At 36.6% G+C, this 72,089-nt stretch overlaps 1 long non-coding RNA gene and 1 pseudogene across 1 annotated transcript; one reads left to right on the top strand and one right to left on the bottom strand.

The window, feature by feature from the left end:
- Window positions 1-36,812: 36,812 nt before the first annotated feature.
- Window positions 36,813-38,135, bottom strand: LOC104679192 (annotated as a pseudogene).
- Window positions 38,136-43,460: 5,325 nt separating this feature from the next.
- LOC104679191 lies at window positions 43,461-49,129 on the top strand. The gene is made up of 2 exons (XR_750287.2): window positions 43,461-43,694; window positions 47,821-49,129. It is a non-coding gene; the product is annotated as an uncharacterized LOC104679191 (long non-coding RNA).
- Window positions 49,130-72,089: the final 22,960 nt, after the last annotated feature.

The raw sequence follows: 72,089 nt of genomic DNA, 5'->3' as shown, positions 1-72,089 counted from the left end.
TGCTTTTGTCCTTGGAAAGTATACCTTGACTTGTAGCCAGGAGTTCGAGACCAGCCTGGCCAGCATGGCAAAACCCTGTCTCTACTAAAAATACAAAAATTAGCCAGGTGTGGTGGTGCACACCTGTGGTCCCTGCTACTCGGGAGGCTGAGGCATGAGAATCACTTGAACCCAGGAGGCAGAGACTGCAGTGAGCCGAGATGGTATCATTGCATTCCAGCCTGGGTAACAGAGAAAGACTTTGTCTCCAAAATAAAATAAAAGAAAATATACCTTGAAAAGCCTTCCATTTTACAACATATAATTTTTTTTTTGCATTTTTCTAAGCAGCTGTACAGCTTTTCACAATATATATTTTACATAATTTATTCAACCATTCACTTGCTCATGGGCTTTTCACTATTTTAGCTTCAAGATCTCTTACAATTATGATAAAACAGGTACCTTTGTATATACTTCATTGTGTATAAATTAATGGTTATTGAGGATAGATTCCTAGAAATAGAATGGCCAAATCAAAAGGTATATACATTTTAAAAATTCTAACAGAGAATTCTAAAAATATTTTAACAATTCCCACACTCACCCACAAACTATAATCTTCTGAATAACCTCCATTTTTCTCAGATTGGATATAATGAATCTTTTCCTTTGGGGTCCATTTTTACATTTATTACCAATATTCCCTATGTGTTGTAAATATGTATTCGTTTTCTACTATAGGTTGAGCATTTTTTTTTTTTTTTTTTTTTGAGACGGAGTCTTGCTCTGCCACCCAGGCTGGAGTGCAGTGGCCGGATCTCAGCTCACTGCAAGCTCCGCCTCCCGGGTTTACGCCATTCTCCTGCCTCAGCCTCCCGAGTAGCTGGGACTACAGGCGCCGCCACGTCGCCCGGCTAGTTTTTTGTATTTTTAAGTAGAGACGGGGTTTCACCGTGTTAGCCAGGATGGTCTCGATCTCCTGACCTCGTGATCCGCCCGTCTCGGCCTCCCAAAGTGCTGGGATTACAGGCTTGAGCCACCGCGCCCAGCCCCTAGGTTGAGCATTCTTAATCAGAAACTCTGAAATCCAAAATGCTCTAAAATCTGAAACTGCACAAAATTATCTTTAAAATTGTATAAAATTACCATCAGGCAATGAAGCGTATAAATATAAATAAATTTTATGTTTAGACTTGGTCCCATCCCACGATATCTCATTATGTAGTACCTACAAATATTTTAAAATTCGAAACACTTCTGGTCCCAAGCACTTCAGATAAGGGATGCTCAACCTGTATGAAGTTCGCCAATGTGTTTCTCTAATCTGCCACTTTGTCTAACATTTGTTTGTATTTTTGTTGTAAATTCCACTGTAGATACTAGGTATGCAGGTCAGCAAGACAAGACCACCTGAGGTCAACAGGGAAAGAGAGATGCCAAATCAATAATAAAAGTGTGGTGGGATCAAGCAAAGAGAAACAGAATATCTTATCTTTTCTGAGCAGTCTTAGAAGTTCTCTCCAAAGAATTGAATATTACTTTTTATTACCTGATATCTGAATATCAGAAAGACAGTTAAAAATGGAGAAGAAAGGTCTTCCAGGAAGGGAAACAATATACTGGAATCTCTAGTTAAGACAGAATTTATGACATTTGGGAGAATCAAAGAATTTCAGAAAGGCTTCAGAAGCATTTCAAAGCAGAAGTGGAGAGAATTCTAACAGATCACTAGCTGTGAGATTATCATGTGGTGAAGAGAATTAGAGGTAAAGATGGTCAGGTGGGAAAGGTCGTATGTAGAATTTTGTATTTTCTTTTCAAAGAAAATATGAAACCCTCAGAACGCATAAGTGGATGCTATGACTTTCAGATGTGATTTTGTTAGAAATCACCCTGGCAGCAGAGTGAAGAGAACAGATTAATAGAAAGCAAAATTGAATGCAAAGAGATCAATTATGAAGTTATTGTAGTAGCATAGTCACTCATAGTAGGAATAGAAAGAAGCAGATACATTTTAGAGACAGGTATGAGGTATAATTAACATGAATATATATGGCAAGTCTGACAGAGCTGGGGATTCGTGAAACTCCTATTTTTTAATAAAGAAAATCCACACAGTGTACTGAGCTAGAGAATAATGATAGAGGTGTAGGTCTGAGGGAAAAGACGGTATTGAAGACAATGGTAGTATCAACTGCCTGCATTTAGTCCATGGAAGTTAAGGGCAGCAGAGCGCCCATCAGTTTCTTCCAAAAAGACATTTTTAGTAAAACTACTGAGAAACTGGAGTATAGATGTTTGGTTCCAGGGATGTTTTCTTTCTCAGGTTTTAACGTCAAGTAACTCAAGATCTTCTGCATTAGTTCATTTTCACACTGGTGATAAAGACATACCCAAGGATGAGCAATTAATAAAAGAAATAGGGTTATTGGACTTACAGTTCCACATGGCTGGGAAGGCCTCACAATCATGATGGAAGGTGAAAGGCATGTCTCACATGGGGCAGACAAGAGAAGAGACCTTCTGCAGGGAAATCCCATTTTTAAAACCGTCAGATCTCGTGAGACTCACTCACTATCATGAGAGCAGCACAGGAAAGACCTGGCCCCATAACTCAATCACCTCTCACCAGGCTCCTCCCACGACATGAGGGAATTGTGGGAGTTATAATTCAAGATGAGGTTTGGGTGGGGACGTAGCCAAACCATATCATCTTCATAACTTTGTTCATATAGATCTAATTTCCAGAAATGCCGAATTCTCTGAAGGTTAGAGCCACAGTGATGGCTCGTTTTAGTTTTTAGTTCTTCCTGATTTTTTAAGCTATTATTCTATTCCAATATTTGTGATTTGTTTGAAAAGGGTCAACAATGGTGTGTTGACCCTCACAGTATGAAGTGTCGCCTGGGAGCAATCCTGGCCTCTTTTTGTCTTCTCTCTGTGGTCAGTCTTTACAGATATCATGCAAAACTATATGAAATGAAATACTATGTAGAACTGCTAAGACTCCCACAATTTATCTTACTCTTTACCTGAGCTTCAGATCATGTAATCAACACTCCTTCTAGCTCCAATTATTATGCTATAGATACCTGATATTTATAATGTTCTGACCATCGTTTGACTTTAGTCCCCACCCAAATCTCATCTCAATTTGTAATCCCCACATATCGGGGGAGGGACCTTAATTTCATGTGTGGAGGAGGGAGTTGATTGGATCACGGGGGTGGTTGTCCCCATGCTGTTCTCGCGATAGTGGACGAGTTATCGTAAGATCTAATGGTTTTATACGTATCTGACAGTTCCTCCTTCACACGCTTACTCTCTCCTGCCACTTTGTGAAGCAGGTGCCTGCTTTCCCTTCGCCTTCCACCATGATCGTGAGTTTCCTGAGGCTTCCCGAGCCACGTGGAATTGTGAGCAAATTAAACCTCTTTCCTTTATAAGTGACAGAGTTTCAAGGAAATTCTTTATGGCAGTATAAAAACAGACTAGTACAGTGTCCAAACAGAACGTTTGATTTTCGTCCCTAAACCCACACCTTAATCCCCATTATCCCTGCAATAGTATTCAACATCCACCAAATATCTCAAGCCAGAAATGTTTGAATTGTTTTCCTTTCTCTTACTCTCCTCAAAACAATTTCTTTCTGCAAAATCAATTTCTTTCTTCTTCAATATGTATATTCAATATTCTTTTTTGACTCAATTTCCATTGTGAGATAGTTCATAGAGAAGGCTATTATTCCATGCCTAGATTAGTGCAACGGGTTCCTCCTCATTCACCTCATTGTTCTTATTTCAGACCCCTTCAAACCATCCTCTATACAGCAGTGAAAATGAATCCCTTCTGAATCGAAGGCTTGCCTCCGTGAGAGGGAGCCACGAGGGAAGCAAACTTACTTATTTCTCTTCTTAAAATTGCAAGTATCCCTTTTTCACTCTATTGCTAAATTAATAGTAAACAAAAGAAAAACAATTCAGCTGTATGTGTAACTTCATCTCACCAATCTTAAAACATAGACCCATTTTGAAATCCATGAACATTGATTTCAATGTTTCAGTTAGAAAAATGTGTGTTCCTCTTCATAAGGAAGAACATATTCTTTCACCTATTGGTTATTCAGTTGTACAAAGTCAAAGACCCAACTTATCACAGGTTATTCAAGATAAAATGGCTGAAAGCCTCCATATCATTCTCCTCTGCTTCAGTTATTAGAGGACACTTTTCATAACGGGTGTCCTGTAGAGCATGGAGCTTTGGTCACACAACTTCTGGGAGGGTAGGAAGCAATAACTAGCCTTGGGCCTAGGAGTTATTAAGTGGTAGTGATGTATTAATTTCAGATATATTAAATGCTATGTGACACCTGGAGAAAAATATGAACAACAGAATTAGAAACTGAGCTTCACTGATTTAAAACTTCAAAATTGGGGGTTTCAGTTTCTCCTTTCTAGGGAAAGAGTACAAGGTGTGAGGTGATTGATTGTAGTAATAAACATTTTATGTATCACTTGTTACATTCACCCATGGTGCCAAGTTCACAGAGAGCAAACCAACAAGCTTGCGGTCGAGATGACATTTTGACTACTGATGGCAAGTTCTGGCATCTATTACAGATCCAATCATGTATATATGTATACACTATACATTATATTTTTGTACACAATTCCAAATTTCCCAAATTAGAGGTGCCTAAGAATCCCACCCTCCTTCCCCCCAAATTACAGAGGGATCTTTCTTAAGGTTCAGTTGACATGCTGGGCATTTTCATTACTTTATTTCTTTGTTACAGATTATGACTGACAAATAGTATGAAAAAGTAGGCAAGGCCAGGCGTGGTGGCTCACACTTGTAATCCCAACACTTTTTAGGAGGCTGAGGCAGGTGGATCATGAGGTCAAGTGATTGAGACCATCCTGGCCAACATGGTGAAACCTCATCTCTGCTAAAAATACAAAAATTAGCTGGGTGTGGTGGTGCACACCTGTATTCCCAGCTACTCGGGAGGCTGAGGCAGGAGAGTTGCTGGAACACGTGAGGCAGAGGTTGCAGTGAGCCGAGATCACACTACTGCACTCCAGCCTGGTGACAGAGCAAGACTCTGTCTCAAGAAAAAAAAATTGACAAAAATGCCAGTTATTTCTTTGAAACTTACATAATTACATAAATCACAATAATATTTCAGTAAAAAAGCTTTTGTTTTAATAAAGTTAGTTGGATACATCCACTGGTTTAAAGTATTACCTAAATTGCTGTTTTCTTAACCTAAGGACTGTTTACCATAGAAGGATATCTAGAAATGTATCTTATGCTCTGCAACTCCCAAACTCCTGAGATCTTAACTCCACCCAATGGTTTCCTCAAACATCTCCAAATATTCAGGGGAGTGGGAAGAAGCTCTAACATAGTCCTTTATACATTAAATCACAAGAGCTCAATGCTTCATTGACCCAAATCAATGCAAAACTTTTTGCTGCTTTGAAAGTATTCTTTTATGTCAAAAAACTATTCTATGTATCCAAGCACTAGCCTCATACTCTCTGGGGAAAGATGGTCTCAGTAATATTATAAGAAATATTAACATATGCACAAATTTCTGGTCTCATCCAAATATTAGATTAATGGTACAGAAACCTACCTTTCCCTTCTTATGCGGTAGAATTCTTAACTTGCCTGTTTCGTCTTTCATTTTTGGAATACTGTCATTATTATAGCTCTGATTACACATTGTAGTGGAGCACTCAAAATGACAGGTGACCTTTTTCCCCTAAACCACTGTGTTCTTCTCTGTTTGCTTTTATTCAACTTTCTAGTAAAATCGATGCCATCAACCACTCTCTCCTTTTGACTTCCTCGAAGCCGCTGTCTCCTGATGTTTTGCATTCTCACTGGTCACTTCTCTACTTCCTTTGCTCGTTCCTCCGTGCCTTTGTCTCTCACAGTATGAAGTGTCGCCTGGGAGCAATCCTGGCCTCTTTTTGTCTTTCTCTCTGTGGTCAGTCTTTACATGATATCATGCAACTATATGAATTGAAATACTATGTATGAACTTGCTAATGACTCCCACAATTTTATCTCTACTCTTTACCTGAGCTTCAGACTCATGTAATCAATCACTTCCTCTCTAGCTCCAATTTATTATGCTGTAGATACCTGATATTTATAATGTCTGATATCGTTTGACTTTATGTCCCCACCCAAATCTCATCTCAATTTGTAATCCCCACATATCGGGGGAGGGACCTGTAATTTCCATGTGTGGAGGGAGGGAGGTGATTGGATCACGGGGGTGGTTGTCCCCATGCTGTTCTCGCGATAGTGAACGAGTTATCGTAAGATCTAATGGTTTTATACGTATCTGACAGTTCCTCCTTCACACGCTTACTCTCTCCTGCCACTTTGTGAAGCAGGTGCCTGCTTTCCCTTCGCCTTCCACCATGATCGTGAGTTTCCTGAGGCTTCCCGAGCCACGTGGAATTGTGAGCAAATTAAACCTCTTTCCTTTATAAGTGACAGAGTTTCAAGGAAATTCTTTATGGCAGTATAAAAACAGACTAGTACAGTGTCCAAACAGAACGTTTGATTTTCGTCCCTAAACCCACACCTTAATCCCCATTATCCCTGCAATAGTATTCAACATCCACCAAATATCTCAAGCCAGAAATGTTTGAATTGTTTTCCTTTCTCTTACTCTCCTCAAAACAATTTCTTTCTGCAAAATCAATTTCTTTCTTCTTCAATATGTATATTCAATATTCTTTTTTGACTCAATTTCCATTGTGAGATAGTTCATAGAGAAGGCTATTATTCCATGCCTAGATTAGTGCAACGGGTTCCTCCTCATTCACCTCATTGTTCTTATTTCAGACCCCTTCAAACCATCCTCTACACAGCAGTGAAAATGAATCCCTCTGAATCGAAGGCTTGCCTCCGTGAGAGGGAGCCACGAGGGAAGCAAACTTACTTATTTCTCTTCTTAAAATTGCAAGTATCCCTTTTTCACTCTATTGCTAAATTAACAGTAAACAAAAGAAAAACAATTCAGCTGTATGTGTAACTTCATCTCACCAATCTTAAAACATAGAGCCATTTTGAAATCCATGAACATTGATTTACTTCCACAATTAGAATGCAAAATTCACAGTTCCAGGAAGCACTTTGTCTTTTCACTGTTTAATCCTCAGTGCCTAAACAGTTGTCAGTACACAATAGGTAATAAAATATCTGTGAAAGATAGAAGGAAAGAAGGAGAAAGAGAGACAAAGATAGAAAAAGTGAGAGAGAAAAAAAATGAGAGAGGTTAGTTTTTCTGTTTTGAAAGACAGGTATATGAGGCTAGGCGCGGTGTCTCATGCCCGTAATCCCAAGACTTTGGGAGGCCGAATTGGGTGGATCACAAGGTCAAGAGATAGAGACCATCCTGGTCAACACAGTGAAACCCTCTCTCTACTAAAAATAGAAAAATTAGCTGGGTGTGGTGGCATGTGCCTGTAGTCCCAGCTACTCGGGAGGCTGAGGCAGAGGAGTAGCATGAACCCGGAAGGTGGAGGTTGCAGTGAGCTGAGATCACGCCACTGCACTCTGACCTGGAGACTGAGTAAGGCTCTGTTTCAAAAAAAAAAAAAAAAAAAAGTGTATACTTTGACTCAGTAATACCGACAGAGCAATTTAGAATAACCATTTATTTTAAATAAGTGACTAATGATAAACGTGGTATTGTTCAAGATGTTTCTCTCATCAGCTTTTACATATTAAAAAGAAATGAAATTTCACAAAGACTTAAATGACTACTAAAAGCTTATGAATTAAACTATGTTAGTTTCATAGGCATGCAGTAAACTCATGCCAGCAAAGCATATTTAAATAAAAGAACAAATGCTCCTATTATAAGTTTAAGTGAAAAAAGTCAAATTCAGACTAGTGGAAATATTATATGCAATGTCAAATATGTTTTGCACTACATTGGACAAGCTGTTGAAAATGGCATAGAAAATTTATCCTTAAACATTTAACATATGGAATTATGGAAATAACGGTTAAAGTTTTTCCTTATTTATACTTTATGAGTTTTTAAAATTTTTATCACCATAATTTCTGTAAATATTATATTAATGTTTAATATTTTTATAAAATTTCTAAGTAGTACCAAAAGTAAAAAAATGTTGCCTTAGGGATAGGACATCTATAAAAGAATCTTGATGTTTATTAGAGTATGCTAAACAACTTAGTGTATGCTACTGTATCAGTGGTTGTATTTCATATATTAACAAAACAGACAATTTAAACAGTAGAATTAAAATTAATACATATATATTCACTCATTCAAATTTAATCCTTAATCTGTGAAATACAGGCAATAAATTCATTTGAGAAAAATAGATAATGCACACAGAGCCAGAGCCTCCACTAAAATACCTATCTATGAAGCCAGACATGGTGGCTCAAGCCTGTAATTCCAGCACTTTGGAAGGCTGAGGTGGGCGGATCGCTTGAGGTCAGGAGTTCGAGACTAGCCTTGTCAACACGGTGAAACCCCATTTCTACCAAAAATACAAAAAGTAGCTGGGCATGGTGGCATGTGCCTATAGTCTCAGCTACTCAGGATGCTGAGGCAGAACTGCTTGAACCTGGGAGGTGGAGGTTGTAGTGAGCTGAGATTGCAACAATGCACTCCAGCGTGGGCGACAGAGTGAGACTTCATCTAAAACCTATACACACACACACACACACACACACACACACACATAAATTTTAAAATAAAATACTATCTATTTTATTCTTGACCACAGTCATATAATATAACCTTATATCAAACCTATTCTAACTCATAGTCATGAATGCAAAGGCCTGCGGAGAAATATAGATAAGTACAATGTAAGTTTGCCTGTATGAAAAAACTTGAAGCTGCAAGCCCCCATTTTACTTCCAGACTAATCAAATAAAATGATTGATACAGTCCAATATTGGCAAATATGAAAAAATTACTTTTCTCATGCATCATTGATGTTAATATAAATTCATATGACATTTTCTGAAAATGATCTGAAAGTTCACATTAAAATTTTATTAAAAATACCTACAAAAACTCAAATGTGTGTTTAAAGGTATTCGCATGTGTTTTTATTGCAGCAATAATATTCCTGTTAAAAAACAAAAATGATGTATGGTACGGAAATCATTAAATAAATAACAGTATATTTATATTTGATGTGGCAGAAACTGGCTAGATAATAATCAATTCTTCTTTCTTTTCCTCTTACACACTTATATACATTTTCCTGTTTCCCAGCAGGTAAGGGTTGTCTTGTAACTAAGTTATAGCCAATAGAATAGGGGCTGAAGTAATGATATAAATCATACTTGCCTCAAAATTTTCCTGTTTGATCTTCCCCCATTACCTAGTCCGTCAGCCACATGGAAAAGTAAGCAGAGATCTCCAAGTCTAAGAATAGCAAAGTTACAAAGTGGAAAGAGTCTAGGTGTCTGAATCTCTGCCTGAAGAAGAGAGAATTCACAGGAGATCAGACTTTCTGTAACAAGAGATAAGCTTCTTTTTCCTTGAGCTACCAAAAATTTGGGGCTCCAGCAATTTGTGTTATTTTCCCAAAAATACACTCAAGAAAAGTTAGGTGTCCTTTTGAAGAAGGAGGTAAATTTATATGTTATTGATATTGAAATACGCTCACGCTGTTCTGTTATAAAATGGAAATACTTAGTATTAGAGCAAGATGTTAAATAGGAACCCATTAAAAGCTATGTAGCTGTATATGCCAATACGTTAATATTTAGTTACAAGCATTTGTGCATGAGGTATAAACAAATTTACTCTAGGGTCACAAAAGATATTTTCCATTAAGTAATGTTGAACTTTACCTTAAGTGGTAGGTGTCAAAGTAGAAGTGCATATGCATATACTTGAAAAAAAAGTCTTGAATCATACTTCACATAGCTTTAGAAGACATGTTTTTATGTTCATTTCATTTTATTGAGACTATTTACAGAAAATTCAAAGACAAAATTGCAATTCAAATGTACCTGCATATATTCCAGGAAAAATAAATGATTGAGTGCCAAACAAACCTGAGGTTATGAATGATTAGTAACGAATGCAAAGGAACCTAATCTGTTCATAAAAGATTCAGTGTATTTTTTAAAAATGGAAGACGTTCAATAAATCTTCCCTTTGTTCATACTGTTATTACTACGTTTTGAACATTGAACAAAATATATGTATGCACTTTGTAGTATATACATGGAGTTTTGAAGCTTTTATCTCCAACTTTGGTCACTGAAATAATTTAGGGATCAATCTCTGACACCACTAGGAATTATATGATAACCAGATCGATTGCCTACAGAAAGATAGATCATAATAATCACTCAATAACTATTTTCAAATGAATGAAAACTAAAAAAATGATGATCTAATTTGGCAGAATAAATTTGTTGTCCTCTTTTTGTTAACATCTAAGTAACCTATATATTTTTGGAAAAACATTAATACATATATATATAGCCAGCATGTTTATTCATTCTTCATTAGTTCATTCATTATTCAAGCATTTTTCATCTTCCAATGGCTCAGGCATGATTCTGGGTGCTGAAACTGGAGTAGAAACCAAGACAGACCATGTCTGAATGATGAAATCACAACTGCGCTGGCATGTCTGGCACAAGATATGTAGTTATATTTTTAACTCCACAAAAAAATAGTGAAAGTAAAAACTCTGTCTAATATGACAAGACTGTAGAACAAAATACTTTTTAAAATCAGATAATGACAACACAAGGCAATTAATTGGCTAGACTTCTACCTATTGTTAGTTAAAAGCTTGACAGCTGCTTAATTTCTGAGCACTGATGTGTAGTTGAGAGAGTAAGTAATGGATTGTATTTTACGTAATCTGTACATAACACGTAAATTTTTCATTTGATGTAAAAAAATATGTGATCTCTGTCTTCTTTAAGCTCAGCTATAATTGTACTAAGGAATGGAGAAAGGGTAAGGGTGTATATGCAAATTAGTTATTTAATTAATCTGTTGTTGTCAAGATAAAAAGGAAAATAATTTTAATCATGGCAAACTAATGATACTAAGTTTTGATAGCATTTGTACTTCCAAAGGAAATTTATTGTTATTTTTTTGTTATAATTTTATTGTTTTTGTTATAAATTTATTGTTATTTTTATTGTTATAATTAGTTTTAATTGATATGACATTGTAAATATCATTCCCCCCAAAATGAAGTGCACAATTTTTCTTTTAAAGTTAATTTTAATATTCTGTATTTCAATCTTCAGTTTTCCACTGGATTCTAAGAGTCAAACATCTTGATAATTTATTACCTATACAGTTTTAAATATCATTTTCTTAACCTATTGTTTCTTTAGTGCCTACTTTAGTTGATTTTTGCTTAAATTCGATTCGAAATAACATCGTGGATTAACTACAGTATCACTGTAAAACAAACAGGTAGTAAGAACATTTTCATCAACTCTGAGATGAAAATGTCAGAGACATTTATCACACATACATGTGCAACACATTTTAACTCACAAGTAGTTTGTGTTCTATTTTAAGAAAGTGTGAATTATATGAAATGAATAGCTTTAACTTCATAGAAAAAAATGGATTTGACAAATCATTTTCCACGTATAAATTTGATGGTTAGATAAAATGTTACCAAAATAAATGGATAATAATGCAATGTAAACATTGGTTTTTGTAATACATCTAGGACGATAAAATATCTACTAAATAAAGATGATTTACAGAAGCCTTTAAAAAGAAGACATCTGCTCTTACATTGTTTTCTCCCTCATGTAGTGAGGTCATGTAAATTTCAGGATGATAGTGTGGTGAAAGCTCTAAGAATTACTTGCTATATGTGTCTTCCTGTGAGTCTGCATTCCCTATAGGTAATAGATTCTTAGTAGACTCTTTGAGAGACAATTTATTTACTAATTTCCATGAAATTTCAGGACTCTATTTGCTGGTAGATTCCTCTCATCCTATGGTGACAAAAAATAGGCCAAAACAGATTCTACTGCAGGGAGTCTTAAACTTTAACAAGAATGAGAAATCCCTGGAGGGATTGTAAAATGCTGATTGCTGGGCCCTATCCCCGAAATTATTATGCAGGAAGTTCAGGGTGAAACATGAGAATATGATCTTCTAACAGAGGCTTTAGGGTTACTCTTCTAAATAAAGGTATAAAATGAATAAAAGCATTCTCAAATGCTTTTGAGAATTATTATTCTAAATAAAGGGCCAAAATGAGAGAAATGTATCTTCAGAGCAAGTTTTAACCTTAGTCAGTAAAACATTTTATTTTCTTGAGGACTTCATTGCCTTGTTTTCTGTCCATGAAATAATCCAGATAGATAAATTTGCTTGTAGGGAGTAAGATTTTTCTACTTCCTTTTAATTATCAATGAATAGTTCATTGTTCCATGTAAAATACATTAGATACATTTGATTTGGGAATAGACTCTGATGCATTTAATCCAGCAAGAAACCCAGAAAAAATAATGGAAATTTTAGATTAATAATTTGTTATTGTAAGTTTATTTGCTTTTTGCAATTCATTGAAGATTTAATATTGCAATTATTATGCCACAAACAATTATATAAATTTTCTGCCAAATTCTAGTATAGTCTTTAATATTTAGACATTTTTGTAGACCAGATTATTTTTTCTGTGTGTTACAATTATGGTACATAGCTGGCAGTTGCATCAAAGACAAAGCAATCATAACTGAGAGGAGAAAGAAAGAAAACTGAAATATTCTTGCTATCACAGTGAAACTGAATTTTAGTCAAGTTTATCTAAAATATTTAATAAGTGATACAATATTTTTGTCTAAACACATACACATTTAAATATATACATTCAATGTGTGGGTTAAAATTAAACTAGTTATTCAATACTAATTACTTTTCTGTAACCTTTGAGTTCTAGGGTCTACTTGGCACTTATTACGAGTCTACAAAAATTGAAAATATAAAGTCATCTCACCAGATCAATTCTAAACAAAATATAGAGAACATCATAATCTTCAGGTGCAACTCTGTGTGTGTGTGTGTGTGTGTGTGTGTGTGTGTGTGTGCTTATTTTGCTCTTTAAAAAGCAACACACTTCAGCTAATCTTTCCTCAGGTAACATGGTAAAAAAATTTCTCACAAGGTTTTTTTTTCTTTTTGTTAATAAATAATGCTCATAACATTATGCATGAAATATAAAGATCCTATCACAGCCCAATAGGTTTTTCTTGCCTACTGCACAGAAAAAGCCAATGAATTGAAACAGCAGGTGTTGCAGTAGAGAAAGAGTTTAATAACTGCAGGGCAGCTGAGTGAACACACCAGGAGATATTGCTCAAACCCACCTCCATGAGAATTTAGAGGCTAGGTGTTTTTTTTTTTTTTTTTTTTTTTTTTTTTTTTGAGACAGAGTCTCGCTCTGTCACCCAGGCTGGAGTGCAGTGGGTGATCTCTGCTCACTGTAAACTCTACCTCCCGGGTTCACGCCATTCTCCCATCTCAGCCTCCCAAGTAGCTGGGACCACAGGTGCGCACCACCATGCCAGGCTAATTTTTTGTATTTTTAGTCGAGACAGGGTTTCACCGTGTTAGCCAGGATGGTCTCAATCTCCTGACCTCATGATCCATCTGCCTCGGCCTCCCAAAGTGCTGGGATTACAGGCATGAGCCACAGCACCTCGCCGGAGGCTAGGGGTTTTTAAGAATGGTTTGGCAGCAGGGAACTAGGGGATGGACAATGCTGATTGTTTGGGTTCAAGATGAAATTATAGGAGTGTTGAAACTGTCTTTGTGTACTGAGTCAGCTCCTGGGTCAGGGTCATAGGGCCAGTTGAGTGAGTTTGTTGGTATGGGTCACCAGTCCAGGTGGCATCAATTGGTTCACCAGAATGCAAGTTCTGAAAAATATCTCAAACATCAGTCTTAGGTTTCACAGTAGTGATGTTGTCTACAGGGGCAATTGGGGAAGTTACAAATCTTGTAGCCACTAGCTACATGACTCCTGAGTAGCAAGCAATTCCAAAAGAGCGAGTTAGAAAACAATGAATATTGTTTAGCTATGCCTAAGTCTTAGCAGAATTCAGGCCACTACCATAATTCTAACCTTGTAACCTTTCATTAATTTTACAAAGGCAGTTTCTATCCCTGAACAAGGAGGGAAGGTTAGTTTCAGGAAGTGACTATTATTATTTTTTCTTTAAGGTTAAACTATAAACTAAATTCCTCCTATAGTTAGCTTGGCCTACATACAGAAATAAGCAGATACAGTTAGCTTGTGAGGTTAGAAGCAAGATGGAGCCAATTATGTTAGATTTTCTCCCATTGCTATAATCTCGCGAAGGTGGTTTCAATCCTGTACCAGCAAAATATGTTTAAGGTCATTTTGTCTCCCACTGAGTAAAACTTATACTTTCATTTTCTAAACATCATTAAGACACTTGAAAAGTTTGAAAAATAAAGTTGAAGTCAGTTACATATTTGTAATTTGAGAAAAAAATATTTTCTAAACCAATAAACAAATGAACAATAGAAGCTAGAAATGAAATATTTTAAAAACGAATTAGGGTATTAATTTCTCATATCCTATTTATATTTGTAATCTTTTTTATATTCCCATACCACTGGACACCATCTCAATTCCCTCTTTACTTGTGACGCATTATCTGTAACAGCACTTCCCAGTAGTAATAAAATACAAACTACATGTGTATTTCTATATTATTCAGAAGCCATATAGAAAAAAGAAGTGAAGTTAGTTTTAACAGTACAGAATTTAATTCAATATATTCAAAATATACTTTGATTATAAAACCAATATAAAATTTGACTAATGAGGTATTTTATAATCTTTGTTTTATATTATGTCTTCTAACTCCATGGTCTATTTTATATTGAGAGCAACTTTAATTTTGACCAACCCCATTTCAAGTGCTGAAGAGCCACATTTGACTAGTGGCTTCCATAATAGAAAATACATTTTTAAGTTGTAACAGGATTCCATTACAAGAGCATATTATATACAAATTATTATTGATGTCTCTTTAGCTTTATATTCTACATGGGTTAGAAACTTTCTCCCAAATAACCTACAGAAGTTCTAGCCTCTACTAAAAATGTATACTCTGTACAGAAGGGTAAATTTACTATAGATAAATTTGACTAAAATTCAATTTTACTATTTATATTTCCCAAACCCAACAACTTGCCATTTATTTTTTAAAATTTAACACATATATTTTAAAAGGGAGTCTTTGAAATAAAACTTGTTCATTTAGAAATATTGATTTAATTATTTTCATATGGTATGCACTGTGGTACTTGCTGGTTTTTTGAAGAGTTTAGGAAATAGTGTGAGCGAATATTTTCATACAAAATATAAACGTGTGGTGATAAAATATAAATGATATAATATTGATAATGGTGGTGAGGGTTATGAGTTATAAGAATATGAATTGAAGAGGGCCTCAGGACAAGCTACAGAGGAAGTAACATTTCAGATAGATCTTGAAGGAAAAATTAAGCAAATATAGGCAAAATAGTGAAAAGTTTATTAAGCTAGTACAGAATAATATTTTTGGCAATAACTATTGTACACTTATCAGAGGGTCTTTTACATTAGCTTATTTTGTTTAGCCCTCAACAAAACTCTCCTAGGTGAATTACGATGTTTGTCTCTATGTTTTAAGTGAGAAAACTGAAATAGAGTGAGTTATGACCCCAGGGGTCACAGCTGGTAAAAGGCACCAAGGAGAGAACTAGACAGAATTACTCTAGAGTCCACAGTCCTTGCACTACTGTGGGACTGCTGTGAGGGCGTTCATGAATAAGAAATGACTTGTGCTGACATGCAGCATTCATTAGCATCATATCCTTCTAAGTGAATCTGAAGCCAGCTGTGTCCTTTCGTAGTCATTGAAGTTGATTACCAGTTACGAAAAGACCTGAAGAATGAAAGTTACAGTTGGCACCTCAAAGAGAAAAAACTTCTTCATAGGCAGCTTGCAACTACACACCATGAAAGTGAAAGAAGCTCACCTCCATGGTCGGTATAGGTTTAAAAGGGAAGAGGATACTGCCTCAAAGATGCAGGCAAGTGTAGAAGACTCAGTAGGGAAGTTAAAATTAAAATAATCATAAACAGCACTGATGTCCAAAATGTAGAAGAATAAATGAAAGTGAATACAATCACAGAAGGTAAAAGTTTGGAAAGCTGGACAGAGTTTGTGAAAATGCTATTATGAAATTGCTGGTTGTGACGTGATAGGTGAGTGAGACCATCTTCTGAGAATGATAACACAGGTGGCAGAGGTAAGTATACGATAATATAGGAGTTTAAATTAGCTCCTTGTGATCATAGGAAAACATACTAGCTAGGGAAGCGTCAAGAATGTCAAGTCAATACTAAGATACAGTCTAGAGTTTTCTGATTTTTTTCCTCAAGTTTCTTTTGCCAGCTGCCTGTATCACTGGAACAATGAGGCCAAGGACATTGATAATAGTGACAGGAGGGTAACTGAAGTTATTAATCATGGAATCTATCTTTCATAGGAAGAAATTGAAGTTAAGAGGAGATCCATGGAAAATGTACTCACTGGACCAATTATGGTGAGAAAACACATCACTTTTAACTTCCTTTGCAAGCATTGTCTATGGAAAATGACCTGAGAAACAAGAAAATAATAAAGGAAAAATCTTAAGTTCCCAAGATGTAAACACTTTACATAAAAAATAAAAGGCAAGTTTTTACAAGTTCACACAAAAATTGATCTGGAATAAACTTTTCCAACACTATGATGATGATGTTTTCTTTCAAAAGACAAACTATCTGTCTAAAGTGCTAGAATGATTTTTGACTTTGGGCAAACAAGAACGTCTTGGTGGACATGTATTTCAAAGTTTTTACTTTTTCAAAGAAGTTGTCTTATTTCATTAACAAAACCTAACATATGCTCAAAAGATTTTTATCCTTCACTATTGCTAATTCCATTTGCTTAGTGAAGTATGTTACAAATTAATAGCTTATAGCTTTTCTCAAATATCATGTATGAAATTCATCAGCACTGTATTTCCAGTCACTGGTCAAGCTGATAGGGTTGCTAACTGTTAATGGACTGTGGTCCTTATCTTTGCAGTCCTCTCATTAATTGCAATAGCAATTTTGTATAAATCCACAAAACGTAAGTGTTTCTCAAATATGCTCAGTAGTTTAATTACTGCTATATAAAATAAAGCACTTATTTTACATAGGGTGAGTTTGCATTAAAAGTAATTGAAGAGCCGTTCACATATGAAGACACTCAATTTCTCTCTCAAATTTCTAGAGATGAAAATGCCATTTGGAAGACTGGAATATAAAAACGTAATCCTTGTGAACCTGAATCTGAAGTGAATCTGAATTTTAAATTTTATAATCCAGCGTTCATACTTATTTTAGCTTTCAGACAAGCCATGCATTCAGACATCTCTTTCCATATACATGCATAAAATCTAATTACATTACATTGTAATTGAATGAGAAGGTAGCTATAGAGAGGGAGAACCTTCTGTGGCACTTAATATGGTCTACAATACCTTTGAACCTAAGGGTCAATCCTTAACAGGGTAAAAATTGAGGAAAAGCCCAAATAAATATTTATGACCTTGCATTTCTCATGCAGATTTTATTCAATCTACTGATTTGGGTACTTCTTTCATTGCTCTTTTATATTTTGAGTTCTTGTTATTCAGATGTTACTGAAGGTGAAGTCACGGAAAAATAAGGATCTGACTGGGAAAATCAAGACACAAGTAAATAATCCACATGAGAAAGGTATCCACACAACATTCAGAATGCATGTTTCATTTAATTATATAAAATAGATCATTTTTAATGTGTGGTGGATTTCTTCTCCAGGAAGACCCTGAGATGAAGAACTAACGACAAGTGGACAAGCAGTTTTGTTGGTAGGAGATCCCAGGAATGGAAAGGCATCTACTTACCTCTTACCACCGAGAGACCCTGGAGCTGGAGTACACTGGGAATTCTGGGAAACAGGAGAGCTCAGCCTTGGAGTGATCCTTAATGAGTGATGAGGAAACTGGGGTTTGAATCTACCAGATTCCCATTTTTCTTTAATTGAAGGTGACTTCTAGAATTAAATCTCTATTACTTTTAGTTTGTCATGTATACAGGCCCAGCATATTCCCTTAGCCAGAAGAAAGAATCTTCAGTTCAAATGGCAGGAGGTTTCTGTGGAGCCTTCAGTTATAATGATGAGGGGCTAGGGGCTGTGCACCTACAAGGTCTGCTGTAGCCCACCTCTTGTACTGCTCAGATCCATTTATGACACACACTAAGTCTAATCTCTTCTGTCTTTGTATTTGTGACTGGTCACAGTTCTTAAAACAACAACAACAACAAAAAAAAAAAACAACAACAAACCCGACAACAACAAAACAATGATTTGTAATGGGGTAAATAGCAGGTTCCAAGAGAGTGTCATTGCTAGTTATCATCCCCTTGTATGCCAGCCATTCTGTTTCCTTTCCCACTGCCAGCGTTGGTGTTCATGTAGCTTGCTTGCCATCCATAGTTTCCAACCCTGCCTCAGGTTTACTCCATTCATGTGCACAACACCCAAGCACAGAGCTGGCTAAAGACAGAGGCTGGATGACACGCCCTACCCAAGTCATTCTATTTGCATGGTTGTTCGGTTGCTCCACTGGGGCAGATGTGTTCTGGTGGAACCGATGGGAAAACCAAATATCCACACATTTGGTGTCTACTCCCATAGGTCTAGCCGTATGTCTCTCCCCCTGTCTTCTTTGTCTCTATTTTTCCAACCTTGCTTTCTTAGATCCTGTTCCACTAGGCAGGGCAATTTACCACTGACCAAGAGCCTGTGCATATCCTTGCTGCAAGCCATTTCTCCTTCTACACTAAGTAGATCACCGTGTGTCCATTTCCGATCTCTGCCCACCATAGGAGAATTTTCTCTTTATTTCTTTCTTTTAGAGATACTTCTTCTGTGCTGGGCCTTTTTGCAGGAGCAACTCATTTTCTACTCATACCAACTGATTGATCTTATGCATCTGTGAACTGTGTTTCTTCCTTCCTCATCATCCAGTTGTGGTAGTCCCACAAAAGAATTAATTAGGTGTGAGCTAAGGAACAAATGGCTGTGCAATGAGCTAGGTGACACCTGTTGCAGGCAATGGCCAAATGTATTTATACATTCACTTGTGCCTTTCACACCTACTTGAATGAATCCCCAATTTATGATTTCTATCACATGATGAATGCCTCTGTGCCTACCCAATATTATAGATCTGTAGATCTGACTTTACAAAATGACCTGTCAATATAGGCAGCTCTATTGGCATAGTCACGTGAAGGACATGCTCAGAAACTGCTGTGCTTGATGCCACCAAAGCTAGAGGCTGTTTTTGAATAGTGAAAAGTCGCAGAACCCTAGGTCCACACTGTGGCTCTTCTACTGGAGCTTGCCAGAGTCTACACAGCATCCTTATCTATCCCAAATGCCTCAAGTACTATGGGATTTGCCAGTGAACATGTCAGAAAACAGCCAGGCTGCTTTTCTACAGCCTGAACCTGTTGAAGAACTCTCTGTGGATAAAGCTCACTCAGACGAGTGTTCCCCAGCATTGCATGGATACTATCCCTTTCAGGGAAACAAACAAACTCACTCTCAAGTTCTGCTTTTCCTCTGCTCTTACACAGCCCCAGTTATTAACACAGAAGATGACTTCTGTGGCCAAATGTATGGGGGTTTTTCCACATACAGCAAGAAATGGACACCAGCTATGTGTCCTCCAATTCATCTCCAACACTGTCTACCTGGAGATAGTGTCAGATCCCACAGGGGAGGGCTCAGTCCCACAAAACCTCCCCCTCCCTCCCCACAGTCCCAAGTCTAGGGGAACTTATGATCCACTGGCTTCAAGTTGAGGTTTTCACAACCCCCTCTTTGGGTCTAATTAACTTGCTAGAGCAGCTCACAGATCTCAGGAAAATATTTACACTTACTGACTTATTATGAAGGACATTTTAAAGGATAGAAATAAATAGCCAGATGAAGGGATACATATGGTGAGATCTGGAAGGGTCCCAAGTGTGGTAGTTTCCATCCCCATGAAGTTGGGGGCATGCCACCACCCCTCCAGAATGTGGATGGATGAGTTCTTCTTCACCTGTCAGCCTCCACGTGTTCGGCTATCTGGAAACTATAAATAGATATAGATGATAGATAAGATAGATAGATAGATAGATAATTAGAGATAAATAGATGATAGATATTAAAGATAGATATATATAGATATTAGAAATAGATAGATGATAGATAGATAGATAGATAGATAGATAGATAGATAGATAGATAGATAGACAGACAGATAGATAGATACAGAGATCTCAACATCACAGTCTCCAAAATCCAAAGAGGTGTAACAAACAGATGTACCTAAGGGGCCCTTGATTTTCAGACTGGTCTTGTTTCCCAAAAACAATAAATACACCATTCTGCTTTTGACAGTTATTTGTTGCTTTTTTTGAAATTCTAAGATTTCTATTCATATTTGGAAGTCCAATTCTATTGAAAACTCTCCTGTCGGTAAACCTGGCCTATGGAGAATAGATTTCTCTGGGATTCTCAACAATTACTATGCTCCCATACTAGAGCGTTCCCAGTACTCTATGGAGTGGGATTCTTCTGGGCACTTGGGGAATGTAATTATCTAAAGCGTTCTCTGATACAGCAGAATTTATGTATTCTAACATGCCTTAATCTCTGAATACAGTCAGCCCTTCCTCAGCACTCTTCTATGGCAATTCCAGCACCTGCATCTCATTTACGAGAGAATTTTTTCTTCTCAAGCTTTAAGGAACTACCTTAGCAATGTATCAATACAATCTCCAGATTTCCTTGATGAGAACTTATATTTTATCTAATACCCGATTTCAATAAATCCCTTTCAAATTCTATATTTTTCTGTACCCATGAACAAACACACTCCAGATCCAATCCCGGGATCTCAGTACCTACTGTTATGTATCAATTAGAACCTGGAGTTATTTTGGTGAATGCTTTTCTCCTGGAGCAGGATAGTTCTACTATTGGATCACCTGACCTTGGTTATTGTTCTAGATGAAACGTAAGGAGAGGAGGGCCCTATCTTGGATGAAACTTTTGCATGGTCCACAGGTAAGTGGAGCTAGTCACCTCTAGACAAAGGGAACACCCAGAAATTATGGAATAATCTTGGCATAAAATGTTATCAAGCACAGCAACCCTGATGGCTCCATCTCAGATGTCAAGGTGTAAACCTCCTATATACAAAGTCTCGTGCTAAATACTTTACAGGCACCTTTGTCACACCAAAAACGAACGGTACAGGACACTCTAGGAATCTTCAAAGTTCACATACTAACAACTGAAGAATTTAAATAGTATCAATTCTAATTTTCCTATAATTAAGCGCTAGTGTTTGTATGCTCATTTGAGTCTATTACATAATCATTAGAATATATAAAAGTACAGCAATTAAGAATACATTTTGTAACCCCACCAAAAACAAAGTTTTTTGTAAATACATTGCAACATAAATAAATATTTAGTACTTATTCATATAATTATCTTTATATCCAGAAACTACATCTTGAAAATGCTATAATTTTTGTGCTGTTATTTGGCCAGAGTCTGTAAGTTTACAGAGAACAAAATCATAAAATATTTAGGGATCCTTGAATTATTCTCTGTCGTAAGATTCAGCTATTTATAAATCCCTAGGCCTAATTTCTTTAAGAAACGTCATTAACATTAAATATTTGATAATTTCTGGTTTTCAAATAGACTTTATTAAACACAAGCAAGGAGTCTCTAGATAAAACATAAGAAAGTTGATTTTACTCCTTATGTAAATTGCTGTAGTACTGTTTCTGTCAGAATTTTAAGACTCATCCTAAGAAAAAAAGATACTTAATAAACTGTAAATTCAAGGGCACTTACTGTGAACAAATATGAGTTTAAAAAACAGAGGATCTGACTTACTAAAACCACATGTGAAATAAAAGCTACATTTCATATGCTCTAGGGTATTAAATATTTTTATAAATACAACAACTCTCACTTCCTCAGAGCCAGAATTATTTACTTGTTACCATTCATTTGATGAGTCTATGTATTCCCATTTCTGTGAATGGATTTTATCTCACCTACCCCCAGATCTCACCTGGAATAATCCTATTGCCAGTGTCAGAGCGACAGAGCGGAGAATGCACACATTTATCATTCTGTGTGTTTCTCATAACATCTCCATGATGCGTGACAATTCCAATGCTCAAAAACAATTACAATGAGAAACTATGTGGGGAAAATTATTTAGGTGCAATTCCTAGGAGAAAGAGCAACTTGAGAAGATGCATCCGGAGATTAGAGCAGAGTAGTGTAATTGAGGGAGAAACTTTGTCTTTGTGTAAGTAAGCTCTGTTACAAGAACACAAGGACTTTCTACCAATCACAGTTTAAGCAACATACACAAGACCTGTTTAACATTAAGTGCAATAACAAAATGTCTTATATCTCTAAAAATTGTATATAGAAATCAACAAATTTCAAGAGAGAAATAAGTGCCTCTGCAATAGTTGGACTACCATTGCTCCATTAAAACAACCAACCAGTTCTCCTTTTTGCAACACAACAGAATTGCTTCTTCACATCAGTATGCATAAACACTAAACCTCCATGTGCCCTAATTTTATCAACAATATAAAACAATATTTTAATAATTTAATGAAATATCAGAGTAGAAGCATTTAAAAATTATAATAAAACTTCCTAACAAAATTATTGCTTTTATGTTCTTGACTTTCACAATACAAGTGACTTTAAATGACAAAGTTATACTTTTGTTTTGGAAGTAGCTCCATTATGCAGAGAATACACACCCACACACACACACACACACACACACACACACACATATCTCAGGTATTCATGGATTTTTAGATCTGTAGAAAGCCTTATGTTTTAGTTATAGGTAACCATCAGCATCTTATAATGAAAATTCTCCATTCTAGAATGTAAAATATATATTAGCCTTCTGACTGGGAAGATTTATGAAAATCTGTGATCCAAGGAGTCAAAGATATTATTTATGCAATGTCATGAAATAATTAATAATTCAAAAGATTGAATATTCCATTTTGCCTGGATGTTTATTGGTAACACAACTCCAACTATACTATACTCATGCTTAACATGTATTTATACTTTTCAACGATCAACTTCTATACCCTATCAACAAAAAATTTCACATTAATTAAAAATAATTAAATTCAAATCCCTAGAATTTTCTATGCATAGTCTCAATTGAATTAAACATTTTTCTAATTAAAATATTTTTAAAATTTTAGAAAAAAACAAGAAACAAAGAGAATGAATAAAAGTCATCTGTATTTGTTATATTTGGAATAACATATAATTTGGTAAATTTTAAAGCCATTTTTAAAAGGGCTGTATACTTGAATCCTATCATTACTTATTATAATAATGTGATAATTTTATGATCTGTGATTATTCTTTAGAAAAAAGGTCATTTTTATAGATATTAAATTGTATATAGTACACATACACCAATCTGTTATGTGGATATGCAAAGCACTATGCATTTTCCTAGATATTTGGTTTGTTTTAACATTTGAGTTGTTTTTATATTTTTTTCCTTTGACAAGCAATGCTGCTCTGGACATTGTGGTACAGTGCTCTTCATTCATGCATTTGCCAGTTTTCTTTGGGTGTTTAAATTTGATTTCTAGTTCCTGGAATATGTGTGTGTTTCATTTTATAAATTAATGTCAAATGTGACTCTAACTTGTTCTATAATCACTAGGAATAACTAAGCATGCCCTGCTGTTTCAAATCCTCATCAATAGTTGGTATTGCCGGTTCTCCAAATTTTTGTTCACCTTTTGAGTTTAAAAATGATACATTATTGTGGTCTTGATTTGCATTTCCCTGATTTCCGGTTTTGAAATTCTTTACCATAGGTTTGTCATTTCTTCCTCTTCTTTGATGTCTGGTTCATCTCTTTTGCTTATTTTTTAGCTACATTTTTGACCCTTTTCTTTCTGATTTTAAAGATTTTGTAGACTTTCTGTTTACCAAGCCTTCGTCAGTCACATATGTTGCAAATATTTTCTTTTCTTTTCTTTTTTTTTTGAGTGGGAGTTTCTCTTCTGTTGCCCATCTTGTCTCCCAGGCTGGAGTGCAGGGGTGCGATCTTGGCTCACCACAACCTCTGCCTCCCAGGTTCAAGCGATTCTCCTGCCTCAGCCTCCCTGGTAGCTGGGGTTACAGGCATGCGCCACCACGCCTGGCTAATTTTGTATTTTTAGTAGAGACGGGGTTTCTCCATGTTGGTCAGGCTGGTCTCGAATTCCCGACCTTAGGTGATCCGCCTGCCTTGGCCTCCCAAAGTGCTGGGATTCCAGGCGTGAGCCACCGCAGCCAGCCAATATTTTTTATTTGTTGCCCGTTTTATTATTTGCGGCAGTTTTTTTTTTTTTTTTTTTTTTTTTTTTTTTTTTTTTTTTTTTTTTTTTTTGAAGCAGGGTCTTGCTCTGTTACCTAGGCTGGGGTGTAGTGGTGTGATCACAGCTCACTGCACCGCAGTCACGACATCTTGGGCTCAGGCGATCTTCCCACCTCAGCTACCCAGCAGCTGGGACTACAGGCCATGCCACCACGCCTGGCTAATTTTTTGTATTTCTTTCGTAGAAATGGGTTTTTGCCATGTTGCCCAGGCTGGTCTCCAACTTCTGGGCTCACATGATCCTCCTGCCTCGACCTCAAAAAGTGCTGGAATTACAGGTGTGAGTCACCATGCCTGGCAATTTATGATACTTTTGATAAACAAAAATTTCCCATTTTAATATGATATAACATGAGTTATGTTCTGGATTTTCAGTGCTTTTTATATTTTATTTAATAAATCAATTAGTCTCTGATGTTATAAAGAAATCCTCCCCCATTCTTTTTGAAATTGTAAAAATTCAGTTACATGTATAATCTCTCTATCCACCTGGAATGATTCTGGTATTTGGCATACAGTAAGAATATAATTATATTTGTTGCCATATGGTCAAACTCTGTGTGGTTCCTTGAACTTCTTTCATTTCCCTTTGACAAGTATTGCTGCCTCAGTCAAACTTCAATTTGCCTCATGTGGGTAAGCATTTGGACATGCTACTCTTTTCCTTTACCTTATTTGTAAATGACTGTATCAATATCACAATATATTAATAGCTATGGCTTTAAGATAACTCTCTGTAACCTGTTGGAAAAGTTCTGTCACTTTTTATCCTTCTTAAAAATTGTCTCACGCCTGTAATCCCAGCACTTTGGGAGGCCAAGGCGGGCAGATCACGAGGTCAGGAGATCGAGGCCATCCTGGCTAACACGGTGAAACCCTGTCTCTACTAAAAATACAAAAATTAGCCAGGCAAGGTGGCAGCGGCCTGTAGTCCCAGCTACTCGGCAGGAGAATGGTGCGAACCCAGGAGGCGGAGCTTGCAGTGAGCCAAGATCGCCCCACTGCACTCCAGCCTGGGTGCCTGAGGCTGTGTCTCAAAAAAAAAAAAAAAAAAAAAAATTTCTTAGCTATTTTTATCACTTCTTTCTTCTATATAAATGGTAGAAACACCATTTTCTACAGAAGAAAAAAGATTAACACTTTGTTGGTATATTGATTGGAAATGCACAGAATTTATAAATTGATTTGGAGACTATTGACATCTCCATGCCATTGTGTATTAAGACCTATTTGTATGTTTTAATAAAGTTATACAAAGTATGTTTTTATTTGTATATTTTAAATAGTTTCCCATTGAAATTATATTACATTTTACATATTGTTCATGGCTTCTAGGACTTTCAAAATCTTCTGTCTTTTATGTTCTATTATTTCACAATATATTTCTAAGTGTGGATTTCTATTTGTCCCAACTTTGAAGTTTTAAAAAATACTTGTTTGCCTTTGATTTTTATATTAACTTGAAAATTTTAAAACATTTTCTGTAAAATGTTTTCTTTCCTCTATAATCTGTTATTTCCTTCTGGTTTAATTATATAAACATCCATTTAGTGAGTCTCTAATTTAAATTCATATATTTTAAGAAAGCTGAAATATACTAAAACCTATATTTGAAAATATTAACATCTGAAATGTTTTGAGATCTTCTGTTTGTATGCTAGCTCTTGATTTTGGTGGCAGACTTCCTTAGTATGTAATACTATTTGGCCTTAATACGTTGAGCCTCCTTGTAGAATTTTGCATAAGATATATTTAAGATCTAGAATGAATACCTGTATTTTTCCAAAGAGGATTTACATTTGTTCCTGACAGCTATCTAAGACTACTGTAAACCCTGATAACATGCACTGGGCTCCAGTTCACATGAGGGCTCAGAGGTGAGGCTTTCTTGCAGCGTGATACTCAGCACTAGGATAACTTGCTTTTTAATTCCCTGGAGGCGCTGGGTGGGTTGTATTTACTCCTGGTTCTAAAGAAGATGTAGCTCTCAGATTAGTAAGTGCTGCGATTTGTCTTTAGTTGTCCTTGCCTCCCGTGAGAACATAAAAACACCTACAAAATTTAGCTCACCTGACAAGTCCTCCAGGTTCTAGCCTTTAGCGAGGGTTAAGCTTGATGGCTCTTAGTGTTTTGTTTGTTTGCTGTTTTCTTTGTTTTATGCTTTCAAGAACACTTGCAAATAGTTCAATCACCATTTTTAGCTGTTTTCAGTGAGAGTTGGTGGATAACCTGATCTATCATATTACTAGGAGAGGATTTCCTGGAGGCCTATTAAATATTGAAGAACCTGTGCAGCTGAAAGAACCACAGGCCTGAAATTTTACTACCACTAAAACTACTCTCTGAGGCCCTCCAACAATCTAGTCTGCAGCTGTTAAACCTCAAAGCTCCCAACGAGAATCTGTATATTCATAAATTTATGTTTAGAAACTTATAATCAAAACTAAAAATATGACATGTAAAGTTGCAAATGATATAGTTGTACAAAAATTTCAAAAGACAGGAAAGGGGTTACCCTAATGTTCACAGAGGTTTATTCTGAAAGCGTCATGATTTACCCTCTGTAAAGGCATAAATTCAATTTAAAAGATTTACCTCTAAAACTGACATTTTATTTTTTCATTTTTTCAACAACTTCATAGAGGCATATATAATATACAAAAACATGGCACATATTTAACACATACATTTTTATGTGTACATCTGGGAAATTATTACTGTAATTAAGGTAAAAATTTCTTTGTGCCTCTATATAGTGTGTGTGGTAAGAACATTTAACATGAGATCTACTCTCTTAACAAATTTTTAAGTTCACAATTCAGTATACGTTTTACAGCAGATCTTTTAAAATCATATCATTTTTAATCTGAAATACAATTCCCAAAGCATCTAGAGTATAATATCTACATCAACGGGACTGCAAATATTTATGTGCATGTTGGTAGAAATGCATGCACAATACCAATAAAAATAAATTTACTGAGTAAATGAAAAACTAAATAAAATTTCCCAGGGTATTTTTCAAACCACCTGGGCAATAAGTGATAGGTATGTCGAGCAAAAGGATGCAGGATAAAATAAACATCTCTTGACCAAGAGTATAAACTATTTTCATGCAGCTAGAAACTTTGAAATATGTATTTCTCAGCCAGAAATATGCTGCATAGCAACTTAATAATTAGGTATGTAATATCTTGAGCTAGATTAGGAAAGAAACTGCCTTGCAAAATAGCATCTGATTAGCTATTCAAAAGCTATCCAAACTTTATTTTCTATCATCTCACTGACTGCCTGACTTCATGAAAGTGGAAATGGCTTCACTCAGGGAATGGTTCATTGTGGAATAATTACATAATGTTGGCTTAGTGCTAAGTTGCGAGAGCATGATCACACTCAAATAAGGGTTTCATAAAATGCATTAAAAACAGGTTTTTGTTTTGTTTTGTTTTTTAAATAGAGCATCTGGGGCTATTTTGGGTAGATAAAATTTAATTTCATAAAAGGTAATGGAAAGTATTTTTTCAAGCAGAAGTGTTCAGTGTATTTAGCTACTTCAGGATGCCAAAATATTTCATCCTATTTATCAGTCTGTGTATCCTATAATATGCTGAATTCTGATTTAGCAACTCCCTTAGCAGCAATGGTTAATAACATTGAGTCGCTGACTTATTCATTAGTTTATCTCTGCCATCATTTACACTATACTAAAAGTCTAATGAAGAATGACACAATTTCTAACAAATAATACGAAATGTTGTGGTCAAGCCATCTGTTCAGATGTAAACATTTTTAAATCAGAAACTTACAAGATATTTGTACTTAATAATTACTATTTATTTTGTGGGTAGATGTGATTGGAGAAACTATTACAGGGGCACTGTCAATAATAAAAATGTTTTAAAATAGCACATGTGATAAAAATATTAGTTGATACTAATATTTATTGTGTCATAGTCTATGGATCTTAGTGCATCTTACACCATGATACTGATATTTTGGCTTCTTTTACATGTCTAAATACATAATCACTGAATATGTATACTCAGTGCTAAGCATGCTAGACAGTGATCAAAACCGGAGTCTTAGAAGTGTTAGAACTCATAATGAAACATTTTTTTATCTTCTCCAATCTAAGAAGATGAAAGGATGGGGAATAAAGCTGTAATTGCCAGACACAGGGTGCTTCACTAGGAACCATGCTGGCAGCTGAAACCTAAAAGGAAGCATGTTTCAAAGTCTAATAACATAACGGATTTAATGAGCCATTATGGCGAGGGTAGTGGCATTTGACTCAGTTCTGTAGGCTGCCTCAGGTTACTCCCAGCCCACTCCTTCATATAGAACTTGGCAAATACTCAGTCCCATTCAAATATAAATGTTATTAAGAAAAAGACCATAGGAGAAACTACACATAAATTCAGCCAAAGAAATGGATAAAATGCTTTTGACAAATCTTCATAACTTCAAAAATTGTACTTGACAACAATCTTAAAAAAAAATAAAAACTACAGAGTAGAAGGAGAGATTTAAGTCTATAGAGAAGAGATTATAAAGCAAACAAGGAGATTTTTTAAAACTTTGAATACACTGAAAGGCAAAATAAAAACATTCCAGGGACAAAAGTCATAGTTAAAGCAACAAAATAGAAAAAAAAATTAGTTAATCTGGCATAAAGTAGAAGGCTTGAGAAAGTCGTTTTATTAGTCTGTTTTTGCAGTGCTGATAAAACATACCTGAGACTCTGTAGTTTATAAAGAAAAAGAGGTTTAATGGACTCACAGTTCCACGTGACTGGGGAGGCCTCACAATCATGGTGGAAGGTGAAAGTCATGTCTTACATGGTGGCAGGCAAGAGAGAATAAGAGTCCAGTGTAAAGAGAAACCCCTTATTAAACCATCAGCTCCTGTGAGACTTACTCACTAATAGGAGAATAGTATGGGGAAAACTGCCCCCATGATTCAATGATCTCCCACTGGGTCCCGCCCACAACACATGGGAATTATGGGAGCTACAATTCAAGACGAGATTAGTGTAGGGTCCCGGCTAACCCATATCAGCTATACAGACACATGGAGAATAAGGAAAATTAAAATGTAGTTTGAATAAGATATATATGACAAAGGTGATACAACACACACACGTTATTATTTACGGAGAAGAGAACAGAATAAATAGATGTGAAAAGTATTAAAATATAAGAGAGATCAACATTCAAATTTAAGGAAAAGAATCTTTATAAATTAGGCTGGCAAAAATTTTAATATCTTCTAACATCAACTGTTGTTTTATTTTTAAATTCTTCGGTTTGGGGATGCATATGAAGGTTTGTTACATAGGTGAACTCAGGTCATGCGCATTTGTTGTACAGATTATTTCATCAGCCAGGTATTCAGCCCAGTACCCAATCATTATCTTTTCTGCTCCTCTCCCTCTTCTCACCCTCCACCCTCAAGTAGACCCCAGTGTCTGTTGTTTCCTTATTTGGATTCATGAGTTCTTATCATTTAGCTCCCACTTATAAGTGAGAACATGCCATATTTGGTTTTTTTGTTCCTGCATTAATTTGCAAAGGAGAATAGCCTCCAGCTCCATCTATGTTCCTGCAAAAATCTTGATCTCCTTTTTTTTAAGCTGCATAGTTTTCCATAGTGTATATGTACCACATTTTCTTTATCCAATGTCTGTCCGTGATGGGAATTCAGGTTTGAATCATGCTGCAATGAACATTTGCATGCATCTGTCTTTATGGTAGAATGATTTATATTCCTCTGCATCTATACCTGGTAATGGGATTGCTGGGTCAAATGGGAGTTCCGCTTTCAGCTCTTTGAGAAATCATCATACTGCTTTCTATAATGGTTGAATTTTCACTTCCACTAACAGTAACCACAATGAGATGCCACCTCATACCAGTCAGAATGGCTATTACTAAAAAGTAAAAAAAAAAAAAAAAAAAACAGCAGGTGCTGTGAGTTTGCAGAGATAAAGGAAACACTAACATCAAGTGTTTGAAAATAGTTGAGACACAAATTTATAGTTTGCTAGTAGTAAACCAGTAAAGCTAAGTTGCAAGCAATTTGACAATATGTAGTAAAAGCTGTAATATTCAGGTCCTATGTCTCAGCAACACTATTAAATATATCAAGTACTTACCTAAAGAAATTAGCAGGCCGGGCGCGGTGGCTCAAGCCTGTAATCCCAGCACTTTGGGAGGCCGAGACGGGTGGATCACGAGGTCAGGAGATGGAGACCATCCTGGCTAACACGGTGAAACCCCGTCTCTACTAAAAAATACAAAAAACTAGCCGGGCGACGTGGCGGGCGCCTGTAGTCCCAGCTACTCGGGAGGCTGAGGCAGGAGAATGGCGGGAACCCGGGAGGCGGAGCTTGCAGTGAGCTGAGATCCGGCCACTGCACTCCAGCCTGGGCGGCAGAGCGAGACTCCGTCTCAAAAAAAAAAAAAAAAAAAAAAAAAAAAAAAAAAAAAAAAAAAGAAATTAGCTCAGAGAAGCATAAAGTTACATATAAAACTATGCTTATTATAACACTGTTAGAGAAACAGAATAAACAACCTAGATATCTATTCACATAAAAGTACCATGTAGTAGTTACAGGTATGGGTCCAGTGCTATATGGTTCAATACACACGGTATATATGACATTGGTCATGGATTGAGCTCAAAACACAAGTTAATGACTTTTTTAAATGGGGAAGAAGGATAGGTATAATAAGACAGCATACATATAAACATTTTAAAAGACAGATAAACCCAATCAGAAACCAATACTAAGTATGATTTGTATGGGCATTTAGACTATATGTAATAGTATAAAAATGAAGTATGCATAGGAAATATATCATAAAGACTATCTCCACATAAAGGAAGAGGGGGAATAGTTATATTTAGTGTTCAAAAGACAACAACATTATTTCTAACATTCTAACTTACTAAAGGAATATTATATTCACACAGCACATAAAGTGATTTTAAAGAGATAATTTCACTCAAAAGGACAAATGCAAATTGCAGGCAAATTGCGTGTAATAAAATAATTTGGAAATACAATATCGATGAGCAGAAACTCAAAGAGCAAAGCATTTCTAAATAACAAAATGCTATCTATCCAAAAAGTGATGACACAAAATAGAAAACTCAACCATAGAGAATGCTCACTGGTGGTGAACATAGCATCAATTTAAATAAAACTTTAAAAGCACTCAAATTATATTACAAGGCAAAGGGCACATATAATAAACTCTAATAATTTTCAACTAGTTATATACCAACTTAAAAAAATGGGCAAATGGGAAAAACAGGAATTAAGAGAGATTGTTTAAAGTTGTAGTTAAAACACCTGAGTTCATATTTTTAGTGATTTGCATATTCTCTCATTAACAGTAGCAACAGAAGTTGATGAAAGTAATCTCCTTTGAACAAATCTTTTTCTGAAATTCAGCAACTCTTTAATTTCTGCTGCAGATCCTTTTTTGTTAAAGATGGAGATAAAGGTACTCATACCTTATTGACGCAGTGTGGTCATATTAGTATAGTCCTATTTTGGAAAATCTAAATATACAGAGAGATAAATAGATGCCTCCATATTTACATATTTCTAAATATATCTGTCCATTCTCATACTGCTTATAAAGACATACCCGAGACTGGGTAATTTATAACGGAAACAGGTTTAATCGACTCACAGTTCAGCATGACTGGGGAAGCCTCAAGAAACTTACAATCATTGTGGAAGGGGAAGCAAACACGTCCTTCTTCATATGGTGGCAGCAAGGAGAAGAATGAGAGCCGAACAAAGAGGGAAGCCCCTTATGAAACTATCAAATCTCATGAGAACTTATTATCAAGAGGATCGCTCAGGGAATAGCATGAATCTCATTTCAATTACCTCCCATCGGGTCCCTCCCATGACATGTGGGAATTATGGAAACTACAATTCAAGATGAGATTTGGGTGGGGACCCAGACAAACCGTATCAATATTAATAATGTCAAACAATACCTTCAAGTATTTCTGGAAGGAGAATTCTGAAGATCTGGGGAGGTTCTACTTTCTTCTTTTTTATGTATTTTAAACTTTTATTTTAGGTTCAAGGGTATATGTGCAGGTTTGTTACATAGGCAAATTGCATGTCATAGGTGTTTGATGTACAGATTATTTCACATTTTCATCTTTGCACCTTCCTATATTGCTTAAGTTTAGAAATATATAAAATCAATATTTTGTGGTTTTTTTGTTGTTGTTGTTTTGTTTTTTGAGACGGAGTCTCTCTCTGTCACCCAGGCTGGAGTGCAGTGGCGCCATCTCGGCTCACTGCAAGCTCCGCCTCCCCGGTTCATGCCATTCTCCTGCCTCAGCCTCCCGAGTCGCTGGGACTACAGGGGCCTGCCACCACATATGGCTAATTTTTTGTGTTTTTAGTAGAGATGGGGTAATACATGTTATTTTTATACTAATTATAGTCATTTTACCTTTAAAAAGAGACAACTGTACTATCCATATCTCTTTCTCTGTATTTGTACATTTGTAGGTATTATACATATTATATATTTAGACATAATATAAATGTACATATTATATGAATTTATATATAACATATGTATGTAGAATATATATAAATTATATTATATATTTTCATAAGACATATTTAGAAGAGAGATAGATGAAATGTTTGGGTTCTGACTAATGTATGTGCAGTGCAAGTGGTAATAAAGTGCCGGATTCCAGAGACAGTTTGATATAAAACTCAAAGCATTTCCTAAGCAATTTGGTATCCTGGGAGGATGAAAAAGACAACTTTAAAGAGCTGAAATGACTGAAGAAGACCATCAGATTAGGAAGAATAATAACATTCTTAGAAGGAATAAGATTCGGAGAAAGGAAATTATTTGTAGGATTGTTAACGTTTAGACAAAGGTATCTAGGGAGCAGTTCATTATTTTTTTAAAAATGTATGTCAGATGAAATCTGAGAGATTGGGTGGGAGTCAATGTGAATTATTTTTTGAATCCTTTAGCTATAATCCATTCAATGCACGTTTAATTTTAAAGGTGCATATTAGTTATGTAGGTTTTAGACTACTTTTTATTTTGGTAACACTTTTTATTTTGAGTCACATCTTATAAACAGAAAATCCACGGAATAAAATGATGCTTCTAATTATGTCTAACACGTAGAATTAAAATATTACATAAATATTTTATATTTTTGTTTTAGATTTTATTTAATAAATAAAACCTTATAAATAGAGTTAAAGCTTATTGTGCCTATATACATCCAGCCTCTCATTCTCTCAAATGGTATCAACATTCAGGCATTACCATGGATATTTTCTAGCCATTTTTTTAAAAAAATATGATTATCACTATTTTCTTTTTGAGACAGAATTTTACTCTGTCGTCCAGGCTGGAGGGGAGTGGCAGGATCATAGCTCACTGTAGCTTCAAACTCCTGGGCTCAAGTGATCTTTCCACTTCAGCTTTTCAAAGTGTTGGGATTACAGGTGTGAACCACCATGCCCAGCCTAATGTTGCTTTTCTACAGTGATGACATACATACGCATCCATGAAATTTTAGGAGTGGTGTGCCTTAATATTATTACTAATCATACAATTTGAATTGCTTGACCTTTTAAATATAATTTCTGTTGTTCCTGAGATTTATTCTTATTGATATCCCTGCCTCTATTTCATTCTTACTAATGATCAAATAGCCTCTTACATCACTATGTCATATTTTCTCCATCTCCTATTAATGGGTCTTTATACATATATATTTTTCAAATATTGCTCTTATAAATAATTCTACTTTCAACAGCCTTTTTTTTTTTTTTTTTTGAGAAAGAGTCATGCTCCGTTGCCCAGGCTGGAGCGCAGTGGCATGATCTCGGCTCACTGCAACCTCCACCTCCTAGGTTCAAGCGATTATCCTACCTCAGTTGCCTGAGTAGCTGGGATTACAGGCATGTGTCACCACATCGGGCTAATTTTTTTGTATTTTTGGCCAGGCTGGTCTTGAATTCCTGACCTCAAGGCCTGTCTTGGCCTCCCAAAGTGCTGGGATTACAGGGGTGAGCCACCGCACCCAGCCTTACTTGCAACATTCTTAGGAGTATCTCCTTAGGTTGTTTGGAAGTAGAAATCCTGAGCCAAATGAGAGTATCATAAAATTGTGTTCACGAAGTGCTACCAACTTACCTTTCTACAGGCAAATTAGAGTAGTTCTTTTCCATGTCCTGACCAAAGCTTGCTATTGTCAGACTTTTACATACTGGCTAAACTGATAAAAGATAAATTATTTTTTATTGTTATTTTAGTTTACCTTCCAATGATTACTGGTGACCATTTGAACTTCTTTTCTAAGAAGTGCATAGTAATATTTTTGATGATTTTAGGCTTGTCTTTAATTTAGTAATATGTAAATTTTTATATCTTCTTAATATTAACATTTTATAATTTATGTGCATTGAAATATTTTCTTTTTGTGCCTTCTATTTTTCCATTTTTGTAGAAATTTTTGACAAAGGTATAATCAATATTAATGTGATAGAATTTATTAATATTTATCCTGTGATTTATTCTTTTTTCATCTTCTTTAAGAGATCATTCCATATCCCGAAAACAAAGTATCTTATAATTTCTTCAAAAATTACACAATTTTTATCTTTTTACATTTGAGTCTTTAATTCACCTGAATTTTTTTGCTCGTTTGCTTTCAATATCATGTACATTTATTACATCTATTTCTAGGAGCTCAATTTTTTGTTATTATTTTGTATGGGATAATTTTTCTGCCAAATATTCTAAATGACTATCGCTGCTGTGCAGAGCACTGATGAATTCTGTAATTTGACCTTGTGTGCAGTAACTTTGCAAAACTCTTTTATACCTTCTATCACGTTTTCTATTACATTGTATTTCCTGTGTTTATGTTCATGTCTTATTTAGGAACACCTGCATCTCTTACTCTCTTACACTATATATTTAATTATCATATTGCATTGTTTAGTGCTACCATTATAATGTTGGTACTATAATGTATAATTACAATGTTGTAAAACAATGTATCTCTGACTTTAATGCTAATTCCTGTAATGCTCTATCTATCCATATATATATATATATGTATATTTGTTCATAGACTTTTGATAGGAGAAATTTCAGATCAGGTAACTCCCTTTTCTTTCTAATTTACTAACAGGTTTACTCCAAAGTGAGCATACAATTTAGCGCTTTTTCTGCCTCTATTGAAATGGTTAGAAGTGAGCATACAATTTAGCGCTTTTTCTGCCTCTATTGAAATGGTTAGAAGTTTCTTTCATATAATCTAGTAATGTAGTAAATTATATTGATATAAACTCTGATGTAACTTTTTCACATTTGTGATTCATGTTACATAATTATAATATATATTTCATCTATATTGTGGCTTCAGTAAGCTAATATGTCATTAGGATTTTTGTATTAATGTTCAAAGTGAAATTGTTCAAATTTTCCTTATACTGTCATTTTCCAGGTTGGTTATTCATATTCTACTATATATTTAATAATTCAAACAGGCAAGATTTGCTATATTCTTCTTTCATAAAACATTTATATCAATTGAGGACTATTTCTTGAAAGCTTGGTAAAACTCAGCTGTAAAATGACATAGGTCTGATACCTTTGATGGTGAAGTGCATGAATATTTAGACTACTCACTTACTTAAACAGACAGTGATGTATACAATTCTCCTATTTCATATGATTTAGAATGTCCAATGCATCCTAGTTTTCCATGTGACTTTTACAGTTTTAGTGATGAAAGCCTGTGAACTCCCTCAGTCCCATGTAAATCAAATGATTGGTCATCCCGAGTGGAGTCAATATTGGTCATTTGTATTGTTTAGAGAAACTATCCAACCTGTAAAGTTTACTGGAATAAATATGCTCCCTATACTGTCTTACAGAAACATCTTCTGTACTGTACATAGATCCCCATTTCTTTGTAGAATTTGTTAATTGCTTTTAATCATTTATACTGGGAATCAGATGTTTTTGCAGTTTCTTGATCATTCTTGACCAAAAAAATCAGCTTTTATTTTAATGACGATTTATATTAATTTTTCTTTCTTTTTTTTTTTACTTCTGAACTTTTTATTGGTCTCCTGCTCCCCAAAGGGTACCCTGCTTCTGCTGTCTTAATGCCTCAGAACTTTGGTGTTGTTGGTCTCAGCCACCACTTTGCCATCCACTATCCAGCGGGTGGTGGTGTTTTGGATGGTTTGTATGGAGTTGTTGCTGTCCACAGCATCAGCAAGATTGAAGCCCTCACTGTCTTCCAGCAGGTGGTGGTAGATGGCGATCTCAGCCTTCAAGTCGACCTTGATGTTCAGTGGGGCCTCATACTCCTGGGCCTGGCGCTGTCTCTCCGCCTGGGTCTGTGCCAGCTCTGACTCCAGGTGCAGCAGGATCCCGTTGAGCTGCTCCATCTGCAGGGTGTAGCAGGCCTCCACCTCCCTCAGGCTGTTCTCCAAGCTGGCCCTCAGATTTCTCATGGAGTCCAGATCCATCTCCAAGGACTGGACTGTACCTCTCAGCTCTGTGAGCATCGATTTAGCAGCTCCAACCTCGGCGGACTGCGTGGTGACCACTGTGGTGCTGTCCTCAATCTGTTGAGACCAGCACTTGTCCAACTCCTCTCAGTTCTTCCAAGCCAGCTCATCATATTGGGGCCTGATGTCTGCCATGATCTCAGCAAGGTCCTGAGATTTGGGGGCGTCCACCTCCATGGTCATTCCAGAGCTGGCAATCTGGGCTTGTAGGCCTTTTACTTCTTCTTCATGGTTCTTCTTCATGAAGAGCAGCTCCTCCTTGACAGCCTCAATCTCTGTCTCCAGCTGCAGCTGAGTGACACTGGTGTCATCGATGACCTTGCAGAGTCCATGGATGTTGCTCTCCACAGACTGGTGCATGGCCAGCTCTGTCTCATACTTGACTCTAAAGTCATCAGCAGCAAGACGGGCATTGTCAATCTGCAGAACGATGCGGGCATTATCCACAGTATTTGCAAAGATCTGAGCCCTCAGTTCCTCAATGGTCTTAAAGTAATGGCTCCAGACTCTGACCTGGGGTCCCTTCTTCTCCATGTGCTCCCGGATTTTGCTCTCCAGTGTCCGGTTCTCCGTCTCCAGGCTCCTCACTCTGTCCAGGTAGGAGGCCAGGCAGTCGATCAGGCTTTACATGGTCTCTTTATCATTCTGGATGCCTCCCATTCCTGCCAGATCCCTGGCCATCCCCATGGCCAGGCCCCCAGACCCCGTGCAGCCCCAGAAGCTGGTGGAGCGGGTCACAGAGATCTGGGAACCAGAGACCCCGGCGCCTGCACAGAGGCTGGCTGTGCTGCTGATCTGCCGGGCGCCGCCGCTGGGCGCCTGGACAGAGTTCAGGGACTGGTAGTTGCTGGAGAAGGTGGAGCGAGTGGTGAAGCTCATATTGTCTGGTGAAGAGAGCAAGAGGACAGGACTCAGGCTTTGCCGATGACCTTTCTGCCCTACTGTTTTCATTTCATTTAATCCACTTTCGCTGCACTTGTTGTGGAGATTATTTATACAGGCAGATCCAACCAATTTAGCTATCACCTAGCTGGCAGGCAGACAGTAAGCATACAGAGCATATGTTATTTGTCATGTAAGTGGTATAAAGATTAGAAAAGTCTTACAGAATGAGGTGGAAGCACACTTAATAATTATAAAAGATATAAAATTAAATTAAGATAAAGAAATATTATTTCACCTGATTTAACTACTTCCTTAACCTTTCCTTCATAAAAACAAAGTTTATATTTTTGCTTGGGCAACTCAGGTCAGTGTCCCAAATATGTTACCAATTAATTGCCCCTTTTGAAAGGCCTCAAAGTGAGAACTGCGACTGCGTTGGAGCATTAGTCTTTGGTCAACAAAAGCTATTCGATGATCCTTAAATGAATGTAGTTCTTACTCAACGAGGCTGTAGTTTTACTCTGAATTATCCACATACTTTATCTTTATGATAAATTACCCTTTCTTGGTGTGTAGATCTGCCTTTAATTGGTTAATTGGATTATAATCAGTAGATTGATTAACAGCGCATCTTGGGAGACAGAAATCCATGGCAACTTGAAAAAATATGTATTATATCACAGTAAGGACAAGTAAAATTAAAAACAAAAATATAATAGTACAAATTTGTCAACAAATGTTTGGATGTTCACTCATTTTGGTCACTCTTCAGAAGTGCTCGTTTTTCTCGGATAGCTTATGTATATGCTACTGTCTTTGAGGGCCTTGGTACTCACGGGAGAATGGAAAAGGGTTTGATTAAATGGGAGAAAGAGGTTGGTAAACAAGCTCATTGCTCTGTTGTTTTCGGTAAACTCTCCACCCGCTCATTCCAAAAAAAATAAAATCCCTGAAGGTACGTGGGTTGTTTTTGTGTTGTTTAGTTTTGTTTTGGTGCTTTTAGCAATGGCTGAGGGATAAGGCAGGAAAAAGATCGTGTCAATGTGGTTAGAAATTTTTTCTATATTTGCTACCCAATATCTATTTACCATATTCTGATAATAGCACAAAAGTTTTGCTGGAATGATACCATTCTTTCAACACTTTAATTCATGACATATGAGTTTATTGATTCTGTCATAGAACTGTACATTTATTGAAAATTCTAATGCCTTCTCCATTTAATTGGTTCAGAGATGTACATCATCCAAATTGACTCAACTAGCTATCAGGAAAATAAATTAACTTTTGGCTGAACTAGAACCTATCTTGAGTTTTGCAATATCATTTTTAACTTTAAAAGTTTCACAAAATTATTACACCAGAAGAAAGGCCTTGATCCAGAATAAAATTTACTTCAGTGTGGGACAAAATTATTATCCTCATGTTCAAACTATATTTGTTAAGTTTGAGGGTTTGCTTTATTAAATATAATAAAATTATTTATACATGAAAAGAAATAAGCAATAGACATAGGAAAACAGGAAAAGTCCTATCTCAATTCAAGGTTTTATCTACTTTTTAAAGTTGCTGATTTAACATTTAATTATTAGGTTTTAAAATAAAAATGTCTATTTTTAATAATACAAGCTTCAGCCCTTACATATTTCAAAATGCAGAAATCTTTTTTCCTGAGCTGAAGAAAGGTTAAGTCACCATATGCAAGCAACTATTTGAAGCACAAAGATAATTTACACAGAGACAAGGATATAAGCCTGACTTATTTCCTTTATCCCTGTGCAAATCAATGTAAGAAAGTGACAAAATATTCTTTTCTTCTTTTTCAAGCCCTGTGTGTTCACATGTACATTTGTATACTCTGTACCCTGCCCCAAACACATGCACACACACAGTTGTACACACTTGCACACACTTGCCCACAATATTTGCAGAAGTAATTGTCTTGGAAACAAGTTAATGCCAGTATAATATACCAGCTGCTGGTTGAACAGCCAGAAATAATCCCAGGTGGATGACATAAACATTCAAAAGCAGACTGTATTTTCAAACTAAGTTAAATTGTTGCTCCAGAGAAATGAAATTTTCTTGCCAATATTTAAGATGTTTCATAATGGGTTGAGATTTTTTAGTGTGTGTAAAAGGCACAGCTGGGTGCAGGAACTCATACCTGTAATCCCAACAGTTTGAGATGCTGAGGCAGGATGATTGCTTGAGACCAGGAGTTCCAGACCAGCCAGGTCAATATAGCATGACCCTATCTTAAAAATAAAAAACAAAAAGTTAGCCAGGCATGGTGGTGCATGCCTGTAGTCCTAGCTAATCAGGGTGCTGAGGTGGGAGGATTGCTTGAGGCCAGGCGTTCAAGACATAGCCCGGGCAACATAGAACCTGTCTTTACAAAATCAAAAATAAAAAAGTTAGCCAGGTGTAGTGGCACACACCTGTAGTCCTAGCTACTTAGGATTGCTTGAGCCCAGGAGTTTGAGGCTAGAGGGAGCTATGATCACACCATTGCATTACAGCCTGGGTGACAAAGCAAGAAACTCACCTCAAAAAAAAAAAAAAAAAAAAAAAAAAAGACACCATATATAAACATAGAATCCCTGGAACCAACATTTTAACATGTTTGCATTCGAGCAATCATCAGTGGGGCTTTCTTGATAGCTAAGAAACATCTAGAGTCAGTATGGTGACTTTAGGCTTCACTTCAAGAGGATGCTCATCTGATTCCAGGAGGTAGAGTTTGTAGAGGGCCATGAGTATAACTAATAACTGGAGTCATCTTTTCTGTTTCATCTCACTAGGCAGCTCTAACTCTAATTTCCTTATTTCTCTCTCTCTCTCTCTCTCTCTCTCTCTCTCTCTTTCCTCTCTCTCTCTTCTCTTTCTCCCTGCCTTCCTCTTTTCTTCTCTCTATTTCTCATATATACCTGTGCACTCAAATAACCTTCACTCTGTATCTCTTCCAGCCACGGTAGTAGATCTCGAACGTAGAAGGTTAGGCACACCAGCCAACAAATTGGGAAGGGAATTTCTATTTGCCATCACTGCTTAGTCACAAATCTCTTTTGGGACACCAAAAACAAGTGATAGTTACGGTTTACATAAAGTTTTTATGTTCCTAGCCTCCATAGCCATTAAACTCCACAAAACTCCACAAAGATCACTAATTGAACGTGTCTGAAGGATGACATTACTACTTGAAAAATGAGTAGGAGACTTACAAGAAGAAAGTTTGTTTCCCATCTTGGGTAAATTTATTCCCAAATAAAATTCTAATTGCAGGCAGATGTCCCAGAAAATACCAGCCTATACTGTCAGACATTCTTGTCTGCTATGATCTCAAAAAATACTTCAGAAATATTACTCGTACGGCTTGAGATAAGCACTTCTTTGGAGCACCATGAGCTCGCGAATCATAAATAAGATGCTAAATGAAGCTCTCAGTCAAGGAACCACAGGTTTCCTAAGTGGTATTTTAGCAAACACAGGCTATGCATCAAAGTGTGATACCTATCTCAAGCTTCAGGGGTATGTATTAAAAACCACTTAAAATTATGTTCCTGATATTCCCTTCTGAATTCACTTTCCAAAATATCAATGTCTGAGAGTATTTTCCAAGATTAAATTCATTCTCCAAAGGTATTAAAGGGGGAAAATCGTGTAAGGTCTACCCCACAGAAACTCAAACTTTGAAAGATTCTACAGAACAGGGAAGTAATGAAATATTTGATGTGAAAACGGTTTTAAACAACTCAGCATGAAATGTTTTGGTCTTGGTAACTGTGAATTTGTTCACGAAGTCATCTTCCTAAAGTGTCAAATCCTTCTTCTATTCCGTATACCCCCTGCCCTGAGATAAAGAAAAATGAACACTAAACAACCAACCACACAGTTTAATAATATTTTATCCAAGCAACTTTGTTTATCCAGTTATAATTGACCATTTCACACTTCAGTATGTTTCACCTGGAGCTGAGAGTATTCAACAATAAAATGCAGTGAACAGTCCCATAGGAAATGTTTCTAGAACTAAATCTGGTGATAAGATGAACATTGCATGGGTATTAATGCAGAGTTTTTCATTTGCACACTGGTACAGTCCATAACATTTCTACCGCAGACACTTAGACTACTAAGAATTACATATTTCCCCTACCCCTACATTGCTAAACTAAAGAAGTCTGTCCCTCGCCGTCTTTTCTGCATTAATTTCCCACTTGTAGTAAATAGAAAAAGTCTCTTGGTGGGTGAGTAGGAAAACATAAAAATGAGTTTACATCTCTAGAAAAGAGCCCTGAACTTATAGCCATCAACTGCATCTACTGAAGCCCAAGCCTAGGGAAAACATCTGCAGCCTTCTCATTATAGGAGTGATCAAGAGCTTTTCAGGGTCTGGGCTCCGAGTTGGAGAAGGTTGTGTTAACTTGCCATAGAAGGGCAGGAAATTAAGGTGATCACCTTGACTCTAGAAGAGGAGGCTTTCTGGGGACATGTCAGGGCAAGAAAGGAGAAGGAAATCAGAATGAATCCCAGCATAAACACCCCGTGAACAAACAAAAAACAAAGAAATGCCCCCAAAGAAACTGTCAACTGACTTTCTTTAAAAAATTATATTCACTTCTAATTAAATAATTAAATGCCAAAAATACATAAAGAGTTGTTTCAAACAAGGTAATGTGAAGGGAAGGTTTATCTTTACTAATAGGTAAGAGATCCTCAAAAGAAACTGCTTAAAACAATTAAACAGGGAAGGATTTTTAACAGGGTTTCAAGCCATGAAAACACCCTGAGGACAAGCAGCAGAGGTTCTGGGAATGGAAGCCACAATGATCCAAGCAAGTGGCATTAAACTTTTCAACGAAACAGGATTCTGGATGCCACGAGAATAAACCACACTTCTGCTGTTTCCTTAAGGAGGCTATTCCTCAAAGACTTAACACTGACAAGGCCAAGTAGAATTTTCCAGCTGGTATGAATGAATCGTGGGGAAGCTGTTATGAGAGCAGAGAAGTTCCAGGCAGGTCAGGAAAACAAATTGTATAACAAGATATAGAGCTTAAAGAAAAACTATGCCATGACTGTAAAATGCTCATCACATATTCACTCTCTATCATTTCCCATTACCTCCCTGACAGGTAATCACCACTGGAAATTCCTACACATTTAGCCAGAGTATGAACTTTCACTTAAAAAAACAAACAAACAAAAAAACCATGCAAGACAGCCAGGTGGGAGAGGATCCCCAGAAAAAAAAAAAAATCCAACCGTCCTGCACACTGGGGTGGAACCTCAGGAAGTTCATGCTGTTTGCAGCGGGGAGGAGCCTGGCCTCTCTTCTTCCTGTGTGGAACCTGGAATTCAAGCTGTGGGTAAGAAGCTCTCTAGCAGGGACTCTGACCTTATGGAGGATCGCTGTTCCCCACTTTTTTCCTTTTCACCCAAAAAAGTTTGGTTTCTCTCACCCTTCAAACTGCCTGTGAGCCTAAATTTTTGTGGCCATGGGACAGACAAGGACCCCGTCTTTAGTTAAACTAAAAATCCGCAACATTTTTGGTATGCAATGTGGGGGCTCTAGAAACAGTGAGTGAAATGCATGCCAAGAATTCTTCCCCTTACCTCTCTCTTCTGAGCCTTCTCATCCTCCGGCTTCTGAGGGTAGAGGTAACCATGTCACCACCCCGCTATTGTTCCTAGGGTTAGGGGCCTTTTCATAGCCTTTTCACCCTTTTTTGGAAGGAACTGGTGTGCAGTGGCTCCCCACCACCCTCCCCTCCCTGCCAGGGCTGGGATACCTGGCCCAAGGCGCCACGAGTGGCTGGCTGGCGTTTTCTGCCACGCACTCATAGGATATCCTCCTCCCTGCACCAGGGAGGCCCGCTCTGACCCACAGCAATTAAACTTGTCTCCCTGGTGGAGGAACCACTTGCATAAGAATAACAGGTTCTTCCCCAGCCATTTTTAAACCATTTTTTTTCTCCTCTTCACACCCAGTCAGCAGTAAACTTAGTCTCTGTAAAGCTTCAGTTGTGAAAAAGGATTTCTGGGGCTGGTCTTGGGCTGTGGCCAATCCTGGCTTGCTTTGCATATCTGTATGGTGTGTTCTGCAAGCCTCCATCTTGTTTTACATCCTGGGGGCGTGGCCAGTAACTGCTTGGCAAGGGTTGTTGAGCAATCCTGCCTTAGAGGATGATCCTTCTCTGGTTTGATATCTGCATGTTTTCCTAGCCCTGTCTCTTAAAGGGCCTCACCCAGCAACTGGATTATCTTCTGCCTGTCTGTGTGTATACTGTGTGTGCTGTCTTTAAAAAGATCTCTAATTAATTCGTCCTAAAAAAGACAAGCCCTGGGATCAAGTATTTCTTAAGGGAAGTTAAAAGCTGTGGTGCCTTTCAGTTCACATGACTTTAATCTTTGAGAAATAAAAACAGCCCCTAAAGACTATTGGTAAAATGTAGGTAAGATGCAAGGTTTGCTAAGTGATTTAAGGTTACAAACTGCTTTTTGGGTTTTAAAAACTGTCTCCTCTGCTTCACAGCTGGTAGGGCCTGGGGACATATGGAACTAATCACGTCCTTAATTAAGAAGGCAAACCTTGGCTGCAGTTAGCACGCAATTAAAACAATTTACCAGGTTTTAAATTAATGTTAAAAATTACTAGGAGTTACCATTATAACATGTAATTGAGACTACTGGAAATAGATTTGCATGCAAGGAGTGTACGAACAGTGAAATATGTTTTTCAGTAAAAGGTTATAAGAAGGCATGAAAATGTAAATTTTTGCCTGGGGCTAAAGGATTGTTTTGAGTTAAATTATTAAAAAACTGAAGGTTCAAAGAAGTGGTGGAAGAACTGTGAAAATTAACCTTGCTGAAGAGGTCCTCTGTGTGAACATATTGACTAAATTCAAAAAACCGTATTATATGGTTTTTCTGTAAGTTGAGTATTGAAATAAAAGCATAACAAGGGTTTAATACAGCACTAGCTGCTCTTTGGCAAAATTTTTAAAGGGTTATAGAAGGTTTTTGCTTCTTTACATGTTCTGAGTCATCATTTTTGCAAAATAAATAATTTGTGGTAATCTGGAATTCTATTTCATAATATCAAGTGTTTTAAATCTTGAACACTTAACAGCCTTCCCAAAATCAAACTTCAGCTTCAAAATTGTCTTCCCTGGCACCTGACTTTTTGAGTACTTTGAGAGGGCCCCTGAAGTGTCCAGAAAAGAGAGGTAAACAGGATTCTTTGACATGTTTAGGTACATGGGACTGTCAAAATGATGTTCAGTCTTCTTTGGGTTATATCTTGGTAAATAATGCTAATATATGTTCCAAAATTGTATGAGATTTCTAACATTCCAATGTCTAAGTATATGCTACCAATCATACTTAAGGTTAAGTTATTGCAAACTACAGAGATAACCAAACATTTTTGTCAACTGTGTTTCTGACTGTCACTACCCTGGGCATTTTGCTATTCACAGACAATTGTTATCTTGCTTTAATCCTTGTCAAACGATGGTTTATAATAAGCTACAGAATTTTGGAGGTGCTCTCAAATACAGGCTTCTGAAAACTTTTGAGATTGTAATATTGGAATAAAGGAAAATTTACAGGACTCACAAAGAGCTGGAATGTTCACAAATATCAAGCAAAACAAGAGTTAACTAGATGGACTGAACTCAGGAAGCTGAAGTAAATCCTTTTGACTTTTGCTTGGAATATTGCTGAGCCTTGTTTTGCTTTTCACAGTCAAGGAAACGTATTTTGAACTATTTACGGTCATTAATAAGTAAAGTATACACTCCTGTGATCAAAATTTGTAGCATGTTTATTTCTCTCTGCCTGGTTTCTCTAGAATTTGGAAACTATCTGTGAGTATTCTTATGGCAATATAGTTGTTTGCATCAGTGCAATAAGAATCAATTTTTCTTTTGAAACAGAAAACAATTGGAAAAACTGGTCATTTTACCAAGGCTTTGACTGGAAGGGTATACTTCCCTTTAAGGAGTCAATCTTGACTTGGCAGAGCCAATAAAAGCCCCATGAGGAAACTGGCCTCATACTCAGTCCCTGTAAAGGGTTTCCGACCTGTGGTCAGTAAAGAATGTCACTTTCTAACAGGTCCAGGAGCTCCAAGTTTATCTTGGGACCGTAAGAGGAGAGGATGACCCAACTCACATGTATTTGAGGATAATCCCATGGCTAGGCATGGCTTTAAAAGGTCTTATCTGAGATCCCTTGAAGAACAGAGTTCCATCAAAGCCAATCTAAAAGGCCTGTGTAGAAATAATTATTCCTGCTGCACTTCATGCAAATAATCAGGCCAAGTATAAGGCTAAAATCTATTTTGCAAAAATCTCGGTCCTATCATGATTTTTTTCTTAACAAAAATGAGGACTGGAGAGAAATTATGTTTCAAAAGTTATCATGCATTTGTCATTAAATTCTAAACTCACTAGTTGTTTTTAAGTTTTTGCCTACATTTTTAGACTAACCCTGCTTGTTCCTGTGAACCAACCAGCAATCCCCAGCTGCAGCTCAGAAAGAACAAGAGGGATGGGTAATGTAGAAATCTGGATCAATATTCTAGTTCTGAGCAATTATCCTGCAAATCCTGCCAGGTGATGGGAATAAATAGAATACCCATCACTAGGAAGTTTCCTTTTTGGGAGAGTGAGACCAAGGACCCTAACCAAAGCCAAGCACCATGCACCGAAACCCTAGCAAACATAACTATAGCCACCAGTTATCTGGGTGTGTCACAAGACATCCTTTTCTCTCCCTTGTTGGACGAGGACTCACTTCCACAGTTTTACCTTAGCATTCAGCTTATCATAAGGAGTCCATGCAATTCCAAGCTTTGGGTCAAAGCCCTAAGAAGGAAAACTGGATCTGAGGGATCCAGAGGCAGACAATAATGGAAGTTAAAAGGCACAGCACAAGTGAGTGTAGCTGATTCCTGCCCATTAAGCTAACCCAGGCTTCTTGTTTCATGGATAAAGGCCATGTTAATATCCATGGCATAAAAGAGGTCTAGGGAACTCCAAGGCTACTTACAGTGGGGGTGATAGAGGCATAGGTGAAAGTAGATAATTCCTATTCTCTAGGTCCCCCAGCTTCATGGGTGCAAGCTGCTTTGGTACTTATGGTGGCATCTACCAAGGTCTCCAGAACTGGGGGATGCAAGGACAGAAGATGGAAAAAGGACGCTCTTCCATCTCTCCCTCTCTCCCGGGGTATCTGTTAGGAAGTGAAGGAGCCATAGATGCCTGCTGGCCTTTCTAGATAGGTAGGCATTCATTTTCACTCTGTACCCCTTTCAGATGCATCCTGAACCCCTGGGACTCCTTTAAAAAATGCCTTCTCTTTTCCTTTCCCCTTCTCTGTCTTCTCTTCACAGAGAGGTAATTGTGTCCCCGTACCATGGGACACTTGTCTTAGATGCATCCTCCAAACTGGAAAGAGTTAATTTCCCAAACCTTAAACTGGTTGGCTTGAGATTAGGCTCAGGTGAAGGGAACACAGAAGCCCAGTGTGCCTGCAAAAGGGTGAATTTTTTTTTTTTTACCGGTCAAGGTTTTGGCCTCCTTCTCCCTGTACAAACTGGTAAAAAGGCCTCAGGATTTTTGAGCTCTCCTTACCCCTCCCCTTATTTCATTTTGATACATGTTTTCTAATAACCTGGTTCGTCTGTTCTTGCCTTCAGGCCATCAAACTCCAACTAGTCATGCAACCAGAGCCTCTGACCATGGCCCCTTCTCCTGGGAACCCTTAAATGGGCCTCTGAGGGAGGGAGCTCTGACTGATGCCTCCCCAAAACAGCGCCCCCTGTCATCAGGAAGCAGTTAACATTGGTCTTCATTCTTACCCTATCCTTATTCTAACAGCAGTTAGATGTACTTCTTTAGACGGGGGAGTAAGACAGCCAGGTGGGAGGGGGTCTCTGGAAAACTATCTGGCCTGCACACTTGGGTGGAGCCTCAGGAAGTTGATGACATTTGCAGCTGGGTGCAGCCTGGCCCCTCCCCTTCCTGTGTGGAACCTGAAATTAGACCGGCTGGGCGGAAGCGCTCTAGCAGGGACTCTGGCCTTGCAGAGCATCCTGTTTCCCCGTTTTTTCCTTTTCACCCAATAAAACCCTGCTTCACTTACCCTTCAAACCATCTGTGAGCCTAAATGTTTGTGGCTGTGGGACGGACAAAGATACTGTCTTTAGCTGAATTAAGGAAAAGTCCTGCAATGCAGGTATCATGGTACCTTTTTAATATTGTTTCTCTCTTTTAAACCTTGTATAAATAGGAAAATATTGTATATAATCTCAAGTAAATTGTTTTCTTTTGAAAAGTATTCATGTATGTTAAAGGTGTAGTTCTAGTTCATTCATTTTCTCTGTTTAGACTCTTTCTTTTATAAATATACTACAGCTCATTTATCCGTTTTCCTACTGTTGCAACATAGATTGCTTCTAATTCTTCTACAACAATGCTGGTATGAAATTGTTGTGTGTATCTCTGGTAGATATGTGTTATTTCTTTTTTGTAATTCTAGATTATAATTATTTGTCTAAGGTGGAGATACCAGGGTAGACTTGCTCGGCCGTATATAATGATTTCTGCAGCTACATAACCTGCCAACACTTAGTCTTATCACACGTTTTATTTTAAATTCAATATGTAAAAAATACTAATTTATTTGGTAGTAATTTCAATTTTTCTAATTATTACTGAGCTTTAATATGTTTTCATATGTTTACTGAATATTCCTGTTAATTTTCTTGTGAATTTCAGTTAATGTTTTTGTTGATTTTATTAATTTGTAGTGGTTTTGAAACATATTCTAGAAACCAACATTTTGTCTGTTGTGCGTGTTACAAATATATTTATTTTGTATTGCTTCTTCATATTTACTACTTTTACAATTTTAACAGTAAAATTAGTTTCATGTTTTATAGCTATAATTATTACAACTTTTAAATAAATATTTCCTTAATTAAAATAAAAATGCATTATCCTTAATTTTCTTTTTTTTTTTTTGAGACGGAGTTTCGCTCTGTCGCCCAGGCTGGAGTGCAGTGGCCAGATCTCAGCTCACTGCAAGCTCCGCCTCCCGGGTTTATGCCATTCTCCTGCCTCAGCCTCCCGAGTAGCTGGGACTACAGGCGCCCACCACCTCACCCGGCTAATTTTTTTCTGTATTTTTTAGTAGAGACGGGGTTTCACCGTGTTAGCCAGGAGGGTCTCGATCTCCTGACCTTGTGATCCGCCCGTCTCGGCCTCCCAAAGTGCTGGGATTACAGGCTTGAGCCACCGCGCCCGGCCTATCCTTAATTTTCTTCTAAGATTTTTGAATTGTGTATGACTTTTTCATTCTTGTGCTGGATTTCTACCTGAAAAATATTTCTCCCTTCTGAGGTTCAGTACCTGTTTTTTGATGTAATAGTATGAAAAAAGGCATACTCGCTGCATTAGCTAGAGCTAAATATTTACTGACTAATAGTGGTCTCTTTCCTGCTACACACACACACACACACACACACACACACCATCATCCTGGTAATATCCTGAGAGTCTCTTTCTTGTTCATTTCTCCTTCCATACAGGAAAGGGAGGGGTTTGAATCTAGAATGCTGATCTGTTTTTAACCAATAGCCCTAACTCCTTCCTCTCCCATACTTTAATGCTGAGTGTTAGGAGAAGCATCGTTAGCTTCCTTTAAGTAAACAACTGATGATTTCAAATTTACATTGTTCTATAGTCTCCCAAATTTCATCCAGCTCCTCCCTTTGAAAGAAAACCAGCTTTATCTTCAAGATGAAATCTAAACCCCACCAGAGTCAATAGTACTGTTTTCTGTTTGTAATTTTTTACCTCAAATTGATTCAGAAATGTAATGGAAGTTCAAACATAGTCTTAAATGTAGAAGGAATGGGGAAAAACATGTCTACGTAATTCTAAATTTCTGGACAAAAAAGGACTTAAAGATAATTAACATGATTTGGAAAATAAAAGCAATGATAAATTTCTAATACCAGATATTGAATGTTTAAGCAGCAATTATCAATACTGTAGAAGTGCTGCACAGATAGACAAAAATAGAAAAAAATCTCAGAAACAAACACATGTGTATAATCAGATAAGATTTTAGAATAATTAGAAGTAACCTCTTATAAATAATGAAAACAAGTTATAATGATATTGAAAAAATATTCCCTAGCTAATGGCAGTCAAATTATTTCCAAAGAAATAATAGCATTAAGAAGAGTGAATCACAGGATGGGCATGGTGGCTCATGCCTACAAATCCAGCATTTTGGGAGGCCGAGGCAGATGGGTGACTAGAGTTCAGGAGTTCAAGACCAGGCTGGGCAACCTCGTGAAATCCTGTCTCTACAACAAAATACCAAAATTAGGCAAGCGTGGTGGTGTGCACCTGGAGTCCCAGCTACTCAGAAGGCTGAGGCAAAGGATCACTTGAGCCTGGGAGGCAGAGATTACAGTTAACCGAGGTCCCGCCACTGCACTCCAGGCTGGGCCACAGAGCCAGACCCTGTCTCAAAAAAAATAAAAATAAAAATGACTAGTGAATCAAATATATTACTCAAATATAATTATAAATTTGTATAAGCTATTTGAAATGAATAAATGTTAAAGAAGAAATACAAAAGAACAGAGTACAAAATTATTTATTTAAATATATAAAAATTTGTTAGTGCATATGAAAAAAGAATTAAATAGCAATAGAATAAGTAGAAAAATAATTTGCAAAATCTATTGCAAAGTGAAATATTTTATGTAGCATATATTATGTAAAATTTTTAATATCAATAAAATATAAAATGTAGAACATAAATATACCAATACATAAAATTACATATAATACCTACTTTGTATTTCATATGTACCACATATAATACAATATATCATAAGCATTAAATATATCACTTTATGATATATAAATATGCTGTGCACAATTATACAATGGATTATGTAAAAGCATTCAGTTTTATATAAAATAAACTGTTATGAAGATACAGAGGCTCCTTGACTTTGATGGAATAACGCTTCCATAATCCCACTGTAAGTTGAAAATATCCTAAATCAAATGTACACTTTTTTACTTACAGTGTTTTCAACTTGTCATGGGTTTATCCTGACATAACCCCATCATAAGTTGAGGAGCATCTAAATGCATATCACTTTTGCACCTTTGTAAAACTGAAAACTTGTAAGTCAAACCATTGTTAAATCAGGTTTCTCTGTATATAAAAAATTATAAAATATTACTTATTAAAATTATAACATTTTAAAATATGTGGTGTTTTTTCAAATTAGTATGAAAATGATGTAACATCTTCAAGGAGCATTTAGGAAAGACCATGAATAAACTATTTATCCACATTCTGTAGACATAATGGAAAGTAGTGTAATATTAACAATCTAAATCTTTAGATATTTTACGAAGAGAATATATGATTATAAAATGACTATAATAAAATGGTACCACTATACTTTAGTGGTGGTTTAAATTTATACATTCTATAATATTTAATTAAAATCACTTCATTGCACATGTTTCATATAAGAATGTATCAAATAAAAATCATGAGATGTTCCCAGGGATATTTGATTGAAAATTTTCATTAGAGTGCTATATAAACAGTAAATATTGGAAACCAACTAAAATGATGATAGATGAAAGAAGATCTAGACATTGGAAGACAAGGCAATGAAAATTTGATGTCGTTGATATTGATTATGATATAATGATAAGTGGTTTCTTTCTCTTATGTTGAATATGTTTTCATATGTTTACTGAATATTCCTGTTAAAGCAAATCAATACACACACACACAAGTTTTGGAGACATGTATTACCAGTTTATCCATAGATGTAGAACTGTGATTTTTCTCTTTTTTAACTTTTCAGTGTTAATACATTCTAGGATTTCCAGATTTGCTATATCTGTGTAGTGATTTTACAATAAAAAAATTTACAAACTCCCAACTTATAAGAGGTAAAAGCTTTTTATGGTTGTGGAAAAAAAGGTTAGTGTGGAAGGCCTATGTGATACTGTGAAATATACATTTGGTCTTTATCCAGTTTCCTGACATATAGCTCCTGAAACCCTCAGAATCTCTTGAGTGATGTCTTTTGTATGCTGATGAGATAACTGATGGTAGGAGAGCTAGATAGCTTGGGACGGGGGCTGGTCACCAGAAAGAACAAGGCATGATTGAAGAGTTGGGACATTCATTTCCATCCCCAGCCTTGGTGAGAGAAAGGAACTGAAGGTTAAGCTGATCACCAATGGCCAATGATTTAATCAATCATGCCCATATAATTAAACTTCCATTAAAAACCTGATAGGACTGGGTCCAATGAGCTTCCAAATAGCTGAACTCGTGGAGCTTCCTGGAGGGTGGCAGGCCAAGAGAGGGCATGGCAGCTCTTCCCACACACCTGCCTTCTGCAACTCTGCTATCTGGCCATTCATCCACACGCTTTGTAATATCCTTTACAATCAACCAATACACAAAAGTGTTTTCCTGAGTTCTGTGAGCAGCTCTAGCAAATGAATCAAACCCAAGGAGAAAGTGATGGGAACCCTGATTTATAGCCAGTTGGTCAGAAGTTTGTGGTGGCCCAGACTTGCAACTGGGGTCTCAAGTGGGGAACTGTATTGTGAGACTAAGCCTTCATGATATAGAGAGCGTCAGAATTGATCTAAATTAAAAGACATCTGGTGGGTATCCACAGCAGAATTGATTGGTTGGTGTGTGGGAAAACATGCCTCACACATCTGGTCTGGTATCGTCTGATACCAGATACATGACTGCATGAGAGTAGAGAGTAGAAAAAGCACTTTTAGGGTATTTTTATAGCTCTAACAGCATGTAATCTATTTCCTCTCTCCACAGGAGGTACCTGGGAAAGACAGAAAAAGATGATTTGTTCCAAAACTCTTGCAAAAATGCTAATGGCAATATAGTAATGATATATGGTAGTAATAGAGTCCTTATATATGAAATGCTTTTAGCCAGTTGTACCTGGTCTACATAAGTTAATGAAATGTTAATAGGAAATAATCTTTAACAAAAGGGTTTCCTTTGTGCAAGTAATGCCCTGATGCCTGTATTAGCCCCTTACATGTTAATTTTGAAATAAAAAATGTGTTAATAGAAGAAGAAAGGGCACCTGCATTGTTGGTCAGATTTCTCTATTTTTTTTTCCTGTTTGTTACAATTACCAGTATCCTTCATGTTATCAGTAAAATTTGTTATTAGTTAGATTATGATTCCTGTGACTCCGATTTGATTTGATAAGTTGTATTGTCTAATAGTAAAGTTTTTAAAGCTGGCAAAGATAAGGCATAAACTGGAGTTTTTTATGCAGTAATGATTTGGAAACACAAGATAATGCTTTGCACATAAGTAGAATGAAAATATATTTTTGTTAATTTACTACAGTACTGTTGTTCCCCACTTAATTCACTTCAATTTTGTACTGTTTCTCATAGAATCTCTTTCTGTTTTTCTTTCTGTCATACTTAAGTCCATTTTATATAAAATTAGCTTAGCGAGAAGAGAGGGCAATTATCCAGTCCCAAAGCACACTAGAAAGAGACATTTGCTTTTCTTCATATGGGAGAGATGCATGAAGAAGGCACCTGCTGTTGTCCCTCTGGGGTCCATTTGCATCTTGGTGAAGAACAATAAGGAAGAGAAGCACTTATAGAATGTGCAACATGCAGTGCAACCCTTCAAACAGTTACACAGAGTTAGAAATGTTAGGGCGTGATTTATTCCTCAGACAGCATAAGATATTTATTCAGAGAGATTTGGCCCAGCTAGCAGTTCTTCTAAGTCCTAGATAAAGAGACAGTAACGAGTTTCAGCCAAAGAATAATCTTTTCTTCTCTAAAAAGCTACCGTTTATCAAGGCAGCTACTGGGTATTTAAAATAATTTTGTTAAAGAAGTAAGTTCCAAATATATATCCTTGGGAATATATATATCCCTATTATTTACATTAATATATGCATACACATTTTAAATAATTTTTTATCAGATAATTACATGCACATTGACTCACAGATGCACACACACACAAATTTAATAGAGAAGATAATGTCTGTTTGTAAAATATGAGTGTATAGTTTCTCAGGCGTAAGTTTTACTATTTCCTTTTGTGTGATACAAGATTCCCTTTATCCCTTGGTCCAAGTGTAAAAGGGAGATGATACATCTCCCATTTCTTTTGGCTTCAAATGGCTGTCTAAAATACTTTACTCATTAGACATAGTAATCAATACACACGCAAATCTGTACATCTCTGTACATGGCATTTTCCTAATGCGACCTCTTCCCATCTTTGTATCTAGGAGACAATTTAACTTTTAATAAGCATTTATGGAACACATATCATGTGTCAGGTACTATGACAGGCATTTGGAATGATTACATTTATTCAGAGATTGTATTTATTCACATTGCATGTATGACTAAAGTTGTTAAATGTTAAGATGTTTTAAGGAAATCAGAGTTTTCGCTACCTCAAGTTTGAGGATATGAAATGCTTCACAAGTGTAACTAAAGGAAAACATTGTAGAGATTCATTTTTTGGCACATGGTTTAAAGTATGTACTCTTAAAAGTTGTAGAATTGACATATGTATTACAAAGTATAGGCTTCATGGTGTTGAAATGCCAAGAAATGATGATTCTAGCAATGAATTACTTCAAGTAAATTTTACTCCTGGCATTGTTTTACAAAATAGAAGATTAAATTTAAGAAACAGTTTCTTAACACAAAAGATAAATTGTTCATTTACTATTAAATGATAAGGATCAAGCTTTCAATTTGATGTTAAAAGAGCTTCAATTTGATGTTAAAAGATGCTTGTTTTTAGAATTGTTATCATTTTCGACTACATATTATTAAACATAGAAATAGGGGAGACATTTTGCAATTGGTATAGTAGAGAATAATTGGGAAAAATTATTTTAACACATTATTTGAAACATTTAGCCTCCTTTGAGAACAGTGATGTGAAAATATTTTCTATATATTCTAATACAAGCAAATTTTCATCTCTTAGTTGGGCATTTTGAGTATTTAACATATTTAATTTACATCTGATTTTTTTATGCCTGTTTGGTAGATTCTGAAATCTTTTCCTCCACCTCTGTGGACCTGAAATTAATCCGAATCCTTTATCTGGGGACTGAGGGCTATGGTTGAGTGGTTTCATCTCTGTTCCTGGGAGCACAACCAAATTCATCTCCATTGAAATCTTGACTCCTCTGTGACTTGGCTTTGCATCTGGGTTTCCATCTGTCAGACATTTCACTGGGTTGTCTTTATTCTTTCCTGGGAGGCTGTTTAAAAAGAATTATTTAAAAAAAAAAGAGTGGACCCAGCCCATGTGCAGCTACTGCAATCATAATATGGTGACCCAAGATTTCAGCGATCCCCATTGTTGGCTGAATACAATAGGATGCATGAGAAATATTATAACTTAATCAGTGAGTTGATCTGTGTTCAGTATTTTGGAACCTTTTAAAAAGATTTTTTTCCACTAGATAGATGAAGCCTGATTTTCAAGTTTAATGCACTCCTTTAATTTTCATCTGCCTGAAACTGTCTCATTAAGGCTCCAGTGAGAAATCTCTTTCTTATCTCTTTTAAAACTTTGACAATAAAGTAACACAGGCCTCTAAGATTATCACAATCAATAAATGCATCTTTTATATAACTCAACAGAATTATGTAGCGATATGGTCTTTCTACTATAAATTTTCATGTCATTGTTCATTTTTAAAAAATAATAATAAACCAGGAATTATAATATTGCTGATGCTATTATTTATAATATGAAGCCCAAGAGGAACATACTTAATTTAATGTTATGTTCACAACAATGACAAAATGTTACATTTCATTTAATATGCAGTTTGTACGATGCCAAAATAAGCTGTGAATTGCGCAAAAATAAATCCATTTGTTGTTTGTGTTGTAAATTTTTGGAAAACTAGGCAGGTCATCACATTTTTTTTTCTAAATAATAACAGTGGATATTTCTATCTATTTATTGCAAACACAAACATCTATATAATTTTTATCTACCCAGTTATTGCTCTTTATATATATATAAGAAATTTTATTTGTTAGTTTGAGACTGTTGGGTATCATACATTTGTCTTAATTTCCACATAGGTCAGACAATATACAAGAGAAATTCAAGGGAAATTGAGAAAGGCAAAGGGATTATAGTCTGTTGTGGGTGCATGAGGCATAGGAAGTATTCATATATGCCACACTCTTTTTTTGGGAGAGTGTAAGTATCATTTCACAATTTTACAACACCTTATAGCTCTCTCTTAAGTTCTCTCTCTCGCTCTCTCAATCTCTCTCTCTCCTCCTTCACTCTCTCTCTCTGGCTTTGAGTGTGCCTTTTTGTACTGCGTATTCTTACTATTTTATAGAATTTACAGGGAGAAGAATATGGAAGTTATGGTAAGATGTGGGAGCAAAAACTAACATATTAAAAGATAATTTATCTTAAGAAAGCAGCTGGAGAGGTCTTTTAAACTAAAAAACTAAAAATCAGCTTAAGAAGTTTGCCACTTTCTTCAGTAAGCACTGGGATTTAGTAAAGATTTCATACAAAGAAGTAATCCTGATCCCTCTAGTATTATGGAGACTACCAGAAGGTAGAAGACCCTATTGGAGCAATGGATACAAAGCAGGTAACTATGTAGAGAGGTGGCCTCCTTGATCCACCCTAAAGCTTGGCCAACTCTTCCCTCCAGGATTCCAAACCTCCCCACAGATGCCCTAACTAAGGAAGTGGACAGCCTTAGGAGACAAGCATTTGCTGGAAGAGACGTTTCTCTTAAATTACATAAGACTATCTCCTTGGTAAGAAAATGGGCATGATGTGGTAAAGCAGCCCTGCCTTGGGAGACCAGGATATCGAACACCTTCAACATTCCCTAACAGTGTGCAGTGTGGCCATGGGAAAGTGTCCTAGAATCTTGAGATTCCAACTCTTTACTTGGTAAAAGTGATCTCTAGGAATTAAAGGAAATCAAAATATTTCTCCCCAACATATTGAGGACTGTTAAAGACACAGAAAATGTAGGGAGACACTCTTGTTTCAGCCTCTACTTGCCTGATGACAGGACACCAATCCTTTCTTACTGGAGACGGCATTTGTTTATTGACCCAGAAAAGGCACCAGCAGGCACCGGAGGAATCTGAGAACAGATTTTACTACCTTCCCACATTTTCCTATCTTTTAAAACACTCAAGCTGCTCTCTCCTTTGTCTTGTTGCTATATAGAATTTATGGCTCTTCGTTAAAATACTATTGGAGTGGGCCCGGCATGGTGGTTCACACCTGTAATCCCAGTACTTTGAGAGGCCAAGGAGGGCAGATTACAAGGTCAGGAGTTCGAGACCAGCCTGGCCAATGTGAGGAAATCCCGTCTCTATTAAAAATACAAAAATTAGCTGGGTGTAGTGGTGGGCACCTATAGTTCCAGCTACTGAGGCAGGAGAATCACTTGAACTTGGTAGGCAGAGGTTGCAGTGAGCCAAGATCGCGTGACTGCACTCCAGCTTGGGAAACAGAGCCAGATTCTGTCGCAAAAAAAAAAAAAAAAAAAAAAAGAATTCAGTGTTGTCTTTGCTTCAATATTTTCTCCAAGAATTATATAGTTTTAGCTCTTACATTTAGCTTTTTGATCAATTTTGAGTTAATGTTTGTATATGTTATGAGACAGGGGTCCAGTTTCATTACTTGCATATGGTTATCTGGTTGTTCCAGCATCATTTGTTGAGGAAAAAAAAAATACTATTTGAGCAAAGCCCTTAAGCCACTGACTTGAAAGATAAATAATTTTTGAACTGAGGTCTCTCTCTCCTGCATAATGGGTACAACATGGGTTAATAAATGTCAGTTTTTTTTGTTGTTTGTTTTGTTTTGTTTTTGTTTTTGAGACGGAGTTTCACTCTTGTTGCCCAGGCTGGAGTGCAATGACTCGATCTTGGCTCACAGCAACCTCCACCTCCTGGGTTCAAGTGATTCTCCTGCCTCAGCCTCCCCAGTAGCTGGGATTACAGGCATAGGCCACCATGCCTGGCTAATTTTGTGTTTTTAGTAGAGACGGGGTTTCTCCATGTTGGTCAGGCTGGTCTCGAACACCCAACCTCAGGTGATCTGCTCACCTAGGCCTCCCAAAGTGCTGGGATTACAGGCATGAGCCACCACGCCCAGCTGCTTGTTTTTGTTTTCTTAAACTGACTTTTGTTTTCAGCAGAATGTCTCAACTAAGAACCCAAAAAGGGAAAGAAAAGAAATTATGTGTTCTCCCCTACAGAATCTTCTTGCGATAACTGTGAGATGACATGATTCAGAATTATCTCCTTGGCTTCTCATAGAGAGTTCCAAATCATGTCACCTTGCTTTGTGGAGAAAATGACCAATTACGGATAGCAAGTACATCTGAAGCTGCTTCCATTGCTTGGGGATCTATCTAACAGTATGAGGCTCAGGAGAAGTTTTGCTCTTCCTCCCTGGGAGGACCTGCTTTCTCCAAACAGCCAATGTTCTGAGCTGCCTTTTTAAAGATGTGATTTCAGGAGCTCGTTGCAGACCTCCTATGCAACTAGCCCATGAGTTCTTTGTGTCTTTAAGAACCTATCAAAGAACTCAGCAGTATGAGAGCAGATCAATACATACAGGGTTTCCTTTCAGTCTTACAGAAACTCATTACTCTCCAGTCTCTTTTTCCACGTATGGTAGAGAGAATCAGACTTGCGGATATCTAGTTAACTATCAGTACCTTTAAGAAATGTGAACAAGCGGTCCATCTGAATAATTATACAAAATGTCAAGGCTTTTAAAAGTGCTTAATTTTAAAGATCCTTTGCAGTTCTTCAGACCTAGATTCTCAGTTCAGTCAGCAGAGAGATAAGGAAAAAATGAGGAACACTTTTTCTCAGGCATAAATATTCACTGGTTTTTGAAATATTATTGATTCCTTGGATAAGAAAATAGGTCAACTTTATACCTTTTTGTCTCCAAATTGATTTCCCGCCATGAACAGTGGCTTGTGCCTATAATCCCAGCCACTTTGGAGGCTGAGGTAGGAGGATCGCTTGAACCCAGAAAGTCAAAGCTGCAGTGAGCTGTGATTGTGCCACTGTATCCCAACCTCAGTGACAGAGTGACACATCATCTCTTAAAAAGAAAATTGATCTCCATGAATATGCCGGTAAACCAGGAGATACAGAACTATTTGCCTCCAATTAGAACTGAAACCCTCCTATAACCCCTGCTGGGTGCTCGCTTCTTATTCAGAAGGAGGACACATTTTCACCATCTGTGCGGTGATCGGACAGCATTCATGAACACACTTTAAAGGAACACTGTCGGGTGTGTAAAAATTCTCCCCAACTAAATGATAAGGCCTTTTGTGAAATCCACATTACTGTGGGTTTTGAGCTCTGAGCTACCATATTCATACAACAGAACTCTAGTACTTCACACAGTATTAATCCTTTGTATTTCGTAACTTAGAAATCTGCTTTGAGAGATCAATTCAGTAGTTTTGCTTTTAACTTGTCTAATAAATATTATATGAAATGCTTTCAGGCAGCCCTTGCTTATCCTCTGATGTGTGATACATTTTCTGGGTTTTTCCTTGCAAAATCGGATCCCCTTCTTTCAGTTAGGTACAAAGTGTTAGAATAGTAAATGGTTATGTTTGTCAATACCACCCTGTACTCTAGAAATAAAGAGAGCTAAGAGTTACAGAAGACATGTTATCAAGCTTCTAGCAACTTCAAAAGCATGGAAAAGTTAGCACATGAAAGATTCTGATTTGTTTTAAAAAGTGACACAGAGCACATTTTTGAAGTTAGCGATAAACTGGTCATTTGAAATGAGAAAGCTATAGAATGTAGATCTGTTTTGAAACTGCAGTAAGGATCATAGAACAATGCCTCATTCTGATGAATCAGTAGAAACTAGAAAACAGAAAAGCATGTCATGTACTCTCTGTAAAGTTTGCTTGCTGGCACTATTCCTGCTTCAGCATTGAAAAAGTACATTCATTCACCAACTGAATACAAAAACAGTGCCTTCCACAGTTAAGTTATGCTGCTTTAGGCGTACTAAATTAGCTCTCTCCTGAAGTCTATCCACAGCTTCAGAAAATGATCCCTGGAAATAAGGAGTATTGTGTGGATTTGAAACGAAACAGAAAGGAAATGAAAGTGAAACTTGGGAAAGAAAAAGCTTGGGTTATGTTCATACAGCAGCATGTCATCCAGACAACATACAGAATGGCCATTCTATAGTGTGCACTATACTGAGTAACGAGAGGGCTAAAGATAGTGCCATGAATTGAAAGCCTTTGCAATATAAGTGTAAATATAAAACACAGAAACAAGTACAAAGTGAGAAAAACATATCCAAAGTTGGCATTCCAGTGCCAATAATGCCTAAGTAAAAGACACAGAAGAATGGGGAGAGGATAATTAGAAAAATACGACATTGCAATAAGAAAACAAAAACCATTGCTACAGAAAAGAGAATACAGTTCAATTTAATGTATACATATAGGTACACTAAATGGAAGACACTGAACGAGGTACTAAGGTTGCCGCAATAAACTCTATTCCTACAGTAACCGATACAAAGAAAACAGTGGGAACCTGTCATCATTTTGGTTCCACAAACATTTTTGCTTTGACGATGAATCAACAGTGGGTGGTAAGGAGAAATAAGACAGATAAGATAGGAAGCTCAATCTAGAACATATACTTGACATTTTAAATGCACACATGTGACTGTAGAGGAGAAGACAAAATTGATTGGCCTGGAAATACATTGAAAAGTTGTGTCATTAGAAGGACACTGAGCCAGGAGGGGCAGAGTGGAGTCTGCAGTCAGGGCTCTGTCAGTATTCAATGATCACCCTCTCTGTCACATTGACCATATGGCAAGTCAAATCAGGCTTTCAGGAAGCCAGGGCGACATGTCTGTAATGGTATGTTGTATTCCAGTATTTCACACCTAATGCACTTCTCTTCATAAAACAGGGTGGCCACCCTTGATTCTGTGGAAGGAAAAAATGAAAGAACAATGGTAAGAGTCCAAAATTATAAGAAAAGTATTTCTTCTTGGTGCTACCCCTACAATGCTCTTGGTTTCTCATTATACAATGAAGTTACACAATTTAGTAATGGGAAAACAGATAGTAAATGCTCATTTCACAACACAGCAAGACAGTGCTTTTCACAGATGGCTGAGCACTGCAGGAATGTGGAAGGGATCCAGATCTACTTCACTTCCACACCTCAGTCCTTCACCTCCAGACATGCGGGGTGACAGAATCAAGACGTAACACTATTTGTAAATTAAATGTTGGCATATCACAACACCACGGTCAAGCTCTCAGCATCAAAAAATCAGCTTTGAAAGAGACAAGGCAAATTCACACACAGTGGCCCTGGTATCTGGCCTGTGCTGATGTGTTTAGGAAACAACTTTTTGGCTCCCTGAAGTACTTTAACACGCATATACTTAAATAAATTATAATAAGGCAAATGTCATCATGCCAAAGCATCACAATGCTAAGACAGTAGGTTACTTTACTTAGTGAATAGAGTCTAAGTGGCATTTGGTGCAAAGTGGATCCAGAATATTGATAAAGTACAGTTCTCAAGCCAAAAGTTATTTGTTTGTGCTTGTCTACACTTTATGTAACTCGTTAATGAAAGAACCAGAGGGTAGATTAAGGGGAATATTCAACAGCATTTGAAAACATTGAGGTCTATGTAGTCATTTGTATAAGGGATGTGTAAACAAAATTGCTAAATTAGTTAGAAGACTGGTTGACTTTTTACAGGCTGTGAAATCACAGTGTTTTATAAATTTCTGCAGATTAAATTCTAACCATGACTATGGACTGTTGGCCAAATTAACTGTCACAATAAATATCAGATGACACACAAGCAGACTTACCGGAACATGCAGGAACTTTATAAAAAACATACATTGTTATCCTCATTTTATCTTTTTCCAAGACTGAAATACATTTTTGTGTCACAAGGAAAACCCCTGGATTGTATTCATTTCCTTTTTTCCACCATTTGTTTCTTGATAGCGCAGGCGCAGCCTCAGGCTCAGTTAAATGCACCCACTAGGTTCCAAAAACGATGACAACCTTTGAGAAAATCTAGTTACCCCCTTAATGTTACTCATATGAAAACTTACAGCTCACATGGAAACAGAAAGAAAGTTTTCATGAAAGTTTCTTTCATAAAGGAAGTTTATGAAAGAAAGGCTTAACATCTTAGCCAGCCATATACCCTTTCAGAAGCAGGAACAGAACTGGACACCAGGGATTCTGACTTTGTTTCAGGACTCTTCCTAATGCAACATCCATATCTTTATAAAAGTTTTAAACTGTTGTATGCATTTCAGGAGCTTTATGCATTTTGTATAGTATTACCCATGGGGCAGGGTAAGAAGTTTTACAATGGAGTTGTCATTACATGATTCTCACATTTGCATTATTTCTGTGTTTTTTAGTTTCCATCTTAACTAAGTTTTAAATGCGAGAATGTAAGGGTTAAGCAGGTAAAGCTCTCATTCTCATTTCTACTATGTATGGCAGGTAATTAAACTGTGGACAATGGTTCCCCACGCAAAGGTGCCCTCGATGATTTACTATTCAGGGTCCTAATAATTTGGCATTCCAAGCACAATACAGCTAAAACAAAGACTGAATCACTGGGAGCCATGAAACTGCTAGTATAATTAGGGATATCTAATTTGGGGGAAGAAAATCGAGACCCAATGGCTCTAACAGTGAGTCGTCTGTTAGCATTCCCAAGCTCTGAACTGCAGCTTTTGAGGAAGGAAAACAAATATCCTCATTTTGCATGTTAAGTTCCAAATCTAATGTGTTTCTGCTTCTGCATTTTAACATCTATAATATGCTCTGTGAAAAATATTCAATGGATTATTTTCCCAAGTTTTATCATATGACACGGCTTCAACATCTTATATTAAATCAGTTCTAAACAAATGATTTTCCTCATACAAAATAAAAGTTGACACATATTAAACAAATGGTAATGAGGGTTTCAGGCCATAAATATCAAAGCATTTTTCAAACTTAAAAACAAAATTTGACATTATGGAATGTCTATATTCTTTTCATGTTTTGTTTTGTTTTGTTTTGTTTTGTCTGGGGGGAGGAAAAAATGGCATAATACTTAAACTCATCTTTATTTTATCTGTTGAATGAACTATTGAATATAAATGGTTACTAAAGTCTGCTTTTTTAATAGTAATGTAATAGAAGGAAAATGAATAATTCTAGAATCTTGAAACTGGAGAAAATAATTGGAAGAGGCCAAGAAGTAACTATAAATGAAATCCTAAATCTCACTCACATCCTCTGGATTGTTAGCAATCATTTATGCATAAAAATTCAATTTCCCTTTGCCATTTCCTTTTTATCAGCTAATAATAAACGTGTGCACTGGATGGATGTAATTAACTTTCCTATAGACAATACGATGTAGAAGTCTATCTAATTATTTGGGTCTAGATTACTTTAAATAACCAACCTGACTCTAAGTAAGCATAAACACAAAGCTCTGTCTACTACAACTAATAATACCTGTTGAAAATAAGGTATGGACAGCACCATCATTATAATAATAATTACCCCTGTAAAATAAAATATTTTTAAAATAGCTCCCTATAACTTCGGCAGTTTTTAACTATTTAGAATTTCTGCTATTCACAGGGATGCAGGATGTTCATGGGTAAAACAGTCAGACACTGCGCGAAGCGATCGGACATAATTAGATCTTTGTGTGTCTGGTCTTATAGACTAGTGAGAAATGTAACATCTGGTATTCATCAGTTATAACAACTGCTTCCATTCCAGTATTTTTATTTAAAACAACAACACATTGTACATGGCCTTGAGTCCAAAGCACGGACACCTTTATTTTGGAATGCAAATCTGTGGAATCTAAAAGAATCCAACTCATAAAGGCAGAGAACAGAATGGTGGTTACCTGAGGCTGAGGGTGGGGAAAATAGGGAAGTGTTACTCAAAGCACACGAAGTTTCAGAAAGGATGAATAAATGGTTAAGTAGGTGAGGTGGAAGGTATGTTAATTAGCTTGGGCCAGTTCTTCCACATTATCTGCATGTATCAAAGCATCACTTGGTATCTCATAAATATATAGAATTATAATTTGTCCATATTTAATAAGATAAAATTTAGAAAAACAAAGGAATAAGAAACACAACGCTGTACCAGACAAACAGGAAAGGAACGGATCTTCTCTTTTTTGGCATTAATCAGAATGATGCCTCATTTCCTGTTAATAGCCTAACAAAATCCCAAGGATGCAAGTCTTCTTGGACTATATACTTTTATTGGGGTTCTGCAATCTCATGGTAATGCTGTCATTCACTCAGTAATGCCACAGATATTTATGGAGCACACACCATAAGCCAACACTGAATGAGAAAGGGAAAGTTCCAGTTCTTTCTGGGTTGGCATTCTAGTGTGAGAGATAGGCAGTAAATAAGGAAATATAACTGAAGGAAGTGGTGAGTGCTAAGCAGAAAAATGAAACAGGTAAACTGATATGAAGCTACCCACCCGAATGGAGGAAATGTTATTTTACATGGTGTCCTCATGAAAGACCACTCTGAGGAAACAATATATAAACAGAGACTGAATTAAAAGAACAAACTAGATATTGATCTGGGGGAAGAAAGTTCAGGCAGTGAGAGCAGCCAGCGCAAAAGCAAGGAAGTGTTAGAGGAACCAGCAGGTAGCCCACAAGGCTGGGCTAGAGCTCACATGTGGCATAAGATGTCTGGAATTTAGGAAAGGACAATTTCATGTAGAATTTATTTATTTATTTTATTTTATTTTATTTTTATTTTTTAGAATTTATAAGCTATGTGCAGAGTTTGGATTTTTTTTTTCCCCAAATACGCTGGCAAGCCTTTGGAGAGTTTTGAAAAAGCAAATGATGTAGTTTGATTTAAATTTTTGAAAGATCACTCTGCTGCTGTGTATGACAAAGAATATAGAAGAGAACAGAAGAATGGATGCAAATGCGAATGTTATTAGGTAAGAATAATGGTAGATTAATTAAAATGTTGGCAATGAAGTTAATGAGATCTAGTTGAATGCTGAATATATTCGAAAGGTAGAGCTCCTGAGATTTGCTGATAAATTTAATGTCAGGTGGTGAGTGGGGAAGCTGAAACAACAGTAGACTTGTTTTTGTTGTTGTTGTTGTTGTTGTTTGTTTTTGTGGGAGGGCCGTGTTGATTAACTGGGTAGCTGCTGTTGCCATTTAATGAGAGAGGGCTGGCCATGGCAATCTTGACGAAGGGGTAAACGAACTTCTGATGGTGATGGATTAGCTGTGGGTATCTTAATAAATGTATCAGTTGAGATTCTGAGTAGGTGCTATTCTGAACTGTCCAGCAGAATTTGCTGCAATGACAGAAATGAGCAATAGAGTATTCATTAGGCACATGGGGTAATTAAATACACTTTATTCACCTATTTATTTTTATTTTTTATTTTTTGTAGAGATGGGGTCTCACTATGTTGAGGTCACTATGATGGGGTCTCACTATGTTGAAGCTTGTCTCAAACTCGTGGCCTGAAGCAAGCCTCTTGCCTCAGTCCCCCAAAGTGTTGGGATTATGGGCATGAGCTACTGTGCCCAGCCTTAAATGCACTTTAAATGTGATTCATGTGTGACTCAGGAACTTCACTTTAAATATGTTTAATTTTAATTATTTCAAATCAAATTAGATACATGTGGTTAGTGGCTACCACGTCAGACAACTACATTTTAGAGGAATGGAGAGGCAGGGACTCAGAAAGGTAGGAGGAAAGTCGGGTGTAAGGTGACACATTTGGAGACATTTTTTTTCCAAAGGGAAAAGAGAAATTTGGAAGAAACTAGAGGTATATGGGGACCACATGTGAAAACAAAATTATTGGTAGACATTGCACTATTTTATTATTTAACAGAAATGATCCACCAGCAAAGGGAAAAAAAAACTAACTCTGATTATGCTGATGGTGAACAAATGAACTAGTTCTTTTCTCTTCTTACTTGTTCTGATTTTCTTAGTGAAATAATCTCTCTAGGCCAGGCACAGTGGCTCATGCCTGTAATCCTAAAATTTTGGGAGGCCAAGGATGGAGGATTGATTAAGGCCAGAAGTTGGAGACCAGCCTGTGCAACAAAGTGAGACCCTGTCACTACAAACACAAAAAAAAAAAAGAAAGAAAAATCTCTCTCAGGGATGAAAGATGGAGCTTTGATCTCCAATAAATCTTTTACACTTCTAACTCTACCTCAGCCTCAATTTCCAAAGAACCCAACACTCCAGGGTTAGTACCAGGAGTGTCCAAGAAAGCAAGTGGTAAGTTGGATGGGGTTTGGGAGGGAATCATTTGCTGTGTGTCTAGTAAAGAAGGTCCTATCCTGTGGTAGTAGGCTGTGCCTTACCAGACCCACACCTTCAAGTCTTTGAAACTGATGTTCTCATTGTAAAAATACCTTTGATGATGCACAGTAGTCCCCCACATCTCTCATCTGCAATTTGACTTTCCATGGTTTCAGTTACCCATGGTCAAGTATAGTCTGAAAATATTAAATGGAAAATTCCAGAAATAAACCATTCCTAAGTTTTAAATTCCACTCTGTTCTGACTTGCATGACGAAATCTCTCACTGTCCTGCTTTGTCCTTCCCAGGATGTGAATTACCTCTGTCCGGTGGATCCACTCTCTAGATGCTACCCTCCTCTTAGTTACTTAGCAACTCTCTTGGTTCTCAGATTGAAAGAAAACAGTATACGCCAGGGTTGGTCCTATCCAAGGTTTCAGGCACCACTTGGGGCCTTGGAACATATTTCCCACGGGGAAGGGGAGATCACTGTAAATTGTTTTATCTTACTATTAGGTGACCTAAGCATAATGTTACAGATGACCACCCTTTCCTTAAAATATTATTGATTTTTGTCTTAATGTCACCTCCTTTTCTTATTCTTTCTGATACTCCCTTGTTCTCCACTCCATCCAAATTTTGCATGATGTTACTCTTCAAGGACTGATCCTCGGCCCTTGTTTTAGTGAGTCCTCTAATTTCATGATTGTATCATGTCGTTTTCCACCAAGTAGCAAGATCCATGTTTTTAAAAATGTGAATAAGACCGTAAAATTGTCCCAGTTAAGGCCTCACTTCAAAAAGTAAATTGAAATATTTTTCCAGCCTAGAAGGTCCAGCTTGACAGCGCACCCGACTAGCCTAATAATCCCTCAGAGTGTGCCTCTCTTCCTCACCCACTTTGGGTTTCTTTCTGTTGTTTGAGTTTGCCATGCTTTTGTATAGTTCAGGGTCTTTGTCCATGATATTTACATTGCCTATAATTTCCTTCTCCCCAAATTACATATCAACCTGTTCTTTGGCTATCAATGTATTAGTCCCTTAAATGTTACTTGTTAATATGAATATTAACTTGTTAATATGAAAATTGTAATATGAAAATGGTAATATGGAACATTTTATTTCCTCTACAGCCTTTATTATATTTTGTAATTATTTCATTTGCTTGACTATGAGTTATTTCTGTCTCCAAACAAAAACAACAATGCAAACCTCATGAAAACAAACATTTGTTTCCTATTAAATCCCTCACCTACCACAAAAAATTATTTTAATATAAATTAATGAAGTGCGTGAATACATAAATTAATAACCTATTTTCTCCCTGGCCCATGATGTTTAAAGTGGGGTTATCAATACTTACATAATTTTTTTTGTTAAGAAGCTTAGAGGAAATATATGCAAAGGACCTGTCACAGTGTCTGCTGTGTAGTGGTGTCCAAAATATGGCGGATACATTTTTTAAAATTAGAATTGCCAGATTTCCATTTGGCTCTCACTCTCTCTTGCAAGAAAGAGGGTTGTTCTCCTTTTTTTCTTTTGCCTGTTAAACCTCCACTTCTAAACTCAAAAATAAATTACCATTGTCGTCAATTTTGCAGATAAGTGCAATTTATGGCAAATGCAATTAGCAATTGAAAAGAATAAAAAATTATAAATGGCTGGGCATGGTGGCTCACGCTTGTAATCCCGGCATGTTGGGAGGCTGAGGTGGGCAGATCACGAGGCCAGGAATTCAAGAACAGCCTGGCCAATATGGTGAAACCCTGTCTCTACTAAAAGTACAAAAATTAGCTAGGCATGGTGGTGCATGCCTACAATCCCAGCTACTAGGGAGGCTGAGGCAGAAGAATTGCTTGAACCCGGGAGGGGGAGGTTTCAGTGCGCCAAGATCACACCACTGCACTTCAGCCTGGGCGACAGAGCAAGACTCTATCTCAAAAAAAAAAAAATTATAAAAAACTACATTAAATAAACTCCAGTATTTATTTATTTATTAGATTCATTCAGGCCAGAGTCAAAGGGAAGGTTATTTATTGTCCCCAAATGACCAGCAATGAAACTTTAAAGGAAATCCTAAGTAAAGTCAAGCCTAACCTTGTCACTGGGAAAAACCAGAGCAGAGACTGTAGACAAACTTTAACAGTTTTTCTTTAGTCTGTGTATCTATAGACACAGCTGCTTAAGGAAACCAGGTGACCTGAATGCCACAAACTGCCTAACTCTCCTGACCCCATGCCAGATATCAGATGTCCAAACCTACTAGATATTGGTGCACACCAGAGCAGTTGACCTTGTTATTGTTGGATCATTAACATATTATTGTAATACCAAAAAGCTCTTCCCCAAGAGAAGATTGCTGCCATTTTGTGTACATATGATGTATGAAGAAGCATGTCATTAACTGTAACTGAATGTCTGGAACTCCACCCTGTACATGCCTTACATTCCTACCCGAACCTGCATCCAACTCTTCAAAACTCCCATACTTCCCACTGCCTGGGTAGAAGGTGCCTTTGAAGCACGAGCTCCTCTTCATTCCTTGGCCACTGAATAAAATCTGATGGCCTTTCCAACTGAATGTTCTTTGCGGTCAGTACAAAGTAGGAAAGGACCAGAGTTTACTGATGAAAACTTTTCTCCTTTAAGTTTTTAAAAATACTGGTTTGCAAAAGTGAGGACACTAATTCTTCAGGACTTCTCTCTCTTTCTATTTTTTTCTCTGATCCCTGTAAGAATTGGCATGTGCCCATCATCACATGAATAATCTCTCTGAATAAGAAGGAACCTCAATCTGCCTTCTTCATCAGAGGATTGTGGCTGATAGTACTGGGCAGCAAGAGCAGGTAAAAGTGACACCCTTGGAGAAGGGTCTTAGAAGCTACTCAATGAAAATCAAGACAGATTTGCATTTTGTAAAAGCCTAACATAATGGGTCTTGGTTTATGTTTTTTTCTCCCCCACTCTTTATTTGTAAGAGGAAGCATGCCTAATATTCAATAGTGATTCTTCTAGATGTACAGTTGACCCTTAAACAACATGGATTTGAACTGTGCAGGTTCACTTATACGGGGATTTTTTTCAATAAAACTTCTAAATATGCCCGTGTCTCCTCCCTCCCCTTCCACTTCCACTTCAGCCACCCCGAGATAACAAAACCAACTCCTCCTCTTCCTCCTCCTCTTTAGCCTACTTAATGTGAAGACAGCAAGGATGAACATGTATATGAAGACACACTTCCATTTAATGAATTGTAAATATATTTTCTCTTCCTTATGATTTTCTTAATAATATTTTATTTTTCTCTAGCTCACTTTTTTATAATAACATAACACATATAACATGCAAACTATGTGTTAATTGACTGTTTATGTTATTAGTAAGGCTTCTGGTCAACAGTAGGCTATTAGTAGTTAAGTTTTTGGGGAGTCAAAAAGTATACATGAATTTTCTACTGCATGGGAGTTGGAGCACCTAACCTTCATATTGTTCAACAGTCAACTGTATGTCCATATAGTAACATATCGATATACATCTATACAGTAACATATCTACTAGTGCCATGGCTGTTCTGGTCAAGAAATAGCTTTCTGTCACTCAAATACTCTCTCAGACATTGGCACTATCAAGCATTTTCAAATATGTGAATCAGTTTACCAAGAGAAACAAATGATCTCTGATCAACTTACACAAAACTGATGCCAGATGTTCAGCTAACCAGAGAGTAACTAGGCAATTTAATGCTTGCTTTCTACAGTAGAAAAACAAATTTCTTCCTTGACTCTAGTAAAGATAAGTTGCCTCTCTTGGCCAGTAAATATTTCAGTTGCAGCTTTGTAGCATAGAAATGCTTTTCCCTTACCACCATTGTGATGAGGCTTTGTTCCCTGGGCAGTCTTTTCTGTCGCTGAGGAAGCACCCCATGAAGCCTGATTACTGTTGAAATGAACCAGTTCCAACCGAATTTATTTCCATTGTACCACTTACAATAGTTTCAAATTATCTTTTTCATACACACTCCTTCTCCCATAGGATTCTGTAGAATAGAGTAAGCAGTGTGGGCAAGTTCAAAAATGCTCATCTGCTAAGAAATGTTTTCTTGCCTGAAACGTCTCTGTAGCAATACTTGCTGAAAACGCTGTTAATACAAACAATTCAGCAACCTTGGTATTTACTCACGTATTTGCTGGCAAATATCAGTATTTCTTGGTAAGAATGGAAAATTACATTTCTTAATTTTTAATAGTCTTGTTGGGGGGTTAAATTAAAAACTATTTGCCTGACAGACTATAAAATACCTTCAAGTAATATATTTGCTTAATATCAAGCATCTGATCCTTCTCACATAATAAAAGTTGACTCCAATATGCATGCAATTGAGATACAGCTTACGGAAGCAGCAAAGCTAATGTAAAGGACATATAAGATGTTCAAAATAAAATTATTTCTGTATATTTATTATGGAGAGTATTTTGCACAAGTCAAGAACCTAATATAATTGTATGTTTATCAATGTTATTCCAGTTCTAGTTTATTAAAGTACAGTATTCAAACTCTCTTACTTTCCTAATTCTGGACATGGCCTGAAATCATGTGAAAAAAAAAAATGGAATAATGTCTGGGATTTGTTTTTCTTTTCTGATAGATAACAGCACTAACATATATTGAATATATGAGGTTAATAAATATTTTTTATGTGACAGAAAGAATCAGGTCAAAACAAAAGGTAAAGTGATTTTAGATTTGCTAAGAGGAAATATGATTATTTCAGTGAGACACAAAAGAAAGCTAAGTAAATAATTAATACATTCACAAGGAAATAGAAGATAAATTGATTACTTATATCCCTAAAGAGCTCTGAATTACGTGTGGACGTGCTAAATCACTTCTTAAGAGGATTCTAGACAGACTTTTGATTTTGTCTGTTTTCAGAACAACCAAATTTTATGTTAGAAAATGTTGATTTAGCTCTTGAGAACTTCCTTCATTGGTTATTAAAATGCATATGCTTAGTTTAAATTAAAATATCAAACTATGTATCTAATGTTCATTAACTTTTCTTTGAACTAAAATAGTGCACATTTCTCCACTTGAAAATAATGTGTTCTAGAATAGGATATGCTCTCAGTCTATGGTTTATATTTATTCTTACATTCCTCTTCCATATAATATAATATAATATAATATAATACAATACAATATAATATAAATGAGTTTATTAATCTTGCTATAAGGATCACAGTTTATTCATTAGTAATGTCCAGATTTAAGGGACTAGCAATTTTGGCATGCTTGCTTAGCTCACATGTCTGAGCTTAGATGGGAAAGGAAAGCAGGCTCTTAACACATCAGCATAGAAAACTGTGAATTTTAATTTATTGGGATTAACATGCACAAGTTAATTTTCACTCTCTTGGTTACTATTGTAGATAAATCAAAGCTCAAGA

The sequence above is a fragment of the Rhinopithecus roxellana genome, chromosome 8 (assembly GCF_007565055.1).
Source record: "Rhinopithecus roxellana isolate Shanxi Qingling chromosome 8, ASM756505v1, whole genome shotgun sequence".
In the NCBI taxonomy this organism is placed as follows: Eukaryota; Metazoa; Chordata; class Mammalia; order Primates; family Cercopithecidae; genus Rhinopithecus; species Rhinopithecus roxellana.
This window is presented reverse-complemented; position numbering and strand designations above follow the sequence as displayed.